This window comes from Mesoplodon mirus (genome assembly GCF_964341445.2).
Source record: "Mesoplodon mirus genome assembly, chromosome: 19".
Taxonomy (NCBI): Eukaryota; Metazoa; Chordata; class Mammalia; order Artiodactyla; family Ziphiidae; genus Mesoplodon; species Mesoplodon mirus.
In genome coordinates this window covers 53,672,216-53,733,163 of record NC_138995.1, presented here as the reverse complement: position 1 = coordinate 53,733,163, position 60,948 = coordinate 53,672,216, and the positions used below count along the sequence as shown (strand labels likewise).

Here is a 60,948-nt window from a genome sequence, read left to right as displayed (position 1 = left end):
TCTCACGGAGCTGACAAGCCAGTGGGGAGCCAAATAATAAAAGATTCGGTATGTTGGAAAATGACCGGAAAAACAAGGCAGTGAAGGAGGGGGATGGGGAGGTAGGTACTTGATATTTAATGTAAGGTGGAAGGGTGGGGCCTCACTCTTTTTTTTAAAATTTAATTTTGGCTGCGTTGGGTCTTCATCAGTGCGTGCAGGCTTTCTCTAGTTGCAGCGAGCTGGGGTTACTCTTCGTTGCGGTGCAGGGGCTTCTCATTGCAGTGGCTTCTCTTGTTGCGGAGCCCTGGCTCTAGGAGCGTGGTTTTCAGTAGTTGCAGCACATGGACTCAGTAGTTGTGGCTCGCGGGCTCTAGAGTGCAGGCTCAGTGGTTGTTGGCGCACGGGCTTAGTTTGCCTGTGGCACGTGGGATCTTCCCGGACCAGGGATCGAGCCCACGTCGCCTGCATTGGCAGGCGGATTCTTAACCATCTGCGCCACCAGGGAAGTCCCACGCCTCACTCTTAAGATGACATGTGAGCAGAAGTGAAAGAGTGAGCCATAGGGACATCTGAGGAAAGAGAATTTCGAGTTGAGGGAACAGCCAGTGCAAGGATCCTGATGTGGGAGCGTGCCTAACCTCTTAGAGAAACAACAAAGAGACTCCTGGAGTAGAGAGAATAAAGAGGAGATAAGGTCACAGAGGGAATAAGAGGCAGATCGTGCAGGTCCTTGAGCCACCGTGAGGACTCTGGCTTTTACTACGTGCAGGAGGAGCCATCAGAGGGTTCTGAGCACAGGAGGCGTGTGATCTATTTCAGATGTCCACAGGGCTTCTCTGTGGGGAAGAGACTAAAAGGGTGGAGTTAGGGCAGGAAGCCCAGTGAGGAGCCACTGCATTTGTTTAGGCCAAAGAGGAGGGTGGTTGGAACAAGGAGACGCAGTAGAATGGAGAGAAGGGAGATTCTGGATCTGTTCTGAAAGTAGAACCAACAGAATTTGTTGACAGTTTGGATACTGGGTGAGAGCGAAAGTGGGCAACAGAAGGGATGGGGTTTGCTATTTCCTGAGATGAGGAAGACTGGGGGAAGAGCAGACTTGGGGCGGTGGGGAATCAGGGGTCAGGTCTTAGAAACGTTAAACTTAAGATGCTTATTAGACATTCCAAGTGAAGAATGTCACTCGATGGTTGAATACACACACAGAGAGAAGAATAGCAAATAATACAAATAATATATTCATATTAGAATAGTTATAAATTATTACATAATATTAACAACAGTTTGTTAAATTGACTCTGGCCTTTCCGTCTGTTCCGTCTGTTCCATCTCTTGCTCTCACAGTAGCCATATGACATATTGGGGATTATCCTCAGAGGGAGAAACAGACTCAGAAAGGTTTATTAATTTACTAAGAGAACACAGCTGGTAAGTGACAAGAGTCAAGGTTGAATCCCAGGTCTGTCCAACTTTGAGACCCCAACATTTTCTAATCTGCTAGTTGCTTTTCAATAAAGGGGGTGGATTGAACTGTATGATCCTTGAGTATGCCTTTCAGCTCTAGAGAGTTTTAAACCTGACACTTCTGGGCTTTGAAGACAAAGAGCCTCCACATCTGTTAGGATTGTGTGCAGGCCAAGAGTGCATAGGTATTGAATGAGCAGGGGGGGCTCTCCTAATTTTTTCTTTGAATGGTTAGTACCTGGACAGTCCCCAGACAACCTTTCTGGTTTTGCTTATTTTCAGGCTCTGGGCAGAGCTTCAGGTAGGCAGCTAGGGAGTTGGTGGTTTTACTTTCTCAGAGAGGACTCCCTGGCTTAGTGAGGGAAGAGACCTGCCAATGTCGTACACAGCAGATCCGGGTCAAGCATCTGACTCGACTCTGGAACTCCTTCCACACCTAGGCATGTTCCCTGTGTCCCCGCCTCCCTCACCAAAGCTCCTTCTCCACACATATTCCTTCCCTGGGACAAAAAGGATGTAGGCGGAGTTGGTTTTTAGGTTTTTTATTTTTTATTTTTATTGTGGGTGCATTTCTGGTGGCGGGATAGGGCGGAGGGTTAGGACCTCTCAGGAGAAGGCAGAGGAGGGCAGGCGTGACGGGTGGAGAAGGAGAAAGGTGAGGGGAACGTCTTTACTCTCGGATCTTCAGTTCCCGCGCCATCTGACAGAGGGCGCAGGGCAAACAAAAGGTGAGGGCCGCCCAGTCTTTCGCGATAGAGCCCTGGAGGGTGGGGAGAAAGAGGTTAGCAGCCCTAACTTGCATCCCAGGAGGCCCGTCCCCAGCCCTCGGCTCCTGCGGTCCCGGGCCCGGCGCGTACCTCGATGTGGTAGCGCTCGCGCATGCCAGTGCGCAGGGAGTTCAGGCTTCCGGGCAGGCAGGGAGTGCCGCAGCACTCGCCGAAGTCGTCGGAGATGCGGCAGGCGAGGCACAGAGGGACGAAAGTGCCGCACAGACCTGGAGGGGACGCGGGGCTCTAAGGGCGGGGCCCACCGGGTGCCACCGGCCGGCTCCGCCTCGGGGAGGGGCGAGGGGGGGTCCGCTGCGCGCGGCTGAGGGGCCCAGAGGCAGCTGAGTGTTGGTGGAAGTGAGTTTCCCAGAGGGAATTAGGGGTCCGAAGAGTGGGGTTTCAAGATTGGGAAATAGGGTTTGAAGGGGGAGTTGGGGACCCAAGGAAGAGAAGTGAGGGTGCAAGGGGGACGTGGAGGGTCCCAGTGGAAGTTGGAAGGTGTGAGGCCGGGATCCTAGGGAGTGTCGGGCGTCCCAGGAAGGCATGAGGGTTAGAGACTGGGAACTCAGGGCCCAAGGAAGGAAACGGGGAGTGGGGTTAGTAGGGCGAGGAAGGGGCTGGGGGTGAGCTTCGCTCTCCTCTCGCTCTTTCCCCGGGCCTGGAGGGGGAGCGGCGGGCACTCACAGATGGGCATGTCAGTGCAGCAGTCCATGAGAGTGGTGTTCCAGTCACTGAGCGGGGTCGGGTAGCAGCTGCTGGCACCCTGGGGCTGGCTGGTCACTGGGTAGGACATGGCTGCGGAGGGGAGAGGCGGGGGTCAGCGGGCAGCTTCGCAGCACCCCCTGGGTCCTTGCACCTATGCAGCCCCTCGCTCTGCCGGACTGTCCAGGCGAGGCCACCAGGCCGCCCACTGAGGGGACACCGCTGTGCCTCCCCCGTTCTTTATGTCACATCTGGGCATCGACACCCCAGTCTGTCCCTGTTGTTGGTGCCTCCTGCACAACTGGTTCGGCTGGGGGTAGGCTGGGCGGGGAGCCTGCAAGTCTAGGGAAGGTTGGCGCCACATGCGGGCAGGGCGGAGCCGTGCCACCGGTTCCTCCACGCCTGGGCCTGGGGAGCTGGGTCCCTGCATGTCGGGGCATCTGGGGTGCAAGCAGGCGCCGTCTGTCTTCGAAGCCAGGGTGCCCAGGGGAAGGAAGTGGCCATGTTCCAGGGACTGGAAAGTTTGGGGTTCCATCCAGCGATCCCACCTTTGCCTTTCACGTTGTCGTGCCTCTCAGATTGCATCTTGCTGGCCCTGAGGAGGTGGCCGTTGGGGACAGCAGAGGTGGCAGTGGTGACAGCATCAGAATCTGTCCAAGGGACGCTGGATACTGGGGGAGGTCAGGGCAAGGGGCAGGGGCACTGGGGGCTGGGTTCCCAGGGGTAAGGATGCTGGGGAGAAAGCCAAACCAGCTTGCCGGCTAGGAGAGACGTGGGATAGGGTTGTATGGGGCTGGGGGCGAGAAACTCGCCCTTCTCTGTACAGCTGCCCACAGACCCCAGAGGACCCTCCTCATACCAGAGGCAGAGCTGGAGAGAAAGACCGAAAGACAGAGACAGGCAGAGTCAGAGAAAAGGGGAGAAAGAGATCAGGGGTAGGTGCCTATAGAGATGCCACCAGTAACACTCACACCTGCCCAGTACTCTTTTTCTGTAAGCCCATTTCACAGACAACACACTGAGGCTCAGTGAGCTGAAGAGATATGCCTCACATCTGATGGCCCAGCCAAGAGGGTTAGTAAAGGGGGTACTGGCCCCCAGAACTTCCAACTTCAACTCAGTGCCATCAGGTTGAGAAAGGGGGGTGGGTCACAGGGGGTATTGAGAAAGACAGGGATGTCCAGAGAGGTAAACAGTCAGAGACATGTAAGGGGACAGAGAGATGTGAGTGGAGTTGGGTGGGGGGAGAACAGAGCAGAGGCACCAACCTTTGAACAGAAGTCTGCGGGCAGATGCTCCTACCTGCAGGACTGCTACAGCGATGATGGAGACAGAGGTGTGGGTGACAACTGGGAACTGAGTTGCTTATATCTGGGCGGGCCACCTGGCCCTGGGTGGGGCTCTGACACAGATGCCCAGGGAGCCAAGCCGGTCTGGCTGACCCTCTTCCCCACATTGGGACTTCCCCTTCCTCCTCCTCCATCCCTCCTCCTCCTCTCCCGCCTCCTGCCTGGCCTCAGAGGACCAAGGAAATCGTGGGGGAGGGGGTCCAAGGATAAGGAGCTGGGAGTAGAGATCTAAAGGGAAGTGGGCAGGGAGACCAAGAGATGGAGAGAGAAGGCTGAGGGGAGGTGCAAGGGGCACAGCTGTACAGACACCAAAAGAGAGGGAGAGACCAGAGAGATAGGGAGGGAATGGGAGACAGAGACAGAAGGAGAGGCCCAGAGGGGAGAGAGAGACAAGGAGATTCAGAGAGATGGAGAGAGATAAGATGAGAGAGAGAAAGAGATGCCGAGACAGAGAGGCACAAAGATCTGGGGAGAAATAACAAGAAAGGGGGAAAAGAGAGTCAGAAAAAAGACACAAAGATAGAAAGGTGGAGTGTCAGGTGAGTGGAGGCGCCAGCCACTGGCCACGCCAAGGCTTAGAGGGAAGGGAAACAGGCAGAGGAGAAAGGCCGGTGGTGCAGGAGAGTGCAGAGTGGGCTCCCATGGGGCCCTCTCCCACCATCCTTAGTGAGGCCCCGACTTCCCGGGGAGAAGGGGCTTTGTGCCCCCATTCAGGGCCACCGGGCACATGGGGGGCAGTGTGTTTTGGGGGTGACCCATGCTGGAACCAAAGTAAATAAACACACCTCACCCAACTCCAAACTGGGAAGGGAGGAGGCTGGGGACTGAGGAACTTCTGGCTCCTGAGGGAGGTGGATGTGGTCTAGGACACTTGAGTCCTAACAGAGCAGAGGACTGGGGCCCTGGACTCCTGGGTCTGAGGGAAGACGGGGCTGGGCGTCCAGACTCTTGGGGTTAAGCTAGGCTTCATCCCTGAGTCGGGTAGGGGTCTTGGGATACCCAGACCGCTGTCTTCCTGGGAGATGAAAGAGCTGGGGGCCTGGAGGCCTGAGTCACCAAAGTCTCCCCTCAACAGGTCTGGCGGGGTTGGAGGTGACTCAGTGAAGGAAGCAGAATTAGAGCTGGGTGGGGTTCCCACCACGGGTGTCACTCCAAAAATGTAGGAAGCCCTGGAAAATCGGGGTGTCAGCTGCAGAGAAGGTGGTGCCGTCACCACACTGGGTATGAGTACGGGGTGATGAGGTGGACCACCCTGCTGGTCTGGGATCCCAGCTTTCCCCCCGCAATCCTTGATTTCCTGACACCACCCAGCTGGCTTGCTGTCCTTGTCCCCAGACCTAAGGACAGCACTCAGAGTCTTGTCTGTCAGTGTCCGTCACTCGGTCCGGGAGCCTGCATGTCTGGGAAACATCTCCCCCCTTCTGTTCTAGGGTCCCTGTCCCCCACCCCACCCCCACCCCCGTCTCCGCATCTTTGTCTCTCTGGCTCTGAATCTCTCCTTTCCTTCTTTCCTCATCTCTGCAGATCTGTTTCCAAATTTCTCCTGGTTCTCTGTGTCCTCATCTCTGAGTCTCTCTTCCCAAGCTCTGTGTCTCAGTGTCCTTATCCTGGAGCCTCTGCGTCCTCTCTCAGCATCTCTCCCCATCCTGAGGCTTGCTCCATGGAGGCAGCCACAGAGCCCCATCCCCCAGCTGTCCAGACCATGGGCTGCAGGTGACTCAGGGTCAGACCCTAGGGCTCCCAAGACGACAACCTATGTTGTCCTCAAGTTTCCTCTCCCAACTCCGATGACACAGCCTGGGGGCCCCAATTAGACAGATACAGAAACTCATGTACATGAGGAAATCAGGACTGGGAAAGCTGTGAGGTGGCCTGCTTGGGGGTGAGGAGGAGGGCAGTGGCAGGAAGAAGAGAGCTGGGGCTGAGGAGTGAGCATGACCGTCTCCAGGCTTCTGGCCTGCATGCCCCTCAAACAGGGTTGCCAGATAAAATGCAGGGTGTCCAGTTCAATTAGAATTTCAGATAAACAACAAATACTTTTTTAGTATAAGTATGTCCCAAGGATCGGATGGAACATACTTATACTTAAAAAGTATTTGCTGGGCTTCCCTGGTGGCGCAGTGGTTGAGAGTCCGCCTGCCGATGCAGGGGACACAGGTTCGTGCCCCGGTCCGGGAGGATCCCACATGCCGCGGAGCGGCTGGGCCCGTGAGCCATGGCCGCTGAGCCTGCGCGTCCGGAGCCTGTGCTCTGCAATGGGAGAGACCAGAGCAGTGAGAGGCCCGCGTACCACAAAAAAAAAAAAAGTATTTGCTGTTTATCTGAAATTCCAATTTAACTTGGTGTCCAGTATTTTTATTTGCTAAATCTGGAAACTTACCTTCAAAGAGGGGAATCCAAGTCCCTGGGTCTTTTCCCAGAACCCAGGGATCCCTTCTCAGAGTCCAGGTCCCACTCCCACTCCTCTCCTCCGCTAGAATCCATGAATGGGGTACCCAGCCCCTACTCCCTCAGAAGCCAGGAGTCCAGGCTCCCAGCCTCTTTCTCCCCAGAATTCAGGTGTCCGGGCCAGGTCAGGGTACAGTTGCCCAACGTGGGTTTCACAAGGCGGGTGTTGCCCTCTATGGCACTGGCGGAACCGGTCTGGCTGAGCAGGCAAATGAGGGGGCCCCCTTCCCATTGTAAGCCTGCTGCGTCCTCCAGGGCCAGCCCAGCGGGGCTGGGAGCGGGACAGTAGGGACTCAGAGCTCTGGATGCGTCACCGTATCTGGGTTTGGGTGTGTTGTATCTCTGTTGTGTGGTGTGTGCTTCTCTGGGGGCTGTGCATCTGTGTGGGGTTTGTCACGATGTGCCTCTCTTTGCGTGTTCCTGTGTTCTGGGGTGTGACATGTGAGGAGGCCTTTTTTTTTTTTTTTTTTTTTTTTTGCGGTACGCGGGCCTCTCACTGTTGTGGCCTCTCCCGTTGCGGAGCACAGGCTCCGGACGCGCAGGCTCAGCGGCCATGGCTCACGGGCCTAGCCGCTCCGCGGCATGTGGGATCCTCCCGAACCGGTGTCCCCTACATCGGCAGGCGGACTCTCAACCACTGTGCCAATGGGGAAGCCCAAGGAGGTCTTTTCTATTTGCGTGTCTGTATTGCCCTCCTGTGATTCTCCCTACTGTGCCTCTGTGTTTGGGTGTGGTCTCAGTTGTGAAATTTCCCTAATTCTGACTAGACTAAGGCAGGAATTATTTTTTGAGTGGTAGCTTTGTATGTTTGACTCCAGAGCCAGAAAACCTTAGTTCAAATCTTGATGGCCTCTGAATGGCTGTGAAACCCTGGGCAAACCACTAAACTTCTGTGGACTTCAAATCTTCCGTCTACAAGATGGGTTGCTGGGAATAGAGTTGCTGAGAGGATTAAACGAGTTAATCCACGTAAAGAATTGCACCTGGCCCGTAGGAAACATTTTTCTGTTTATGGGGATGATGATGATGTGCTAGTTGCTGGAGATACAATAGTGAATAAAACCAAGTCTTTGCTCATGGACCTAGTAGGGATTAGATGAATGGCCTGTCTATGGCTGGGCATATAACTGCGTAACTGGGGTGTCTGTTTTACATGAGGAATGGGATATTTCTGTGTGTTGTCAGTGCAAGTGATTCCACGATTGTGGGCCTATGTGTGTGTTTGTAGGTAATTGCACATGCCGTGTGTGGATTCTCTGCTTGTGTGGGTGTAAATGCAAGATCACACCAAGCAGGTGTTGTGAGGACACATGGGGACAGAGGAAGAGCTGCACAGAGAGATGTGGATGTTTGTCCGTCCATTCCATAAGCATTTGCTGAGCCCCTGCAATGTGCCAGGACCTCTGGCAGGCATTGGTTCAAGGCCTGGGGGAAAGTAGAGAGACCTAGAGGGATGAAGACCCACCAAGAAAGCTTTTGCTACCCCAGGCTACTCTTTGTTGCGGTGCCGGGCTTCTCATTGCAGTGGCTTCTCTTGTTGCGGAGCACGGGCTCTAGGCACGCAGGCTCCAGTAGTTGTGGCTCGCGGGCTGTAGAACACAGGCTCAGTAGTTGTGGTGCACTGGCTTAGTTGCTCCAAGGCATGTGGGATCTTCCCAGACCAGGGCTCGAACCCATGTCCCCTAGCTTTGGCAGGCGGATTCTTAACTACTGTGCCACTGGGGAAGCCCCTATTATTTTTATTGTTTTCAGTATTTTAATCTCTCAGTTGGTATGTATGTTTTTCTCTTTGTTTCCACATGAGTCTCAAGTCTCCTCCTGCTCTGGGCTCCTTCTGCACACAGCACCCGCCCCTGGGTTCCCTTTCAGGGATGAGGAAAGGGCATTATCGAGGCCAGAGCTTCCCCTAAGCCTTTTTCTCTTCATCTCTACTCCAAGCCCCACCTCAGGACCCAGAACTCTGGCCTGGGGACAAGGCCTGGCTCCAGTACAATACAGAGCCACATAAAATCCCGAACCCCAAATCTGTCTTCCTTGGTCAGGCCAGTGACTTTTGGGATCCAGGAATCCCCGTCCCTAGAGCATGACCCTTCAGGTTCCCCAGCTCCTCCCTCCCGCAAGATCCAGGAATCCGGACGCTCAGCCTCTTCCTCCCTCAGACTCAGAAGTCTAGGCTCTTCAGTCCCTCCTCCCTCAGGACCAAGGAATCCGGACTCTCTCATCGTCCCTCAGGACAGGATCAGTCCGTTGAACAGCCCAGCTTCGTGCAGCCGGAAACCTCGTTCCTGGTCCTTATGCAGTCGCCCACGCCCTCAGCTATCTCCCATTTCTGTCTTTCTAGAGGCGTGTCTGACACGCGAGCTCTCCTCGGCAGTCGAGCTGTGATAAGCTACCCAGGACGTCAGTCACTATCTTCCAGCCAATAGACACTCCGCCTCCTAACTCCCTGGGCCACTCAGGGCAGGGCGAATTCCCTAGTAGGCGAGGCCCACAGCTCGAGTCTGACAGCGATAGACCAGCCTACCCGCCTGTCCTGCCAGGGTGTCAGGAGACCGGGCCTTCGCCGGTTGGTGTTGGGGTCTGCTTCTTAGACGCTGGAGCGGCTTTTGAGTGGACAGGTTCTGCGAGGCTGTCCTGATAAACCCTTCACAGCACACCCAGTATTGGGGTTCTGGACATAGCTCGGACGGGAAACGGTGAGCCTTGGTGAGGCTTGAGGCAGAGCGGGGAGCTGGATGCACAATCTAAGAAATTCATCCATCCATTCCCTTCCTCCCACCCTAAACCTGATTCTCGTCTGCCCCTACCCGTCCTGCTCACCCATGCGTTCAGTCCTTCCTGCCCTCATTAAGTACCTCACTCACTGATTTCCTCATATAGCCACTCACTCGCACCCGTTCATTCACACACTCAGCCACCCATTACTTAAACATTTCCTGAGGCTTCCAATGTGCTAAGCCTCGTGCTGGGCCATGGTGGTAACCAAGATGAATCAGGCCTGGGCTGTGTCCTCAAGGAGGCCAGGTCAGATGGGAGGACAGACCCACATATTGATATGCAGGGGTGGGCAGAGGCAGGGGAGTCCAAGAGAGTCTTTTTTGGGTTTAGTGGGTCAGGAAAGGTTTCAGAGGAGGGAACCTCCCTCTCCTGACTCCTCCTGCCTCCTTGATGTACCCCTGGATTGTCTCATGAAGACTTTTTTTTTTAAATTGAAGTATAGTTGATTTACAATGTGTTAATTTCTGCTGTACAGCAAAGTGATTCAGTATATATATATATATATATATATATATATATATATATATATATGTTCTTTTTAGTATTCTTTTCCATTACGGTTTATCATAGGATACTGAATATAGTTCTCTGTGCTATATAGTAGGACCTTGTTTATCCATTCCATATATAATAGCTTACATCTGCTAACCCCAACCTCCCACTCTATCCCACCCCAATCTCTTCCCCCTTGGCAACCATAAGTCTGTTCTCTATGTCCCTGAGCCTGTTTGTGTTCATGAAGACCTTTTGATTTGTGTGCAAAACAACCCTCAGTACCTCACCCACCTCTCACACCTCCCTACCTTCATGGCCTCTGCCCCAGCTCAGGGCTTCTCTTCCCTGTCCCCAGCCTCCTCTTTTGCTTCGAGGGCTCTAGTCTTGCCCTTTTCGGTCCGTTCCCCAGTTTCCCACTAGGCTCTTTCAGTGCCTGAGCTGATCCTGTCCCTCCCCTGCTCCAAGCCCTTCTGTTTATAGTCTCATGATCTGCTGCTGACCACTCCCCACTTTGCGCCTGAACTTCTGGCCAGGCAGAAGCCTTGACCACTGCCTGTTGGCTCCCACAACGTTGCGTGTTTCTTCTTCTTAGCAAACTTTTGCTCATCCTTGGATCACCTCCCCTGTGAAGGACTACCCGACTACCACAGATGGAGCCTGCGGGGACTGTGACAGCCTGTGTCTGGGTCTCTCCCCACACCCTCCCTGAGTCCAGGGTTGGAAATTTCTTTTTTTTTTTTTTTTGCGGTACGCGGGCCTCTCACTGTTGTGGCCTCTCCCGTTGCGGAGCACAGGCTCCGGACGCGCAGGCTCAGCGGCCATGGCTCACGGGCCCAGCCGCTCTGCGGCATGTGGGATCTTCCCGGACCGGGGCACGAACCCGCGTCCCCTGCATCGGCAGGCGGACTCTCAACCACTGCGCCACCAGGGAAGCCCTGGAAATTTCTTGAAGGCTAGCCCTGGATGGAAATCTCTGCTCCAAACCTAGGGCCTACAAAGGGTGAGGGACTGCGTGACTGTCACAGCTGGGCAGAGCTTGGGTTCTAGTATTTTGGGTGACCAGTTTGTTTCTGGTTTCCTGTTAGCTTTGCCCCAGTTCTCTACGGAGTTCGGGTTTTCTTTTCCTGGTGTATGCTGGGGCTGGGTTTGTAGAGAGGAGTAGCCGAGAAGCCAGAGTCCTGTAGCACTGTACTTGAATTAGGTCTGAGGGGGAGGTGGGTCTGTGCTAGTAGGGTGCGGTCCTGTCCTTCCTCACTAGAGAATCCAGGCCCGGAGACCCCTCCTTCCTCAGGACCCAGACCTTGGGACCCCAGCCTTCTGCTTTCCGGTGCCAAGTGTCTCGGCTTCCGATGCTGCCCCCTGGTGGGCGAGCCCCCACCCACTCAATTTGCGAGAGGGCAAACTAATTAAATACTTTTATTTACAAAAAACAAAGCAAACCGTCCTGCAAAGTAGGGTCAGGCTCCGCCCTTGCGGCGGTCGCAGCAGCAGAAGGCAGTGGTGGAGTGAAGGTCCAGTTTTCTCGGAGACCGGTTTGTGGGCGCCCCCCTCCCGCAGGCCAGGGTCTTAGCTCTCGGGAGCCCTCGCTCCGCCGCCCCCTTGCCGCACCCTCGATTTAAGGCACAGCCCGCCCCCTTCCGCCCGGCCCGAGGGAGGGGCCGGATGGGCCGGGAGCCGCGGCAGGGGTCCCCGCCGCCCTTTCCGAGGCGCATTCACTACGGAGCCCTGCGCAGATGGGTACAAGAGGCCTTTAGTGTCGCCCCCCGCAGCCCCCCTCTCCCCGCGTGGCCTGGCTCCGTCCCACGGCTCAGACCGGCGGGCCCGGCGGATTGAGGACGAGGCGGATGCGCTCCACACACAGCGCCGCGGCCTGCCGCGTCTCCTGGCACAGCGCCGCCAGGCTCAGGAAGCCGTGCGGCAGGTCCTCCACCACGCGCAGCGTCACGGGCTGCCTCAGGCTGCGTAGCCGCCGCGCGAACATGACTGAGTCGTCCAGCATGGGGTCCAGCGCGCACGCCTGCGGGACGGCGGGGGTGGGGCACAAGGGCAGGGTAGATGAACGCGGGGAAACACGTGGCCATGTGGGTGGATAGAGGCAGGAGACATGGGGAGGGGGGCGGAGAGTCGGAGAATGAGTTTAACTGGACTCTGCCTAGCTTCTCCCTTCCCCCAGAGACCCACCCTCTCTTTTCCCCCTCCCCAAATCTCCGAGCCCAGCGCCTGCCCCAGGTACTCAACAAGACTCCCTTAGTCCACCCGTTGCCGGGCCTTCCCTCCTCTTCAGTCAGGCTTAGGCAGGCTTCCTCCATTCCCCCCACTCTGCCCCCCTGGGGGCTCCCTTCCCCAGGTGCACCAGTGCCCCGCCCTCCCCGCTCCTTGCCAGCTCCACCTTCCCAGTCTGGCACTCACCACGATGTGCACAGGTGGCAGGGTCTGCAGCATGCTGTCAGGTGCCAGCAGCGGTGACATGAAGGGATTCTTGACGATGGGCGACGAGTAGAGGGTCACCCTTTTGGCATCGTGGCTGGAGCGCCTGGGGTGGAAACCCTCAGGGAAGGCAGCACGCACACCTTGAACTCTGTCCTTGGTGCTCAGCTCATCCCGGGCCTCAGATTCTTCAGATGCATCCTCGGGCCCAAGTAAGAAGTTGACGGCTGAGGGTGTGGAGTGGCCACGTGCCTCCGCTGACAGTGACAGCTCCGGGGTGTCCGGTGTCTCAGAGCTAACCCTTAGGCTCAGGTCAGGCAGCGTCAGGCCCTTGAGGGAGTCCGTTCTCAGTGGGCTCTCAGGCTGGGCCAGTGCTGATTCAGACACACTGCACCGCATTGTCTCTGCGAGAGGAGCAGGGTTAGGGGGCCAGCCAGGGACACAGGTAAGCCTGGCTCTGTTGGCTGTGTGTATGGTTGGCTGGCCGGGAGGATCATGGGAAGAGCAGTGGCCGGTGGAGGAGTTGCACCCTAGGGCTGTGGAGGCCTAGAGTGTTCCCCCAGACTCCTTCCCTGGGGATGGGCAGGGAACTCCAGGGTGCCCCAGGCTGCAACTCCAAGGGGGAGGTGGAAGGAGTCACAGGTCTTGGAGGTGGAGCTGTGTGCTAACAGAGGGGTGTTTACTTCTGGGAGCCTGTTTCCTTCTCTGTACAAAGGGGATAAAAATAGCCCTTACCTCATAGGAGGTGGTGAGAACTCAGTGGGATAATAAGATTTGGGATTAGGTAGTGCTCCCCTGGGAGGTCGTAATATATCAATATTTATGCTTTATTACCAGGTGCCCTGTTCCAGCTGCCTCCCTGGCCCCAGCACGAGGCCCAGTCAACTTTTTTCCGTCACTTGAGACAGAGGGTATGAATGGATCAAAGTGGAGTAGTGAGCAGGCCCGTGTGGCTTGAAAGGAGGCTCTGTTCACAGGGAGCTAAAAAGAATCCTGAGGACATACCGGGTTCCTAGAGATCCCACATCTTTAGCCACGTAGATATGCTCCCAAAAGTTCCTTCCTGTTCTTCGCTTCATCTCTTCCCTTTGTTTCGTTTTTGTTTTTCGGCCACACTGGGTGGCATGCGGGATCTTAGTTCCCAGACCAGGGATCAAACCCATGCCCCCTGCATTGGGAGCGTGGAGTCTTAACCACTGGATCCCCAGGGAATTCCCCATCCATTCCTTTTGAATGACCAGACAAGCAAGTGCCCAAATGATGCTAAAGGTACGCTTCAGGCCTGCCCGGTATACCCACCTTGGCCTCAGCGCCACTGATTTTATCAGACTCATGCTGCTTACCACTAGGGCCAGGACCTTATGTTTTTGGTTTTTTTCCACTTGCCTTTATAAATCCATAAAAGCAAAATGCAAGACGATATGAGAATAACTGCATAGGTGCCCTGTGCCCCAGAGGGTCACTGGAACAGAACTGTTGACTAAAGTCATGGGGCACCAGTCAGGGGACCAGCATCTTCAAGGAGCACCTACTGTGTGCCAGGTATTGTGCTGGGTGCTTGGCACAAATAGGTGTATGCAGTCCTTACAACAACCTTATGAGGCAGGTATTCTTATTGTACCCATTTCACAGAGGAGCAAAGCAAGGCTCACAGATACCATGACCTGCCCACGTCGGCCAGCAACCAGCCAGTACCTGGTACAGTAGGGAGCTAGACTGGTGTGTGCGCCTCTAGGGTTTGCTCTTGTCACCTTTCTCCTACAAGGAAACCGCCTATGCCCAATGGTCCATGTGCCTAAAATTCAAAATCTCTTTTAATTGTTTTTGGGTATATTTACTTGCAACCATTGGAATATCCTAATATTAAAAACTGAATTTAAAATAAAGCACATTCAATTGGAATGTTTTTCTGAATAACAGGAACTGTATCTACTTGGTTTTTGGCCGCGGCTTGCGGGATCCTACTTCCCCGACCAGGGATTGAACCTGTGCCCTCGGCTGTGAAATTGCAGAGTCCTAACCACTGGACCACCAGGGAATTCTGTGGAAACTGTATCTGTTTTTTTTTTTTTAATGTGTCTACTTTTGAACATGCAATTTCTATTACCCAGAAAATACTATTGAAAGTGATTTGAATTGGCTGTGCTTTAAAATCCTTAAAATGTTAGGAAATGGTGGGAAAAAATGGATCCCTGGATGGAAGTGATTTTTGGCTGCCTGAGGGTCCTCCTACCCACCCAGGGCTGGGAATCTCCTCCACTTCCTGAGGTCTGTCCAATCTTCTGATCTCCCCACACCAGGGCCAGGCCCTGGAGGGGGTATATCCCCATGCACTTCTGTTAAAAGTCTGGAAAGAATCTAGGAGGGCTGGACTCCCACTGAGGGCCCAAGGGATTTGGGTGGGGTTCTTGGGACTGAAAATCAGGACACTCGGCAGGCCTTCTGAGTCATTCCCCAGGGTGCCTTTCTGAGGGGCTGTTTAGAAAGCTAAATCTTACAGTTCCTGGGATTCTGAGTTGACCCGGGGGACCAGAGTCCTGGAATTTGTAGGATGTGGGCTGTCGTGGACAATCAAGGCTTTGTGGTGGGGACTTGGCACAGATATGGGGCAGAGCCAGGAAGGTGATCTCTGCTTCCCTGAGGGCCCAGGGCACAGCCTCTTGCCTCCCCCAGGACTTTTGGTGTGCCAGGCTGTCCCTCCTGGCCACGCTGGATGGGTGTGTGAGGAAAGGGCGTCACTCACCTGCTATGGGCACTGAGTTCAGGTGGGACTTATGCCCCCTCAGCTCCAGAAAGGAGTTGAGCCACGAGGAGGCGCCCAGGCGGAGGTCTCGGAAGAGCAGGGCTGTGTCCCGCTGCACCAGCCCCATCATGCCCAGTGCCTTCTGGTCCGAGTCAGAGTGGTCCTCGGTCTCCCCACCTGGGAGTGTACGTGGGGGGCTGAGTTGGTCTCTTCTCTTTCTGAGCCCAGTCTCAACACCCAGAACCTCAGGCATCTGTGCCCCCAGGGACCCAGAATATCTGATGGCTTCAGCAGGAACAAGGAGTCTCAGATTCCCTCTCCTTCATACCCAACGAGACAGGGCTCTAGTCTCTGACCCCAAAGGACCCAGGTATCCAAGCACCCGCAGGGCCCCAGTCGAGTGGGTGTGGGACTAACCAGCATAGGCATTGACACACTTGGAGAGCATGCTGAGGGGCAGCAGGGGGTCCATGAGGCTCAGAAGGCGGGAAGGAGAGGTGGTAGCCTGCAGCATTGTGGCCGGGTAGGCTGCCATGATGCCATCTGGCACCCGCACCCCATAGGCCGCTGCCCGAAGGGACACAGTGAAGCAGAGATTCCCGCCTGCGCTGTCTCCTGCGAGGCATATCCGCTCACCTGTTGAGCCTGGTTTGGAGGGGACTTGGTCAAGCCTGGCAGGGAGGAACTGGAGCTCTGGGCCAGGAGCACTGGGCTCTCAGAGGTCGGGTGTCGGGGGCCCAACCCCAGGGTCTAGCCAATTGCCATTTTAGACATTGGTAAACTAAGGCATGGATTTGGACCCATCTGGGGGATAGTGGTCAGAGGATAAGGCAGCCTTGGGACACGGAGAGGCCTGGAGATCAGGAAGCTCTGGGAAGCTTGGGAGGCTGGAGGTCAGAAGCAAGGAGGGAGGGTGGTGGAAAGGGGAGACCAAGGGCACATTTCAGGAGGGAGGGGCATCGAGGCCAGCAGATGGAAGCCAGGGCTCAGGCTGACTGCACACAAGGGCCACGGGCCCTGTGCCCTGAGGCATGGCCTCATTCTTTGCTTCCCAAGCTGTGGGGAGTGGGAGGTCAGAGGAGCTGGGAATGGGCTGGAGCGAGGCCAGGTGGCTGCCAGCACAGGACAGCCGGGGGTAGAGAAACAGGAGGAGGGAAGAAAAGGTCGGAGGCCATGGGGAGGTGGGGGACAGACTATCAGGGCTAGAGTGGGCCGAAGCAGGAGGCAGGAGGAGGAAGTGGCTGAGACGGAAGGTGGGAGCACCGGGGCAGAGCTGGAGGAGTGGGCGGGGGGACAAGCAGGGTGAACAGGCGGCCGGGTGGCAGGAGATGGAAGGGGGGGGCGGGGCGTGCAAGGCTGAGGCCTGAGCAACTAATGGCTCGTTCCCCCTGCAGGAGGCTGGGGTGGGCCCGGGGAGCCGGTGGCAGTGAGGGGCTCAGGCTCACCGAGGAGGGCACAGTGCTTGACGGCCCAGCAGTAGGCGTAGAAGCACTCCTCCAGCGCCCGGGGGAAGGGGGCCTCGGGGGCCAGGGAGTAGTCGATGGAGAGGATGGGGGCGCCCAGCTCCTGGGCCCAGCTCTTGAGGTAAGGCTCATGGGATTTGGAGGTCTGGGCCACGAAGCCGCCGCCATGGATGTGCACTACGAGGCACCTGGAACGGGGTGCCTGCTGGGGGCGTGAGCGCAGCTCCAGGCTCCTGGGGCCCTCGGACCTCCCCAGGCTGCTGAGCTCCTCACTGTCCTGGGGGTGAGGAACAAGGAAGTGAGTCAGGCCGCTGAGGTCTTCCTGGGCCTCACCCCACCAAGGGTGTGTGCTCAGAGACAGGAATCGGGGCAGTGTGGGCAGTGAGAGGCGGGAGGACACCTGGGGAAGGTGCTCCCGTGCTCCTCAGCTCTGTACCTGTGCTGGCTGAGGCAGGGACCCTACCTGTCCTTCACGCAGCTCATAGGAGATGAGCCTGACGAGGACGGGCCCGGGGCCTGTGTGGGCCAGTGGGGGTGAGATGGTGACCGTGACCTTGGGGTCAGCGGTCAGCGGCATTTCAAAGGCGGTGGGTGGCAGGCTGAGCAGGCGGCTTACCCTCACGGTGGCTGATGCCATGTTTGCTAGAGACTGGTGGGAGGGAACAGAAGGGGCGCTGGGAGGGGCTGCTGGCAGGGGTTCCCCTCACACCTCCCCTCCGACCCCCAGTCTTTTTCCTCCCGTGCTATCCCTGGACCAGGACGTGTCTCTGGGCCTCAGTTTCCCCATCATGCACCAGGTTGGGGCCCTCACCGTGCCCCACGCTCACCGATAGCACCTGGATCTCTGTGAGATTCCAGAAGGTTTTCCAGAAGTGCACGTCCAGGTTCTGTACGATCCGCTCAAACTCAGCCCCACGCAGCTCTGGGTCGATGGCAAAGCGGCCGCCGGTGAAGAGGGAGCTGGCTGTCACACCTGGGGGTCAGGAGGGGTGTCAGGGAGCCCCTGGCAGCCTCGCTGGGGCAGCGGTGCAGAGGGACAGGAGTGGAGGGGAGGCTGCAGGCAGGTCCCTGCAGGGACTCACTCAGGCCCGTCTCGTTGCGTTTGTAGTGCTCCCCGAAGGACACCAGCCCGATGGAGACGGTCTGCAGGAATGGCCGGACGGCGGGCGTGAACTGTGGAGACATGCCTCCAAGTCAGGGACCAGGGGCGGGCAGGAGTGGGGTGGGGCAGAGACATGGGGGGTAGATGTGGTCATTCAGCAAACATTTAGTGAGCTCTGGCTGCGTGCCAGGCACTGCTCTAGGCACCTTCATGGAGCTGATGGTGTCGAAAAGACAGACAATACTCAGATAAAGGCATGCCATATAATGTGAAGTAACGATCGATGTTTGAAAAGACGGTAGGTGGAGGAGACAGAGTGATGATTAGGGGTCTGACTCCTCATACGGGTCTCCAGGAGGGGACTTGAGGAGGGATGGGAATGAAGCGAGGGAAGGCTGTTCCCTGCAGGGGGCAGGACACATGCAAAGGCTTTGAGGTGGCCCTGTGCTTGGGTGTGGCGGGAGCAGGGTGAGCCAGGGGAGAGGCGCAGGGGCTGAGATCAGAGAAGCAAAGGGGGCTCACGTCGGGCCTGAGGATTTGGATTTGTTCTAGATGTGGACGGAGCCATAGAGGGTGGTGAGCTGGGAGAAGGATGATGCAGGGATCCCTGAAACTCAGCGAGGACAGAGATGAGGTGACGCACGCAGTGGGGACCAGTTAAGGGGCAGCAGGGAGACAGAAATGGGAAAGGTCAGAGACAGGGCCCAAGATCCTGAGGCAGAAAGAGTCAAATGGGGAGACCCAGCATCTGAGAGGGGCCAGGCAGCTAAGAAAAGACAATAGAGAGACCAGATCAGAGGAAAAAGAAGCCACAGGAGGCTGGGCAAGGGGCCAGCAGGGTTCTTCTGTTCCTTCAGCAAATACCGGCCTGGGTCCTACTGCGTGCTAGGCACTGGGCTGGAGCAGGGGCTGAATGAGACCTAGACAGAGAGGGCCTCTGCCCCCTGGGGCTGACATTTTACAGGGGGAGGCTGTCTGCAACATGGCACAGCTGGGCCCTTAGAGAGTAGCTGTCAGGCATGGCCCTGCTCCTGGTCAGGGGCCCAGTGGGCCAGAGAGCACAGCCGGGCTCAGGTGACCCTGGGTTCTCACTCCTGAGCTTCGAGGGGACGGCCGGGACACAGGCAGGAGCAGGCTGGCCCAGCTGGGCCGATCAATATTTGTGGGTTCAGCTTAGGCGAGGGGAAGTTCCCAGAATGCCCAGGCTGGATTGGTGAGGACAGGCTGCCCCGCATGGAAGCAGAGAAAGGTGGGGTGCGGTGGGAAGAGGCTGAGAGACTGCCAGGCTCAGCTACACTGAGGCTGGGGGAGGCCCAGAGAGGGTCTGAAGGGGTACAGGGTTACACAGCTCCAGATACTCCTGTTGGGGTTCCCGGATGTGGCTGGGGACTGTGGACCCAGCACTGACCCCAGATGGAGGCAAGTTGGGCCTTGGCTCTGAGCCTGGTGCCCCAAGTGCTTCCCAACTCTGAGTCCCCAAAATACTCTTCCTGTGAGTCCAAAGGCCTCAGGGCTGCTTCCCTGTCAGCTCTGAGATGAGCTGTGTCTCCTTGAGGTTGGTTTGGGGTGGGCAGAGGATAGGAGAAGGCCTGCAGCTGGGGTCAGGGCCCTGGTTCAGGGAGGAGAGGGGCCACAACCAGGTCTTCCTCACTGTCACCAACTTGGATATGCTCCCTGGCTCTCCCTGAAACCTGAACATCTGGATTCTACTGCGCCTTAGGTGAGTCGATATGCCCAGGCTGACCTGGGTCCAGTTGAGAAGCTTGGGGCCCCTCCCCTTGAACCTCTGTAAAGTGGGGCTGGCACCCTTCCTCCCTGCCTGCCAGGCCTCCGGTGGGGATGACTAAGTGGGACGTGCTCTTACAAACTGGCCTTGAGAACAGTACTAGCTACTCTCCTAGAGGGCCTCCAATGAATTCGGGGGCCAGACAGGTCGTGTAAAAGAGTGAATGAATCTCCTGAGTGTAGGACGGTAGGGAGCAGTGGAGATCCTGGTGCAAGAAGCCATGCAAGTTAAAGATTTCTTGCTCCACGGTAGATTCGGCCAAAGGGCCACAAGTCTGAGACCCTTCATGCAGTGCTGTCTGAGCCCCAGACAGCTTTCCCTTCCTGCATCTGCTGTTTGCTGAATCCAGTAACACAGACCATTGTGGTTCCTCTACTATGCTACTGGGCCTGGTTGGGGCCCACCATGTGCCTTCACCATGGGCCCAGAGGGGCAGGGCAGGGGGCTCACCTGGAAGCCCAGGCAGCGGCCGTAGAAGCAGCCCTTGTGCAGAGTGACGTACTCGTGCAGGAAGTCGGCAATGACCCTCTCATCGCCCTCGAAGAAGAGCCTCCCGGGCTGGTTGGTGGCCAGCAGGTGCTGAGCGTAGTAGGCCAGAGCACGGAGCTGGGTGAGAGCGGCCAGGTAGGCCTCGAGTTCGGCCAGGTTGTGGCTGGTACGGAAGAAGATGCTGCGGCGGTTAGAGGCCACGTAGCGGGATTTGTGTAGCAGGTGCACCAGGCAGCAGCGGGCTGTGTGCACCAGGCTGCGGTACCCGTTGGCCGGCGTCTCTGCGTCCAGGTCAAAGAGGTGTGCCACGCTCAGCAGGCGGCCCAGGGCTGGCTCCAGCCCCAGTGCCTGTTCCCGAACACCTGCAAAGACGGCTGACAGCCGCCGTGCTGTCTCCCCAGGGCCCTGGCTGGAGAAGAAGGCCATGTTGTCCTCTGCCAGGGTCACCAGCGACTTTGTCATTGTGCGCAGGTCCATGCTGTGCGAGAGGCGTGAGGCTGCGGGCAGGTCGGGAGGCGCATTAAGGCAGGGCTGGACCAGCTGGGCCCTGGCGTCCAGGAGTCCAGGCTCTACCCCCTCCTCCCACAGACTCACGTCAGACCACAGCCCCTCCTTCAGACCGAAGTATGGAGTCTAGGGCTCTAGTTCCTTCCTTCTTTGGAACCCATGAGTCCAGGTACCCACTCTTTCCCTCCTCAAGAGCCAAGTTTGATCCCTCAGTCCCCACCTTCCTAAGACCCAGGAGTCCAGGCCCCAGAACCCTCTTCTTCAGGCCCCAGGAGTCCCTGTCCTCTCTTATCTGGGACACTGATTGATTCCTTAGCCCCAGCATCTGTCCTACAGCCCAGGAGTCTATGTAACCCTTTCTCCCTTCTAGGGACCCAAGTTCAGGCATCTGTCTCCATTTACTCTCCCAGGGCCCAGGACTCCCTCTAGGTTCTGAGCAGTCTGGACCCCCCGTTGGTCCCCCCTCTCAGGACCGGGAGTTCAAGCCCCCATCCTACCTCCTTCTCAGGTCTGAGGGGTCGCCCACAGGCCCTTGCCTTCTGCAATATTTGGGAGAGTTCAGCCCTCAACCCACCGATTCCCATCCACCTGGTGGTGTCCCAGGACCTTGGTCCCAAGCCCAATTCTCTTCCTGAACCCAGTAGTTCATATTTCTAGCCTTATGTACAACTGAGGGGTCACTCCTGGCCCCTCCTGGTCCCTCCAGTCTGGCTGTGGAATCCCCTCCAATCTTCTCTGGGGGTCCTCAAACCTTGGTTCCACTCCTCCCCCAGCTGGGTCCCTGGCCTTCAGGCCTGGCTTAGCTTGCACGGGCCAGCCCTGCTCCCTGCCTAGGATGGCATTCAGCCCTGCCATTAACCTTGAACTCACTCTGCATCAGGCTCTGTGCTAAGAGCTTTCTCTGTTTGCTCCTTTAGGTTCTCACTAACCTCGGAGGCCCAGACTGCCTCGGTTCATGTTTCAGCTGTTATTAGGAGCATTCCCATCTTACAAGAGAGGAGACTTGAGGCTCAGAGGTGTTAAGTAAGGAGATGAAAGTTGCATTGAAAGCGGCAGAGCAGAAGTCAGACCCAAATCTCGGGGGCCAGAGCCGTTACTTTTGCTGGTCTCCGTCCCAGGGCTCTGGAGACTGGGCCTCTAGCTCTGGCCCTCAAAAACTTTCCCTGGACTAGGCCTGACTCCCCACACTTCAGGGTCCCTGGTTAATCTTCCCTTCGGGATCCCTGTCCTGTCACCCAGGTCCTGGACAAGCTGTTCTTGCGCCCCTTGGTGGGTATGCTGCCCTCTGCTTCAGATACCCTTCCCTCCTGAAGCCCATCCAGCACCTTGCCTGACTCCCAAGTCGAGGGTCCCCTGATCCCCCAGAAAAAGGTGTCTCTTTTCCCTTCTAGGCCCTGGGGTTTGGCAGCGGCCACTCCTGTCTGTCAGCTGGCAGTGAACTCACCCCTCCCAGACCTCTTCAGAGCTCCCCAGGGCTGGAACTGCTGACTGTGGCTAGTGCCAGTTGCAGCCTGGGGTGATAATCCCGGGGAGGGGCCCAGCCTGCCCAGGGTGTGGCCACCAGCTCCACCTCCCACCCAGAAAGGACAGTGAGAACCCAGTGCTGTAAACAAAGCCTGGGGCCCAACTTCCAGTCATTGTCCAGCCTCCTCTGGCTTTGAACCCTGTAGTTTGGGCCACCAAGGCCCTCCTCCCTCAGTCCCAGGAGTCCAGACCCCTAGTCCCCTCAACAGTTAGAAACTGAGGCATGCAGGTCCCCTGTCCCCTCCTCCCTTAGACCCAGAAGTCTCACCCTGGTCCTGAACAAAGTGTGCCCCCTCACCCAGCCTGGCTGCCCTCCTTCTCCCCAGGGTGGATTCAGGGAGCAGCAGCACCATGACTGATCGCAGCTCCTGCCCCCAGACTGGCCGTGGCTCAGCCAGGGGGCCCAAGCCACAGGTCCTGCTGTGTGGTGTTCCCACACTGGGCACCCTGTACCTGCCACTTACCCTTCCAGCCCATCCTGCTGTGACTGTCATTCCCACCTCACACATGGGAAACTGAAGCCCAGACACACTTCACCTCCGTTATGCCACGTGCTCCTTGCCTGGCCAGCTCTTTCTCACCCTCAGGACTCAGCTTCTCACCTCCTCCAGGAGGGCGTTCCCTAACTGCTCCCCCCCATCTAAGATGCACCCCCTACCACTGCTTTCTGCCATCATCTTTAAGTTGTTCTTCTTCCTAGAATTTTACATATTTGCAGTTTTCCATTTATTTGTTTCCATGTCTGTTGTTTGTGTCCCCCAGGGGCAGAACCAGGCTTCATGGAGCTGTGACGCTTTTACAAGTGGAGGTGGGGCTCTTTAGGAAAAAGAATAGAAAACCACAAGTATGGTATTAGGTACAGGGCCTTGGAAGAGGCCTGTGCAAATGAGAGGCCTCAGTGTCATGTGCTTGGCTGTAGGTGAATCCTCCCCTGTCACTCCGCCTGGGATATCATCCCCATGGGGGCATGGGATGGCCCCAGGGTCCATCATGGGGCCTAGCACATAGCAGGTGCTCAGCAAATATTTGAAGAAGGAAGGAAAGGGGAAGAGTCAGAGTGGGGGCAGGAGGGACTGGATGGACACCCACCCCTCCCCAGGACAAACAAACGGATGGACAGACAGAGGCCTCTGGAGGCAGCTCTGAGCTTGGTGGCTGTGACAACAGAACACCGGCCTAAGCCACTGGCCAGGTGATCCTAGATGAGCTTGGTCTCCTCATCTGGAAACTGCGCTTGGCCATCCTGCCCACTGAGGGCCGGAAATGATCTTTGCAAGCAGGACCCCACGGCGGCATTTCTGCTCGTGGTTTGCTTTGTGGTTCTCACTCAGCCTCACTGAGATGTGTATCGGGTCATTTTTCCATCTAACATACTGTACAATTTACTGCTTGTGCTGTTTGCTTTCTGTGTCTGACAATAGATTATAGGCTCCCTGTGGGCAGGGACTTTGTTTTGTTCACTGCCGTACCCCCAGCCCTTGCTCATGCCCGGCACAGGGCTAGCGTGGTATTTATTGCATGGCTGCGGTTTCCCATTTTATAAAGCAGCTGTCATTTACTTCCTGTCTATGGGGTAGGGCTCCTGATCGAACACGAGGGCACAGGAGACCTGGACAAAAGAAGTAACCTGCACAGAGCAGTGAGGAAGAGGCTGGAGCCCAGGCGCTGCCCTTCGCCCTGTTCCAGGCGGCTCCCTGGGGGCTGGTCCAGATGGAGCAGGGAGGATGGGATGCTGAGGTTGCCAGAGGCTTGCCGAGAATATGAGGCAGAGGGCACTGGGGCAGGGGCAGGCCATCAGGGCCTTGGGTGAGGACTGGGGCAGAGGGAAGGGTGAGGGTCCTGCTGCCTGGGCACTAGCCCTTTGCCCTAAATGGTCACAGGACAACTGGACCCGGCCTGGATTTTGAGAGAGAAGGGTGGTAGGGAAGTAAGTGGGGGGAAGATGGAGGAAGGGCTAGGTATGGGGCCTGGGAGGGGCAAGGCCTTCTGAAGGGGAGAGGCCTGGGGCAGATGCAGGCGAGGGGGCAGTGACCGTGGCTCGATCCCTGACTGTGTCTGCATGAAAGAGCAGACACTGCTCTAAGACAGCCGTGTGCCAGGCACGGCTCTCTTTCTGTGCTTTAGGCGAGGTAACTCGTTTCATCCTTTCCACAACCCGTGAGGTAGGAACCATCATGACCCATTTTGGCAGATGAGAAAACTGAGATGCAGAAAGGTGACATACCACCCAGGGTCACCAAGCCAGCAAGGATGGCACAGCTTCTCTGCTGTGTTTCTGTGTGTATCTGTGTTGCTCCTTCTGTCATGTCTCAGCTCTGTGCTTTCTGGGTGGGCAGGTGTGAGTATGTCTTTGAGGTTCCCATGGAGGTACAAACATATGTAGGTTCCTGTCATGCCTAGCATTGGTCCCGGTCTGTGTTTGTGGGTGAGTGTGTCCACATTTTTTCTTAATCTGTGTGTTTTCGTTTCTCAGTCTGTGTGTTTTCTTTTCTCAGTATGTCTGCAAGCATATTTGTATGCATGTGTCACGACCTATCTGTGTTGCTCAGCCTGTGAGGGTTTCTGTGTCTCTATTTCTCTTGGCCTGTGAGATTGTGTGGCCATGTGTTTGTATGTGTATGGACATATATCTTTTGTGTGTGTGTGTGTGTGTGTGTGTATGGCACCCATCTCTTCCCATTTGCTCCAGTTCGAACCCAGGGCATCAGCATGGCCACCTCCCAGTCCCACCCAATCCATCCTGAAGTCCTGTTCCCCATCCTCCCCTAGAAAGCACTGGAACCTGGCCCTTCTCCCACCTCCACTGCTCCCTTCTCTAGATGACTGTAACAACTCTTTCTGTGTCTCCGTTTTTGCCCCCTCCATGTCTTTTCCACATAGCAGCCAGAGGATTTTTCTAAAACTTAAATCTGGTCACACACTCCCAATGCTTCAACACCTCCATCCTTGCTCTCAGGATAAAGAGAGTCTGAGCTCTGAGCCTCTCTGAGCCTTCCTGTGTGCATCTGGAGCCAACTCCGGTTCTATGCTTGGCTAATGATGATGTTTATGGCAGGGAGGATGACGAGTTTGGGGGTCTCTGGGCCCGGGGGCTATGTCAGTTTCTTTCCTGCTCAGGAAATTCCCATAGGTCCTCACTGGGATTGACACATACTCCTAATCCAGCAAGGACTTCATGTGTGCCTCTGCCTGAGGCTTGTAGCATCTCTGTTGGTCTGCCAGTGTTTCTCCAGCCCGCTGAGATCTGTAAATAATGTGACCCCCTAGGGAACCCAGGTGACAGCACTTCCTTCTCCCAAGTGAAATTTAGGCTGTCCAAAGCCAACCCAGGGCTCCTTAGTCCTAGGAGTAGGAGTCAGGAATTTAGGTCCTAGGGCAGCCAGGCTGAAGCAGGTGGACTGACAACGAATGGATGAGTGGACTGAATGAAGGATGGTGGGACAGGGCTGTTTGCAGCTGTACTGCACCCCTCCTCCAGGCATTCCCCACTATAGGGCACCCCTTCCTCCTACCTGACTCACCCCTAAACTTCCTCTTTGGGCCACAGCTTCTAAATCTCTTCTCCATTACCGTCTCAAGAGTGTCAGAGACCTGAAAATCGGCGTTTGAACCATCTCCCACGTTGAAATCACAAGGCAAGAGCTGCCACGGTCACACAGCGAGTACGGAGCTAGAGCGGGAACCCTGGTTCGGGACACTAACATTCTGGACTCTACTCCCAAGACGGTACTGGGGCGTCCGAGAGTTTCTATGCTGGAGGTGATATTTCCCTCTCACATCACCCGCTTCTCACAGTGGATTATCCCCCGCACCCCCGCCCCGCAGGGCAGCAATGAGCCAGTCCACGGGCCCCACCCACTTCTTGTGGCAGGAGGTCAGTCCACTCGGTTCCCAGTTTCCCACAGGATGTCTAAGGTTCCTTCCGGCCCCTGCCGGCCTCCTCCCACTCACCTTTGGCTTTGCCTTTTCGCCACCGTCCGCGCCTTTGACTTTTGGACCCCTCTTGAACCTTCTTCGAGCCCGGAGCCCCAGCGGCCACAGGGAACTTCACTTCCCTGGCCGACTCCATCAATTTTCCGCGGTCCGGGCCCCGGGGCCAATTCCACCAGCTTGGGCCAATTCCACCCGCCTGGGCCAATTCCAGCCGCGAGTCACCGCCCCGAGGACCAATCCTCGCTACGTACCACCGTCGGGCCCCCACACCACCCAATCTCGGTCTTGCTTCTCTCTGGGTCCCGCCCTCTGAGCAAGGAGGGCCGCCCTCCACAGTCGGGTCCCGCCCACCACCGCTAGGGTCTGCAACCTAGCCCCGCCCCCGCGCACTCATTAAAGGGCCCGCGACCAACAAAAATGCAGCCTTGGAGGCGGCTAAAAGCGTGTTCGGTCAGAACTAGTGGGGAGTCCCACGGGGGTCACCCCAGCAAGGAAGCCCCGATGTTGTCACGTGTTGGCTGTCATCCTTGTCTTCCCACTCACCTTCCCACGTAGGGATCGTCTAGAACGCACGGGTCTGCCCGCCGAGAGGTGAGCCGGGTGCCACTTATCTTCCGCCTGGGGTCGGGGAGCGGGCCAGGTCCTCGGGCAATTCAAAGCCGAGGCCGGGTTGCAGTGCACGAGGCGTGGCTCTGCCAGGGAGCCTTTGGAGGAGGAAGCCCCGCCTTTCCCCCCTGCCCTCTGTCTTCTAGTTCTCCTATTGCTCCGTTTCTTAGGGTTCTCCTCTGTGCCCTGTCCCTCCCCGCGAGAATGGAAGGGAGGGGCTGTAGGGTGCTCGGCGCCTGCGCACTAGCTCCAAGCCGTGCACCGGCCCGCAGGGAGGAGAGGCGGCCGCGGGAACTGCGCGAACCTGGGAAAAGGCGGGAAACAGAGGAGGCTCGAGGCTCGCGCGTGCGCACACACTCAATTGTCTTTCTGAGGGTCCCGGAGAGGCGGCTTTGGCTGTGGCGGCGCTGTGGTGAAGGCGTCCCTTGAGACTGAGTTCGGGAGGCCCAGGGAGACCGCTGTTTAGCACCAGAAGCACCATCGCGCCCCTCCTCCCCACCCTCCCAAAGCACATGAGCAGCCGTGGCACTGAGAGACACCGATGACCCTCTTCTCCTCAGTCCTGAGAGAGGCGGCCCAGCCCTTCCGGGGGACACAGGCCTCTGGGCTGAGACCCCCATTACCAGCCTTCGGACTAACCGTCCTCACAGTGCCCTCAGCTTCCGGATTGCGGCCACCTTGTTCCGCCCCCCCCGGCTATTTCACCGTCTCCCCACGTTCCCCGGAGAGAACTTGCGCTCCCCTTGTGCAGGGCAGGGCTTCTGAGCGCAGAGAAGGAGCTCAGGGTCCAAGCCTGCTCTCCGGGGGCACCATGGCCGGCTTCGGAGGAGGGGCAGAGATGCTGTCGCCAGCGGAGTCTTGTGCCCACCACCCGCCCACACCGCTCCCCCAGCTCTCCCTCCCGTCAGCGCCGACCTTGCCTGGGACTTGGGCGGAGCCCCAGCGTCTCTCCCAGGCGCCCCCTTCCTGAGATCACAACCCACGAGGCCATGGGCCCGGCGGGACTGGGACTCCCTGGGGACAAGTGTCCTCCTGCCCACTGGACAACCCAGAGAGCTTAAGGATCACTCCTGCCCGGTTTTCGGCCTGGCCTGCGTGGACGCTCGCCGAGGGTAAGGGTCCACGTTCAGCAGGGTGCCGCGGTGGCACCCTGGGAGGCCCCCTTCCTCCAAGCTCAACTTACCTGGGTTCCGGTAGTGTCTGGGGTTCTGGCTGCTGGTTTTCTTACTGGGTAATGACGTCCCACCAAATCCTGACATCACTTCATAACCAGGTTTCCCCTTGAAGACCAGCTTCATTCCCTGGGCTACTGTTCCACCCCTCTTGGCTGGCGAATTGGTCTCTAACGTAAACCCTAAATCCGAATCTGCACCAGAATCTACCAGCCATTCAAGAAATGTCTTATGTTCTGAGGCCGGTTGCTGTATGGATGGTTCGTTTGGTTTTGACAGAAATTGCCACTCAGCCAAAGATCCCTCTTGGGATTTGGCTCCCTGGGCTGGAGCTGCGTGCTGAGCTGTAGGGTCTGACTGTCGCCATCTCTCTTGGGACATCAGTTCCATCTGGGCAGGTGGTCCATTTTGGGGTCCAGGTCCTACCTGGGCTCCAGCTCCTTCTCTCAATTTCGGCTCCTGTTGAGTTCTAGAATCTTGTCCCGGCCCAGGTCTGTGCTGTGAGGCAGCTTCCTGTTTCCTGAAGGGCACCCTTTGGATGGGAGGTGACTGCTGTGGTGCAGGCTCCTGTGGGGCAAGAAATTCCTGCCGCAAAGCAGATTTTTGCTGTGCTCCAGGTTCCTGCTGGGATTCAGCTTCATGTTGGGCAAGGGGTCTTTGCTGTGCAGTGCGCTTCTGTTGGGTATCGGGTCCCTGCTGAGCCTTAGATGCTGGCTGAGCTGTGGGTGTCTTTTCTGGCCCAGACTCTGACTGGGTGATAGGTGTCTGGTGTGGCTCAGGTTCCCAGTCAGGCCTAGAAACTAACTTAGTTAGAACCTGGCTCCATTGTTGTTATTTCCTCGAAGGGAGATGCTGATCTCCCAGGCTTCATCCTTCTCGGCCCCCACAGGCCTCCTTTGTCACAGATCCCTCACTGATTGCTCATGATGGCTCCTCCCTTTGGGTTCCACTCCTTCATCCTGCCATCCCTGCTCTTCCCTTTTTAAGGCAGTTGGCAAGTGGCCCCCTATTCCTGTGCCAAGTGATATGCTCTGTTCCTCCTGCTTTGAGAGGAGGATTGGGAACGGGAGGAGGCTGTGTGCCCAGCACACTCTCCTATCAGAGGGGAGGGGCTTGCCCTGTTGTATCATAAATAGGACTCCACCCAACTCACCACTCAGTTACAATGCTGCTTCTCATAAGGCCAGCATCCCAATCCCAACTTAGTCCTCTGTTCAACCTGGATGACAGAAGCCAGATTCTGGCTTGGTGTTTCTTTTCTTTTCTCCCCTTCTGATGTTTGAGGAAATGGTCAGAGGGGGAGGCAGGATCTACACATTTTTTTTTTTTTTTTTTGGCTGCTTCGGTTTGCGGGATCTTAGTTCCCCAACCAGGGATTGAATCTGGGGCCACAGCAGTGAGAGTGCTGAGTCTTAACTACTGGACCGCTGGGGAATTCCCAGGATCTACACTGTTTTAATGTTTTCCTTTTTATTCATTCTTTCAAATGGTTGCCATTTTATTTCCTTATATTATCGTTCTGATCATTTTACTCCCATGTTAAAAAAAAGACACCCTCTCATTTTTTCACTTGAAGCCCTTTTCAGGACCACACATGTCTCTAGCTTTCAACTCTGCTTCTGCATATATGTATTCTGTAGTAGATTGGAAAGTTACAGAGTCAGATGACCATTGATGATGATGATGATGATGATGATGATGATAATCATAAATACTGGAAGCATTTTACCTGCTAGGAAATTGTGCCAGGTTTTTTTTAATCTATATTATCTTTACTAAGACAATGTCTGATTCATTGCTTTAACTTCTTTCTTTGCCCCACCTAGCTCTTAGGTCAGAAGGGTTTGTTGAATGAGCAGAGGACTAACAGGTTGGGCAGTGGAGAAGGACTGAGGGTGGTGTTGGGGAGAGGTGTGTGTAGAATCTGGATTACGTTTGGAATTTACAGGGTAAAATGGGTTGACTGGATTGAACGTGAATTTCTGGACCCCTTTGAAACAAAATGATTTTGCTCTATTAGATTTAAATATATTAATTGACTTATGTTTGCTACTTGCCTGGTTGTATTTAAGGTCAGGTGGTGCCAGCTAGGAAACCTGGATTTCCTGGTTTCTTTCAGGTAAGTGAGCTTAAGCCTGGGTAGGTAGAGGGCACAGGAAAAGACTGTCAGGAGAGGCATTAGAGGGAGCAATAATTTTGGTGATAATGCTTTTTTTTTTGAGAACACTAGAACGGTTTAGGGAGTAGAGACAGGGATGGGGAGCTTGAGGTGGGAGAAGGGCATCTTAAGGTGCGCTCACTGCCTTGTTGACTGAGAATGTTTCATCAGGAGGGTGGGCTCTCATAGCTCCTGTAAGGGCAGAGCAAAGCTTGTCAGCTGAGAAATTGCTGGCAGGCTCTGAAGGGCTTGGTTGGCTTCTTCTTCTTCTTTTTTTTTTTTTTGTGGTACTCTCACTGTTATGGCCTCTTCTGTTGCGGAGCACAGGCTCCGGACGCGCAGGCTCAGCGGCCATGGCTCACGGGCCTACCGCTCCGCGGCATGTGGGATCCTCCCTGACTGGGGCACGAACCCGCATCCCCTGCATCGGCAGGTGGACTCTCAACCACTGCGCCACCAGGGAAGCCCCAGAGTACAGGTCTTTTGCCTCCTAGGTATTTTATGCATTGTGATGCAATGGTAAATGAGATTGTTTCTTTAATTTCTCTTCTGATCTTTTGTTGTTAGCGTATAGAAATACGACAGATTTCTGTGTGTTTATTTTGTATCCTGCAATTTTACCGAATTCATGGATGGGCTTTAGTAGTTTTCTGGTAGCATCTTTAGGATTTTCTACGTGTAGTATCACGTCATCTGCAAACAATGACAGTTTTACTTCCTCTTTTCCAATTCGTATTCCCTTTATTTCTTTTTCTTCTCTGATGGCCATGGCTAGGACATCCAAAACTATGTTGAATAAAAGTGGTGAGAGTGTCTGGTTCCTGGTCTTAGAGGAAGTGCTTTCAGCTTTTCACCATTGAGTATGATGTTAGCTGTAGGCTTGTAATATATGGCCTTTATTATGTTGACGTATGTTCCCTCTATGCCCACTTTCTGGAGAGTTTTTATTGTAAATTGGTGTTGAATTTTGTCAAAAGCTTTTTCTGAATCTATTGAGATAATCGTATGGTTTTTATTCTTCAATTTGTTGGTGTGGTGTATCACACTGATTGATTTGCAGATTTTGAAAAATCCTTGCATCCCTGGGTTAAATCCTACTTGATCATGGTGTATGATCCTTTTAATGTATTGTTGGATTTGGATTGCTAGTATTTTGTTGAGGATTTTTGCATGTATGTTTATCAGTGATATTGGCCTGTAATTTTCTTTTTTTGTAGTATCTTTGGCTGGTTTTGCTGTCAGGGTGATAGTGGCCTCATGGAATGAGTTTGGGAGTGTTCCTTCCTCTGTGGTTTTTTGGAATAGTTTCAGAAGGATAGGTGTTAACTCTTCTCTAAATGTTTGATAGATTTTGTTTGTTGGGAGTTTTTAAATCACAGATTCAATTTCAGTACTTGTGGTTTGTCTTGTTCATATTTTCTATTTCTTCCTGGTTCAGTCGTGGGAGATTGTACCTTTCTAAGAATTTATCCATTTCTTCTAGGTTGTCCATTTTATTTGCATACAGCTGCTTGTAGTAGTATCTTATGATCCTTTGTATTTCTGTGGTGTCTGTTGTAACTTCTCCCTTTTCATTTCTATTTTATTGATTTGAGCCCTCTCCCTCCTTTTTAATAAATTTATTTATTTATTTATTTATTTATTTATTTTTGGCTGCACTGGGTCTCCGTTGCTGCGCGCTGGCTCTCTCTAGTTGCGGTGAGTGGGGGCTACTCTTTGTTGCGGTGCACGGGCTTCTCATTGCAGTGGCTTCTCTTGTTGCAGAGCACAGGCTCTAGGCGTGCAGGCTTCAGTAGTTGTGGCACGTGGGCTCAGCAGTTGTGGCTCGTGAGATCTAGAGCGCAGGCTCGGTAGTTGTGGCGCACGGGCTTAGTTGCTCCACGGCATGTGGGATCTTCCCAGACCAGGGCTTGAACCTGTGTCCCCTGCACTGGCAGGCAGATTCCCAACCACTGCGCCAGCAAAGGAAGCACCCCCTTCCTTTTTCTTAATGAGTCTGGCTAAAGGTTTGTCAATTTTGTTTATCTTTTCAAATAACCAGCTTTTAGTTTCATTGATCTTTTCTATTGTTTTCTTCCTCTCTATTTCACTCTTTCTGCTTTTATATTTATGATTTCCTTTCTTCTACTAACTTTGGATTTTGTTTGTTCTTCTTTCTGTAGTTGCTTTAGGTGTAAGGGTAGGTTGTTTATTTGAGATTATTCTTGTTAGGTTGTTTATTTGAGATTCTGCTTGAGGTAAGATTTTATTGCTATAAACTTCCATCTTAGAACTGCTTTTGCTTTGTCCCATACGTTTTGGATGGTCGTGCTTTCATTTTCATTTGTCTCTAGGTATTTTTTGGTTTCCTCTTTGATTTCTTCAGTGATCCATTGGTTGTTTAGTAACATATTGTTTTTAGCCTCCACGTGTTTGTGTTTTTTACAGTTTTTTTCTTGTGGTTGATTTCTAATCTCATAGTGTTGTGGTTGGAAAAGGTGCTTGATATGATTTCAGTTTTCTTAAACTTACTGAGGCTCTTTTTGTGGCCCAGCATGTGATCAATCCTGGGGAATGTTCCATGTGCACTTGAAAAGAATGTGTATTCTGCTGCTTTTGGATGGAATGCTCTATAAATATCAATTAAGTTGGTCTGGTCTAATGTGTCATTTAAGGCCTGTGTTTCCTTATTGAGTTTCTGTCTGGATGATCTGTCCACTGATGAAAGTGGAGTGTTGAAGTCCCCCAATATTACTGTGTTAGTGTTGATTTCTCCTTTTATGGCTGTTAGTATTTGCCTTATATATTGAGGTGCTCCTATGTGTGGTGCATATACATTTTTTTAATGGTGCATATACGTTTACAACTGTTATATCTCCTTCTTGGATTGATCCCTTGTTCATTATGTAATGTCCTTCTTTGTCTCTTGTAACAGTGTTTATTTTAAATTCTATTTTGTCTGATATGAGTATTGCTACTCCAGCTTTCTCTTGATTTCCATTTGCATGGAATACATTTTTCCATCCCCTCACTTGCAGTCTGTATGTGTCCCTAGATCTGAAGTCAGTCTCTTGTAGACAGCATATATATGGGTCTTGGTTTTTTTTTTTTTTTTGGCTGTGCTGTGTGGCATCTGAGATCTTAGTTCCCTGACCAGGGATCAAACCTGTGCCCCCTGCTGGGGAAGCGCAGAGCCTTAACCACTGGGCTGCCAGGGAAGTCCCAATACAGGTCTTGTTTTCATATCCATTCAGTCAGTCTGTGTCTTTTGGTTGGAGCATTTAATCCATTTATGTTTAAGGTAATTATCAATATGTTTGTTCTTATTTCCATTTTGTTAGTTGTTTTGGATTTGTCTTTTGGGGTGTTTTTTATTCCCTTCCTCTCTTGTTCTCTTCTCTTGTGAATGATGAGTAACTTTAGTGTTGTGTTTGGATTCCTTTTTCTTTTTTGTGTGTGTATTTGTTGTAGATTTTTGGTTTGCAGTTACCATGAGGTTTTGATATATTGATAGCAGTCTGTATATAAACAAGATTGTTTTAAGATGGTGGTCTTTTAATTTCAAATCCATTTCAAATATCCTGCATTTGTACCCTCCTCCTCTCCTGATTACTGGTTTTGATATCATATTTGTGTGAGGATGACTTCCTACCTATATAGTATGTTTGCCTTTACTAGTGAGCTTTTCCATTTGTAATTTTCTTGTTTCTAGTTGTGGCCTTTTCTTTTCTGCCTAGAGAAGTACCCATAGCATCTGTTGCAAAGCTGGTCTGGTGGTGCTGAATTCTCTTAGATTTTGCTTGTTTCTAAAGCTTTTGATTTCTTCAGTTTTTTTTTTTTTTTTTTTTTTTTTTTTTTTTTTTTTTTTTTTGCTGTACGCGGGCCTCTCACTGCTGTGGCCTCTCCCGTTGCGGAGCACAGGCTCCGGACACACAGGCTCCGCGGCCATGGCTCGCGGGCCCAGCCGCTCCGCGGCATGTGGGATCTTCCGGGATCGGGGCACGAACCCGTGTCCCCTGCATCGGCAGGCGGACTCTCAACCACTGCGCCACCAGGGAAGCCCTGATTTCTTCAGTTTTGTTGAATCTGAATGAGAGCCTTGCTGGGTAGAGTATTCTTTTTTTTTTTTTTTTTTTTTTTTCTCTTTTTGCGGTATGCGGGCCTCTCACTGTTGTGGCCTCTCCCGTTGCGGAGCACAGGCTCCGGATGCGCAGGCCCAGCGGCCGTGGCTCACGGGCCCAGCTGCTCTGCGGCATATGGGATCCTCCCAGACCGGGGCACGAACCCGTATCCCCTGCATCGGCAGGCGGACTCTCAACCACTGCGCCACCAGGGAGGCCCTGGGTAGAGTATTCTTGGTTGTAGGTTATTCTCTTTCATCACTTAAAATATATCATGCCACTCCCTTCTGGCCTGCAGAGTTTCTGCTGAGAAAATGGCTGATAACTTAATGGGAGTTCTCTTGTATGTTATTTGTTGCTTTTCCCTTGTTGCTTTTACTAGTTTTTCTTTATCTTTAATTTTTGTCAGTTTGATTACTATGTGTCTCGGCGTGTTCCTCCTTAGGTGTATCCTGCCTGGGACTCTGTGGTTCCTGGACTTGGGTAACTGTTTCCTTTCCCATGTTGGGGAATTGTTCAGCTATTATCTCTTCAAATATTTTCTCAGGTCCTTTCTCTTTCTCCTCTCCTTCTGGGACCCCTATAATGTGAATGTTGGTGTGTTTGATGTTGTCCCAGAGGTCTCTTAGACTGTCCTCATTTCTTTTTCTTTTTCTTTATCATTTTGTTCTGTGGCAGTGATGTCCACCATTCTGTCTTCCAGCTCACTTATCCGTTCTTCTGCTATTGATTCCTTCTAGTGTATTTTTCAGTTATTGTATTTTTCATCTCTGTTTGTTTGTTCTTTAATTTTTCTGGGTGTTTGTTAAGCATTTCTTGTATATTCGCAATCTGTGCCTGCATTCTTTTTCTGAGATCTTGGATCATCTTTGCTATCATCACTCTGAATTCCTTTTCAGGTAGGTTGCCTCTCTCCACTTCACATAGTTGTTCTTCTGGGGTTTTATCTTGTTCCTTCCTCTGGGATATATTCCTCTGCTGTCTCATTTTGTCTAACTTCCTGTGATTGCGGTTTCTGTTCCACAGGCTTCAGGGTTGTAGTTCTTCTTGCTTCTGCTGTCTGCCCCCTGGTGGATGAGGCTGTCTAAGAGGGTTGTGCAGGCTTCCTGGTTGGGGGGACTGGTGCCTGCCTACTGGTGGGTGGAGCTGCGTCTTGTCCCTCACGGGCAGGGCCACGTCAGGGGGTGTGTTTATTGGGTAGCTGTTTATTCAGGAAGACTTTAAGCAGCCTGTCTGCTGATGGGTGGGGCTGTGTTCCTACCCTGTTGGTTGTTTGGCCTGAGGCATCGAGCACAGGCTATTGGGTGGGGACAGGTCTTGGCGGGAAAATGGTGGCCTTCGAGAGGGCTTATGCCAATAAGTACTTGCCAGAACTGCCTCCACCAGTGTTCTTGTCCCCATAGTGAGCCACAGCCACCTTCTGCCTCCGCAGAAGATCCTCTAATACTAGCAGTTAAGTCTGGCCCAGTGTCTTATGAGGTCACCGCTTTTTCCCGTGTCCTGATGTGCACGAGACCCTGTGTTTACCCTCCAAGACTTGAGTTTCTGTTTCTCCCAGCCCTTTGGAATTCCTGCAATCAATCCCTGCTGGCCCTCAAAGCCAGATTCTCTGGGGGCTCCTCTTCATGTTGCCAGATCCTCAAGCTGAGGAGCCTGACGTGGGGCTCAGAACTTTCATTCCTGTGGTAGAACTTCTGTGGTATAATTTTCCAGTTTGTGAGTTGCCCACCCGAAGTGTATGGGATTTGATTTTATCGCGATTGTACCCCTCCTACCATGTTACTGTGGCTTCTTCTTTGTCTTTGGATGTAGAATATCTTTTTTGGTAGCTTCCAGCATTTTTTTATCGGTGGTTGTTCAACAGTTAGTTGTGATTTTGGTGTTTCTGTAAGAAGGGGTGAGCTCATGTCCTTCTACTCTGCCATCTTGTCTCCTCCTCCTGATTTATCTTATCCTTGATAATATCATAATATCAATCAGTTTAAGATTTGCCAATATACTTTTTATATGACATTTAATAACAGACTAGGGAGCAATCAAATTCTGTTTGTCACCAACACTGGTGTCATCTCCAAAGATCAATGGCCAGGTCCCCAACAGCCCCATCTGCCTCCACTTTGATAAGCAATGGCATTCTATCATTAAGGAATTTGGTTAAGCCTCTCTAGTATTAGAAGAATTGCATTTTGCTTTTCTTTCTCTTCCTATTTCCCCACAAGTTGACAATGAGTAGAAATAGCTGAGAAGTGTGCTTATCCTGATCTTCATTTCATCTCTCTTATCTCTTTGCAACCCCTGCTTCAACCCTAGTTGATTCCACAGAGTGACTCTCGTTTAAGGAAGGTCATTCTTTTGCAACATACTGGTTTTCTTCACTCTGCCCTTGAAATGATCACAGGGACATGGCTTCTTTGGCAGCCCGGGCACTGTCATGAGTTTTCTTTCAGGGGCTCTCAGGAACCAATCTGAAGTAAGGGGGTTGCTGCTTAGGAGGGTCAATAAGTTTGAGGGCTAGGACTTTACTTGGCATCTTCCTTGCCTCTCGATTCTTTTTCATACTGCAGTGGGTGTGGGAAAGGGTCAACCAAGAACAGTGGAGATATCCAGTTATATGAGCACCAGGGTCTCTAAGTTGTTTGCCTGACCTGTATGGGCAAAGAATTTGGTGGCAGGTTTGGAGGAGGCATCAGGGTATCATTAGGGAGACTGAAAAATAAGGAATAAGACCTAGGTGTCTGCCTTTTAATGGCTGCTTTACCTCAAGCAAGCCTTGCCTCTCTGATTTCAGTCTTGCCTGTGAGTAAAATAAAGTTGAGAATGGCATCCAGGAAGGTCTTGGGAGGCAGCCCTGGGTTGTTGGGGAAAAAAAGGGTAAGGGAGAGGGGGCAGCCAGAGATTCAGCCAGCTCCCCTTTGGACCTTGGAGGAGTCCAGCTCTTGCCTAAGACTCAGAAAGAAAATAAGTGTTGGTGCTGCATGTGATGGTCTTGTGGAGAGGGGAGAGGATGAGGTCAGCTCAGATAACATCTGCTCTGGTCTCAGAGGAATTCAGGGGAGCAAGCTGGGATCTTGATGGTGCATCGCTGTTGTCAATATTGAATTACTGACCTTTGCACTCACATTCTTGGGCGCCTTCTCAGAGCCACCTCCCAGAAGCCTGGCGTTGGTCCCTATGGCCTCTGGTGACCCATGTCGGAAGGAAACAGATCATTTCCAGTCACTGGAAAGCAAAGGCGCCAAGAGAATTGGTTCCCTGTCATTGTGCTAACTAGGTCAGTGCAGCTCCATTGCTCTTCCTTTTTTACTGAGGGATCTAGGGAACTTCAAGAGAGGAGTATTTTATATGTATTTTATTTATTTATTTATTTATTTAGGCCACGCTGTGAGGCTTGTAGGATCTTTGTTCCTTGACCAGGGATTGAACCCAAGACCTTGGCAGTGAAAGTGCAAAGTCCTAACCACTGGACTGCCAGGGAATTCCCTGTTATATTTTTTAAATTATATAGTTCATTTATAATGCTGTGTTAATTTCTGGTATACAGCAAAGTTATTCAGTTTTATACACACACACACACACACATATTCTTTTTCATATTCTTTTCCATTATGATGTATTACAGGATATTGAATATAGGTCCCTGTGCTATACTGTAGGACCTTTTTGTTTGTCTATTTTATTTTTTTTAAGTTTATTTGGCTACATCTGATGTTAGTTGTGGCATGCAGGATCTTAGTTGTGGCATGTGGGATCTTTCGTTGTGGCACACAGGCTTCCCTAGCTGCGGCATGCGGGCTCAGTAGTTGTGGCATGTGGGCTTAGTTGCCCAGCGGCATGTGGGATCTTAGTTCCCAACCCACATCCCTGCATTGGAAGGTGGATTCTTAACCACTGGACCACCAGGGAAGTCCTCTGTCTATTTTATATATAGTGGTTTGTATCTGCTAATCCCAAACTCCTAGTTTATCCTTCCCCTACCCCCTTTCCCCTTTGGTAGCCGTAAGTTTGTTTTCTATGTCTGTGAGCCTGTTTCTGTTTCTTAAATAAGTTCACTTGCACCATATTTTAGGTTCCACATAAAAATGATATCATATGGTGTTTGTCTTTTCCTTTCTGACTTACTTCACTTTGTATGATCATCTCTGGGTCCATCCGTGTTGCTGAAAATGGCATTTCATTCTTTTTTATGGCTGAGTAATATTCCGTTGTGTATATGTACCACCTCATCTTTATCCATTCATCTGTCAGTGGACATTTACGTTGTTTCATGTCTTGGTTATTGGAAATAGTGCTGCTATGAACATTGGGGTGCATGTATCTTTTCAAATTATAGCTTTGTCCAGATATATGCCCAGGAATGAGATTGCTAGATCATATGGCAACTCTATTTTTAGTTTTTTGAGGAACCTCCATACTGTTTTCCATAGTGGCTGCACCAATTTACATTCCCACCACCAGGGTGGGAAGGTTCCCTTTTCTCCACACCCAAGAGAGGAGTATTTTAAATGGATAAGGAATTGAAGTTTAAAATCTGGCTTAGAGAAAAGCTTACCTGGAAGTAGGTCGAGAAAGAATGGCTTCTGGATGGAAAAGAGCACAAAAGGTAGGGGTTAATCAAGACCTTACATCCTCCCCCCATTAAAATCCTCAAGACTTAAGGAATGAGAGCAAGGAGTAGATTATTCCATTAACCAGTCAGGAACTTCACCTGACCTCCATGTTTGGTTGTATGTGAATCCATAATCCCAATTCAACTATAAGAGGATGGTATTTACCTTTGTTCCTCTGGAACAAATCCATTCTGTTTTGGCCTCCATTCAGGTCTGTCTTATCACCTGATGCTATCTTATTCACATTTTGTGATACCTAAAATATTTTAACGACAATCAAGTATGATGTTTTATAGAGATTCTGGGACTAGAAATGGGCCCAGATGATGCTTCCTCTGTACAGGGGTTGCTCATATTTCCTGTCAGACTTAATTATGCCTTCACATGGTTCCCCATCACATTTGAATGCAGCTGTATCATTGCACAATTACACTTACAGTTTGTTGTTTGAAATGTGTTGTGGACTGAACTGTGTCCCCCTAAAACTCATTGAAGCCCTAACCCTTAATAACTCGGAATGACTGTATTTGAGGATAGGGCCTTTAAAGAGATGATTAAGTTCAAATGAGGCCCTGATGGTTGGGCTCTAATCCAGTCTGACTGGAGTCCTTATAACGAGAAGAGATTTGGGCACACAAACAGACACCAGGCATGTACATGCACAGAGGAATGACCAGGTGAGGAAATAGCAAGGAGATGGCCATCTGAAAACCAAGGAGAGAGGCCTCAGAAGAAACCAAAGTTGCTGACACTTTATCTTGAACTTTCTAGCCTTCAGAATTGTGATAAAATAAGTTGTTGTTGTTTAAGTCTCCTAGCCTGTGGTATTTTGTTATGGCGGTCCTAGCAAACTGAAAATCTTTCTCCCTCACTAGAGTCTGACCCAATGGCTCAGTAGTCATTCAGCTACAGGGCTCCTGACACGTGGTAGACACGTGGTAAATGTTTGTTTGATAAGTGGATGGACAGGTTGTCCAGAGAGGGCCCTTAAAGCAGCATCTGGTTCAATCCAGCTCTATTTCCCAGACTCGTGCCCTTTCTGTTCCACAGATGGAGGGCGTTGCATCATTTCCCTACGTGCTGGTTTCTAAATGTTCTCATGTGCTGTTTTGAGTGGTGTTAATTTCAACAAGCATGGCCCCTGCTGTCTAAACTTTTCTAATAATTTACTCTTGCCTGACCTCTACTTCTGGTTCCAGAGAAAAGCCACAGAATATTGGAGCCAGAAGGTATCTTGGAGATGAGGTATCTTGGAATGCCTTCACTGATGAGTTTTTCTTCTTCATTTTTTAAAAAATTGATCTTTATTGGAGTATAATTGCTTCACAATACTGTGTTAGTTTCTGTTGTGCAACAAAATGAATCAGTCATATGCATACATATATCCCCATGTCCCCTCCCTCTTGAGCCTCCCTCCCACTCTCCCTATCTCACCCCTCTAGGTTGTCGCAAATCACTGAGCTGATCTCCCTGTGCTATGCTGCTGCTTCCCACCAGCAATTTTACATTCGGTAGTGTGTATATGTCGATGCTACTCTCACTTCACCCCAGCTTCCCCCTCCCCACCCCATGTCCTAAGTCCATTCTCTACGTCTACATCTTTATTCCTGCCCTGCCACTAGGTTCATGAGTACCATTTTTTTTCAGATTCCATATATATTCATTTTTAATGGGACATAACTATATTAGAGAAAATTTGCAAAGTCCAAAATCAACTTTACTCTTACCAAATGTTGGAATTTTAGTGTGAATACGATTTTTAAAATATAGTGATAACCACAGTATGTGAATGAATTTCTTTCTGTTCACTTTATAAGCTTGTTCCCATGTTGTCTTACAACATTTATAACAGACATTTTGAATGACTACATAACACTCCCAAGTATACATACTTCAGATTACTTTTTTAAAAAAGAATTTTATTTATTTATTTGACTGCGCCAGGTTTTAGTTGCGGCACGTGGGATCTTCACTGCGGTGTGCGGGCTCTTAGTTGCAACATGCAAGATCTAGTTCCCTGACCAGGGATCAAACCTGGGCCCCCTGCATTGGGAGCTTAGAGTCTTAACTGCTGGGCCACCAGGGAAGTCCCCAGATTACTTAATTGTTCTCTCATTGTTGAATACTTAGATTGTTTTGTTTTTGGATATTGATAAATTTCTTTGTAACTGTTTTCTAAATGTTGGATTTCTGTCTTGGGGAAGACTTCCCAAGTGGAATTACTGGGTCAGAAGTTAAGAACAGTTTTATGTTTCTTGATGTTTTTACCAAGTTGCTTTTAAAAGAGTTGTACTAATTAACTAAATCACTGTCCCTTTTATTTTCAGGTGAGGAAACTGAGACCCAGAGAGAGCAAATGAAATGCCGAAGTTCACAAAGGTAATGGTGACTCATCTGGAGCTAAAATCCAGGTCCAAGACTCCTATTCTGCTGTTCTTTCTGCAGCCCTACATGACCTAATGTCATGGTGTAACTGAAAACGAAGCCGTTACTATAGTATTATGTCCTCCAAACGTCAGGCATTTTTGGACCACCTTAATGATTTTTGCTATAGCTTATACACCTCTACTATTATTTATTTCATACTTTTTTCTTTAAATAAATTTAATTTACATAACATCTTCATTCTATGCAATATGTTTTGTGAGATTATCCGTTTGATATATGCTTAGATTTTTTTCTAACATGCATTAAAATAAGCATGTAACTATTAAAGTAAAAACTAATTTATGTTCTACCTAAAATCAGTTTTGGAATATATTGATACAATGTAATAAGCATGTACTTTATATCCAGGCAGACCTGGGGTCAACTGCTTCCTCTGTCAGTTAACTCTGTAGTCTGGGAGAAGTCACTTAGCTTCTACGATCTTTGGTTCTCTGGTTTGTAAAGAGTGGATATTAGTATCCACCTTGCAGTGTTGTTAGGAATAAAGGAGCTACTGGGGGCCTGGTGCCCAAGGAGGTGTTCAGTACATGATGGTTATTATTGTGGTTATTATTGCAGACTTCTAGTTATTTCCCAAAGGAAGTGTCTATGCTGGAATGTTTGTCTTATTGCTTTCTGCTGATTTGCATGTGTAAAGAAGTAACTTCCACTTGTTAGTTTTTGCAATAGATCTATTATTTTTTTGACTTTCCAGCTCTACTACATATTAACTTTGTGACTTTGGACAAGTTGCTTAACTTTTCTGTGCCTCATTTATCTAATTTATAAAATGGGGCTAAAAAAAGTACATTGGTGTGTGTATGCATACATCTGTCCACCAGAGGGCCTAGATGCAATAGCCCTTGTAGCAATGGGCAATACCTTGTGCCCAAGGTTTGTGTATATCATTCTCCCCTGAAAGGAGCCGTGGCTCCGAGGAGAAATGTCTGACTCCAAGGACAGGGAAGGAAAGTAGAAGATGAGCCTGGAACATCTAGTGGTGTCAGAAAGTCAGAAACTGCTAAAAAAAACCCCGATGTGTCAAAATGATGCAGAAGCCAACTTGAAGAAGTTCTTAGTGGCCGGTTTTGGGACAATATGAACGACATTATAAATAAGGATAGTAATGGATTATAATCCACAAATATTCCTGAGAATTTACTTATATAAATAAATAATTGAATACCTAAATAAATGAGAGAGAAGGAAGAGCTCTTTCTTTTTTTTTTTTCCCCTTGGCTGCACCACACAGCTTGAGGGATCCTAGTTCCCCAACCAGGGATTGAACCCTCGCCCTTGGCAGTGAAAGCACAGAGTTCGAACCAATGGACCACCAGGGAATTCCTTGGAAGAGCTCTTTCTTGTAGTAGAATCCTAATTAATACATTCAGAAGGAATGTCAGAAATAGAAAATCACCATTTGGCTAAGACTATAGTAATATCTGTTGTAGGCAAGAATCATCAATGGATTTTAAAAATTAATAGGCAAAAGTATGACGAGAAGAAACAGGCTATTTGCATAGTTTTGAAGTATCTCTCCACAAGATACTTATTAACTACAATGAGAATATAGTACCTTTATGGACACCGCCTTAACTAGTGTTCAAACTTAACATCACCCATAAATGAGTATTGTTACCGTGGGCCTCTGATGTGCTGAGAAGGCAAACGTCACTTCTGTGGTGTTCTTGCCAAAAATGCATAATCTGAATTTAGTCATGAGGAAACATCAGATAAGCCCAAGTTGAGGGATATTCTATAAAATAACTGACAATACTCTTCAAAAGTGTCAAGATCGGGCCTCCCTGGTGGCGCAGTGGTTGAGAGTCCGCCTGCCGATGCAGGGGATACGGGTTCGTGCCCCGGTCTGGGAGGATCCCATATGCCGTGGAGCGGCTGGGCCCATGAGCCATGGCCGCTGGGCCTGCGCATCCAGAGCCTGTGCTCCACAACGGGAGAGGCCACAACAGTGAGAGGCCCGCATACCGCAAAAAAAAAAAAAAAAAAAAAAAAAAAAAAGTGTCAAGATCATGAAAGACAAGGAAGGCTGACAAAGTACCCTAGATTGGAGGAGACCAGGAGAGATGATATATTTCTTCAGTGTAGGATCCTGGATTGGATTCTGGATCAGAAAAAGAATACTAGTGGGATGAATTGGGAGATTGGGATTGACATATATATACACTAATATGTGTAAAATAGATAACTAATAACCTGCTGTATAAAAAAAATAAAATAAAAATCCAAAAAAAAGAATACCAATGGGATGATTAGCAAAATCTAAAAATTTGTACATTAGTTAATAGTACTGTATCATTGCTAATTTTCTGGTTTTGATAATCATATTATGGTTATGTATGATGTTATTTGAAAAAAACTGCATGAAGGATATATTGGAACTCTGATTATTTTTACCATATTTTTGAAGTCTGAGAAGTTAAAAAAAAAGACATTAGGGACTTCCCTGGTGGCACAGTGGTTAAGAATTCACCTGCCAATGCAGGGGACAGGGGTTCAATCCCTGGTCTAGGAAGATCCCACATGCCGCGGAGCAACTAAGCCCGTGCGCCACAGCTACTGAGCCTGAGCTCTAGAGCCTGAGAGCCACAACTACGGAGCCTGCATGCCACAACTACTGAAGCCCATGCGCCCTAGAGCCCATGATCCTCAACAAGAGAAGCCACCACAATGAGAAGCCTGTGCACCGCAACGAAGAGTAGCCCCCAGTCTCCGCAACTAGAGAAAGCCCATGCACAGCAAGAAAAACCCAACACAGCCAAAAGTAAATAAATAAATTTATTTTAAAAAATCATATCAAAAACAAACAAAACAAAAACCCTAGGGATAAACTTAACCAAGGAGGTGAGGTGAAAGATCTACATGCTGAAAACTATAAAACATTGATAAAGGACATTGAAGATGATTCAAAGAAACGGAAAAATATCCTATGCTCTTCGACTGGAAGAACTAAGATTGTTAAAATGGCCATACTACCCAAAGAAATCTATAGATTTAATGTGATCCCTATCAAAATACCCATGACATTTTTCACAGAACTAGAACAAATAATCCTAAAATTTATATGGAACCACAGAAGACCCTGAATTGCCAAAGCTGTCCTGAGGAAGAAGAACAAAGCTGGAGGCATAACCCTCCCAGACTTCAGACAATACTACAAAGCTACGGTAATCAAAACAGTGTGGTATTGGCATAGAAACAGACACATAGATCAATGGAACAGAATAGAGAGCCCAGAAATAAACCCACACACTTACGGTCAATTAATCTACAACGAAGGAAGCAAGAATATACAATTGAGAACAGACTGTCTCTTCAACAAGTGGTGTTGGGAAGACTGGACAGTTACATGTAAATTAGTGAAATTAGACCACTCCCTCACACCATATACAAAAATAAACTCAAAGTGTTTTAAAGACCTAATATAAGACATGATGCCATAGAACTCCTAGAAGAGAACATAGGCAAAACATTCTCTTACACAAATTGTAGCAATATTTTCTTAGATCAGTCTCCTAAGGCAAAAGAAATAAAAGCAAAAATAAACAAATGGGACCTAATCAAACTTAAAAGTTTTTGCAGAGCAAAGGAAACCATCAACAAACAAAAAGGCAATCTGTGGAATGGGAGAAAATATTTGCAAACAATGCGACTGCCAAGGGGTTAATATCCAAAATATACAAACAGCTCATACAACTCAATATCCAAAAAACAAACATTCCAATCAAAAAATGAAAGACCTAAATAGACATTGCTCCAAAGAAGACATACAGATGGCCAACAGGGACATGAAAACATGCACAACATCGGTAATTATTAGAGAAATGCAAACCAAAACCACAATGAGGTATCACCTCACACCAGTTAGATTGGCCACCATCAAAAAGTCTACAAGTAATAAATGCTGGAGAGGGTATGGAGAAAAGGGAACCCTCCTACACTGTTGGTTGGAATGTAAATTGGTCCAGCCACTATGAAAACAGTATGGAGGTTCCTTAAAAAACTAAAAATAGAGTGACCACATGATCCAGCAGTCCCACTCCTGGGCATATATCTGGAAAAGATGAAAACTCTAATGAAAAATTACATGCACCCTAATGTTCATAGCATCATTATTTACGATAGCCAAGACATGGAAGCAACTCAAGTGCCTATCAAAAGACAATTGGCTTAAGAAGATGTGAAATATATAGATATAGATATAGATATAGATATATACAACCACAATGGAATATTACTCCGCCATAAAAAGAATGAACCACTGCCATTTGCAGCAGCAACATGGTTGGATCTAGAGAATATCATACTATGTGAAATAAGTCAGAAAAAGAAAAATATTATATCATTTATATGTGGGAACTAAAAAATAATACAAATGAATCGATATACAAAATAGAAACAGACTCACAAACATAGAAAACTTATGGTTACCAAAGGGGAAGGGCGGGGAAAAGATATATTAGAAGTATGGGATTAACAGATCCACACTGCTATGTATAAAACAGATAAGCAACAGTATTTACTGGGAACTATATTCAATATCTTGTAATAACCTATGATGAAAAATAACCTGAAAAAAAAAAAACTGAATCACTTTGCTATACACCTGAAACTAACACAGTATTGTAAATCAACTATACTTCAATTTGAAAAAAAAAAAAAGAATTGAGCCTGGCCACCACCGATCCCCTCTGCTTTGTAATTGCGCCACCTGGAAGCTCAGTGAGCTTTCCCCAACTCATTGCCTCTTTGCCTTAGTAGCTACTTTACTCACCTGATTGACTGAACCCTACTAAGTTCACATTATCAGTCGTTGACTCGTTAGAACAGTTGCACACGCTAAGTGGTATTTTATTCATTTTAAGAAGATAAAACTGAGGCTGAAAAATGTTAAGCATCTTGTCCAGGGTTTCAAAGTAAGTGATGGAGCCAGGATTTGGATCGCGGTTCCCCTCAATTCAAGTCTGAGTCTCAAGGTCCAGGTGAGTCTAAACGTGTCGCCATGTTTGAGAATTATTGGTAGAGAGCAGCGGCCCCGCTGGGCAGTGGTTCCCCCTCCAGGGGACATTTGGCAATGTCTGCAGATATTTTTGGCTGTACTAACTGGGCGGGGCAGGGTGGTAGGGGAGAGGCTGCTCTTGGCTTCTAGCAGGTGGAGGCCACGCGGATGTTGTTAAACAGGTTACAAAGCACAGAACAGCCCACCGTCCTCACAACAAGGAATTATCCAGCCCTAATGTCAGTGGGCCTGCTATGAAACGCGGGTGTCGAGTCTCCTAAGGGCAACATTTTGAGCTCAGAAACCTGAGGATTTATTCTTTCACTGCAAATATTTACTGAGCACCGTGCGGGATAGTGTGAGGGATGTGGAAACAATACAGCAGATTGTGCCGAGGGGAGGCTACAGTGTAGAAGGGCAGGGGTGGAGGTGGGAGAGGCACACCAACACCTCAGCTTAAGGGAGAACATGAAAAGCGCAGAGAGTCGAGTTAGGGTTGAGCTTGTTCACAGGCAGGAGGGCTCCCATGTGGTCCTGGGACGAATCAAGGGAGGCTGTGGGAGGAGGGGCCGTGGGGTGGGTTTTGTGAGCGAAGCTGAGCTGGTGGGAAAGCACAAGCACAAGAGCAGCTCGGGAGCAGCCCGAGGCCTCGCTGAGTGGAGCACAGAGCACTTAGTGCGCGGAGGGGTGGACTGGAAAGGCAGCTGTGGCTGCAGCTTGGAATCCAGGCCGAGGACTCTGGCCTTGGTGTCTGTCCTAGTGGTGGAAAAGCCTTCCCTTCCAGAATGGTGGTCTAGGCCCCAGGGCCGGGGGGCCCAGCAGCTTCCAGAGAGCTCTCTCTATAAGGGAGGGAACGTTGGAAATGGGGGTGGAGTAGGGAGAACTCCTGATTTTAGGACAGAGTTGATGCTCAGTATATAACAAAGCTATTTCACCTCAAAGTAGCCCTTGGGGAGATGTTCCCCTCGAGTGCAGACATAGGTCGGGATGAGGCCTCTTCCGCACAGCTGTTCTGCTAAGGGCTAGACCACTTCAGCTGTAGTGAAAAGTGGAGCCGATTCGGAACCCCTAACCCAGGGTCTGCTTCCCAAAGGTGAGCTGTTCAAACAGGGCTTGGCGTGGCTACAGTTTCAAACATGGGTACGACCTGGTGGTGTGATTTTTCTAGTTTATCACCGTCCCATGAAATAGCATTAAAAATTGTTGGGGCACATCTGGTGCACTGTAAAGAATACGGTCGGGGATGACTTATTGTCTGTGGTTGTACAGTTGCCTGCAACACCCTCCCACCACTGCCTCCGAGCCTGGCCCTGGGGACATTCATTACTCTCTAGAACAGGGACTGGGGGGCAGGTGAGGCAGCTAATCTTTGTTGGGCCATTCTTGTTTTCTCCCCCACCAGCTACAGTTGCAGACACTTCCATACACACGGGCTTCTTTAACTCTCACAACACTCTTTGGATTTATGTACAGTTCTTTCCTTTTGTAAGTGAGGGAACGGGCACTGAGACAGGCTAACTTGCCCCTAATCCCTGAAACCTAAAGGGGCTACATTTTACCGCATGTGTGGTCGTGTTCTTTTCTGTTTTGCCATGTGTCTCCCCCCTCTTTATCTTTCTTAGAAAACAAACTTTTTTACCTGGATTTGAGGTGCTGTGGACCGTGGACACCAGCATTAGTGGCAGCAACAGAAGGAGGGAAGAGATCAGAACCGTCATCTCAACCGCTGGTGCTGCTGCGCGTTGCTTGAAGAGTGTGTGGACGGTTCCCAGTGAGAGGGTCCCGAGCTGTCAGAGTGGCTCAGGCCGTGGGTGGTACGTGGCCTGGGGGTCTGCGCTTTACTCCCAGGCCATTAGCGGGCGAGATTCTGGCCAAGTGATGCTGGTCTCATCAGGTAACTGGACCGTGTGATTTATGGGAATCTGGAAGGTAAAACTGGCCAATGAGAAGGAGTGAACATATTCTTAGGAACATGAGAGGGTGACTGATAACTTGGCAGCAGTTCTCAGCCCCTCCCCTCCTCCCTCCCACCTCCCTACCCCGGCAATATGCTATGATTTCTTCCCCAAGTCTTTTTCCTTGTTTGAGTTTCCTTATACATGTGAGTGACATTTTCTAGCTGAGTATCTGGCGGGAAGGAGAGTGCTAAGGGCAAAGAGAGAGTCACACGGCGTGTTTCCCCTCTGTCCTCCCCACTCCCGTCCTTGGATCAGCAATAGCAGAGTTGTTGTTTTGGGAAGTTGCCGTGTCCCCACTGTTCACAATTTCCTCCAATTCTGTGGCCACATCAGGAGGGAAGCCGAGAGGATCAAGGAGGAGAGGCTCTTCTCTCCTGCCCCGAACCCTGGCCTGGAGCACTGGGTCAAAGCAGGCCTCCTTGTTGGTGGTCAGGCAGGTGGCTGTGGCCTCGTGGCTCCCGCCTGAAGGAGAGGGAACTGGGTTGGTGGAAGACCCTCAAGGTTTCATGTCCAAGAGGGTTTGAGAAACAGGAGCCACAGCGGGGAAGGTGTTTGCCCAGGCTGCTGGGGCTCTTGTTTCAGACCTTGTCTGGAAACAGCCCAAAGCGAGAGAGGGAGGTGATACTGAGGCTGGGACCTGGGACCCTTTGCTGCAGAGCAACCATGTTTGCACCTGGACACACCTCTCCTGGAGCAACAAAATACAAAGAAACTACATGGGACTAAAAATAACTGCATGCACTGGCAGTTGGGGCAAATTCTTGACAAAAGATAGAGACCAAAAAACCCAACTGCCACTTTTGAAGAGCCCAGAGCAAAAGCAGGGGGTCGGGAGCAAAAGCAGGGTACTGTGAATGCCCCCCGCACACAGTACCACCTAAGGAATGGGGAAACCACCTTAGCTACCCCTGCAGCCCGACCCCTGGACACACCCCTACCCTCACCTCACATAAGGAACAAGCTCACCCCCACTCAGGGAACAAATGAGCAAGGGAACCTGTTGTTTGTTCTTGCCCCCCTCTGCTGCAGCAGGGGCCGTAGTAACACCTTGCCTGAACTTCTTGTCTGGCCTCTGATCAATTTCCATTGATTAAGGAGGCCAAGAACCCTGGTGGGAAACAACAGTACTTGGAGCAAACATCAGGGGTACAGAACATCAGCACTTACTAAACCTTACTAGTGCACGACTTGATGGGAAAGTAAAGCACCCCCTCAGGCTCCATGTGTGTGAAAAAAAATTTTTTTTTTTAATGGACTGCACTTTCACATGCTTTCTAACATAGCAGGCCTAGTTAAAGGGTTACAAAAATATCATTCAATTCAACAAACATTTACAGAGTACCCACAAAGTGCCAGGCCCCACATAAGTTCAGGAGCATAACAATGAACGATTAACAGCCCACGTCTCAAAACTTCCCACCCAATTAGCTGCATGCTCCTCCTCGGCCCTGCCCTCCTCTCTGCCATCCACCGACACGAATCCTACCCCAGCCTCCAGACCCAGCCCAGGTTCCACCGAACCCGGAGTCTGCTGAGCCGCTCACAGTCCATGGCGAAATGCTGCCACTTTGGAAACATGGTAGGTTTTACGAAGTGTGGGTCACCTCCCCGGCTAAACTTGAGCTTCCTGAGGACAGAGACCATTGCTGGAATTTTCCAGGGAGGAGCCACATCAGTGGTTTACATCAGACCAAGCTCAGACGGAGCCTCCGACTCGAGGACAATTTCCACTGCTGAGCACAGTGCCTGCCGCCTGCAGACGCTTTATAAACTCTGTAGTAGCAAAGTCTACAATCAACTCTCCAACATGTCCATAGGCAGAAATCATCTGAAATTGAGAGGGTAAGAATGAACAAACAAAAACCACGGCTGGCCTCTTCCCTTCTCTTGGCTGGAACAAAAGTCACACCACCTTTCCTCACTCCTGCCTGGAGGAGCCAGGGAGGACTTCCCGTTAACCTTCCTCTCAGCCCCATAAATATCACCCAGCACTTAAGCCCAACCTCCCCCCATCTTTGAGCCCATTTCCTGAAGCCTCTGGAATGAGTCATGTTTAATAAGTGCTGATGTGTGGGGCAGGAAGAGCCAACCCGGGCTTCCCTGGTGGCGCAGTGGTTGAGAGTCCACCTGCTGATGCAGGGGACACAGGTTCATGCCCCCATCCGGGAAGATCCCACATGCCGCGGAGCGGCTGCGCCCGTGAGCCATGGCCGCTGAGCCTGCGCGTCCGGGGCCTGTGCTCCGCAGCGAGAGAGGCCAGAGCGGTGAGAGGCCCGTGTACCGCAAAAAAAAAAAAAAAAAAGAAAAATGAAGAGCCAACCCTCCCAGCTCCTTAACTGGTGAAAAAGATAAGATGAAGTGCATTTACAGATTTTGGCCACAGGGTGGCAGCACTGCCTAAGTGCTGGTATTTCTCAAGACTACCCAGACGTGGGCAAGTCGGAGATGAAGTTAGGATCAGGAAAAGGGCGTAAGGGAAGTGACTAGGTAAACTTTTTCTTTTCTGCGAAGTGAGAGAGTTGAGATGAGTCTCAAACCATTGCATTTTAGAACTGGGAGACACTTTAGAGAAGCGTCTCAAACTTTAATGTGCTTATAGACAGATCACCAGAGAATCTTGTTCAAATACAGATTTGATTCTTCTGGCGGAGCCTGAGATTCTGCATTTCTAATAAGCTTTCGGATGATGCCGTTGCTGCTGGTTATTGGACCACACTCTGAATAGCAAAGCCTTAGAGGTCATGTAGATTAATTCTCCTTTCCCCCAATTTATGGATGAAGAGAGGCTGAAGTCCAGAGGGAGAAGGTGCCTTGCCTGACATAGCCATGACTTCAGCACTTAGCTTTCTACATCTCAACCCAAGCTTCTCACTCTTAGTCCACTTCCTGCCCCACTGTATCGTGTGGCACCCTTTCCTGTTGTGGTGGCGTCTCTGTAGCTTAGGAACCAGAACTCTCACTTTTACCACCATTTGGTTTAATCTTCGCTCAAGGCATCACTTTGGTTACTCCCTTATTCAAAACCTTCAGTGGCTCTTCTTTTACCACAAAATAAAGTTCAAATGTCTCAGTCTCATTTTCATGGCTGTACAACATGTGGTCCCACTCCTGCAAGCTTACTTAAATCCACTGTTCCTTAACCCTGTGTTTCCTCTGTAGCTTTCCCTGCTCCTTCCTGTTCCCTAAACATACTGTGTTCAGTCCTCTCTCAGTGGTAGTGGCACTGGCATGGGCTTGGAGTTAGATATACCTACTTTGTAATTCCAGATCCATCGATGACCTTGGCAAGTTACTTCACTTTTCTGAGGACCAGCACCCTCCTCTGAAATAACCCCATACAGTGACTTAGTGGAGTAGATAAAGTAACATATGCAGACCTACTCTCATCTCTGAAATCCTTTTCAAAACTTGCATCTACAGTGGTTCCTGACACTTGGTTCTCTGTGTTTGTGTTTCTCTTTCTCTATTTCCCTGAGACTTAACCAGTCAAAGATCTAACCTGAATCCTGCCTCTTTCGTGAAACCTTCCCCAGCCATTCCTCACCTAGTTGAGCCCATGCTTCTATAAGTTATTTCATCTGTCTATTAGCATTTTATTATTTGCCAGCCCTTTCAGTGAGACCCCATAGCGAGGCTTCAGGGATAACTGGCTGTGTAAGCATTGAGGGATAATGACTGAACTCTTGTTTTAGTATTCGCTGAGTTCTAGAGTACTCCCTGCCTTTCCTTTTGTCACTTATTGCCTAGCAGCACCAGGTCCTGGTAGTCTGGGAATTCTTTAAGGCCAGTTCTTGTCAGGCTCCTTCCAGCCTCTGCATTTTGGGTAAGTTGGTGTTTCCCTTTGTGTGTTATTGAATGGCCCCTCCAAGGAAGGGGTTGATGAAATCTCTTTCTGGAAACCCCCAGAAAATAACAATAAGGAAGTAGAGCCCAGTATCATTGCTTCAACAGCCTGGTGACAGGAGTTGTGTACAGTTTCCTATTTCATGAAATTTTTAACGAAGTCCTTACTCTCTTATTTCAGAAGAGATTAAGGACAGAAGACCGGGTGGGGAGGGCAAGGTCGTTTAAGGGAGGTCACGTACCTCTGACCTAGATTCTGTGAATGATTCATTCAACTGTACCCGAAAGTGTTCATCTTTGCATGTGTGGTCATATATTTATATCACGTGATCCATAATTCCCTCCCTCAGTGGCGCTTAGGAGCTCACATCAGGCTCATGACAGTACAATTATATGGTGTGTGCTTTCACTGCAGCAAAGGTTTCTCTGAGGTCTGGAGAGAAAATAGACCAGGAGAGCTGGACACTTTACCTAAGCATCCTGCCTTCTCTTTTACGGGACAGCAGTCTACTCACCTATCACTTCCTCAATCAGGCGATTTTTGGCCTTTACTTCCCCCTACCATGGGTTCATGCCAAAGTCCAGTTATGATTATCTGTGCCTGGAACCAGCTATTCTTTTAAAAAGAGAGGTCCAAGGAATGGCTTCCTTGCTGATTTCCAGAATTCTAATCTTCTTGCCTCAGCAGGTGGTTTCCAACCCTGGATGCTAATTAGAATCACCTGCAGGACACCGAAACCTAGCAACGCCTGTGCCTTATCCTCAGAGAAGCTTTTTTGATTGGTCTGTGGTGTTGGCCCAGGCACTGGTGCTTTTGAAAAGCTTCCAAGCAAGATAGTAGTCATTTCAGAGTGGAGGGAGCAGGAAGGGAAGTGTATTATAAGAAGAAGGAAAAGAATTTGAATAAATGCAGACATGGGAATGTAAAATGTGGGTTCAGATCTTAGTACATAGACAAGGGGAGCAGACAGGGTCATGCTTTGGGGACTTTTGAATGGCAGCTTAAAAATTTGAACTTCATCTTAACAGATGATAGGAGTCACTAAAAAGTTTTGAGCCACATTAGCCAAGTGTTCAAAGGTAACATCACCAGTAATGAGATAATATCAGGGGCCTGATATGATGGGCTGAGAAGGCATAGCACTGCTTCTGTGGTATTCTTGCCAAAATTGCATAACCTAAGTCCAATCATGAAGAAATATTAGATGATCTCAAACGGAGGGTCATTCTACAAAATAACTGGCTAATACTCTTAAAAATGTGACGGTCAGGAAGGTATAAGGAATTCTGAGGAACTGGCCGATTAAAGGGGATTTAGGAGACAAAACAACTAAATGCAATGTGGTATCCTAGATTGGATCCTAGTTCAGAGAAAGGGCATTAGTGGGAAAGATGATGAAATTTGAATAAAATCTATAGATTTGTTGATCATATCAATAATAATTGATTGTGTGTTGTTTTTTTTTTCTTGCGGTATGCAGGCCTCTCACTGTTGTGGCCTCTCCCGTTGCGGAGCACAGGCTCTGGACGCGCAGGCTCAGGGGCAACGGCTCACGGGCCCAGCCGCTCCGCGGCATGTGGGATCTTCCCGGACCGGGGCACGAACCTGTGTCCCCTGCATCGGCAGGCGGACTCTCAACCACTGCACCACCAGGGAAGCCCAATAATAATTTATTGTTTTTGATAATCTCTGTGGTTTTACCTACAGCATTAATATTTGGGGAAGTTGAGTGAAGGGTATATGGGAACTCGGACTATTTTTGAAACATTTTTGAATGTCTAAAATTATGTTAAAACGAAAAGTTAAGAAAAGAAAAGCAAAATAAGAAGCTTCCAGGTAATTAATGAGTTTCCAGAGTTGAGAACCACTTTCCTAAGTCACCTTGCCTAATACCGTCAGAGTAGTCTTGCTGAAAATGCTTTGTGTCATGTTTATGACTTTCTCAAAACTTTTTAGTGACTCCTATCATCTGTTAAGATGAAGTTCAAATTTTTAAGCTGCCATTCAAAAGTCCCCAAAGCATGACCCTGTCTGCTCCCTTGGTCTATATAGTAAGATCTGAATCCACATTTTACATTCCCATGTCTGCATTTATTCAAATTCTTTTCCTTCTTTCTATAATACCCTTCTCTTTCTGCTCAGCCTCCTGAATTATTTTTCATCCTAAGGCCTATTTCAGATCCTGTCCCTTCATTGAAGTCTTTTATGAGTATTTCTGTTAGAAGCAGTCATCTTTCCTCTCCTTGAATTCTGGTAGGTAGGATGGTGTGGAGTGAAAACATGAGCTTTAGATTCAGAAATATGTGAGTCTGAATCCTGGTTCCACTTCTACCAGTTCTTGGATAAGGGACAAGTTAACTGATCTTCTTGGAGTTTTGGTTTCTCATGGCCAAATAGGGATAATACTAGTACCTACTTTAAAGGGTCATTGTGAGCCTTAGATGAGGTATAAATATAAAGGTCCCAGCACACAAGAGGCGCCTTCCTCCTGTTGTTCGTAGCTCAGTTGTCCTCACAGAGGTGGTGTGTGGTGAAAGGTTCTGTCAAAATTTCCTCCAGAGCCTGTAAAAGATATTTGTGTCTAGTCAGCACTAAGATGACAGACACACTTGAACTGAATTGAGTGCGTGAGTCTTCAAGCAATTCAACTGAGATTTTTTCCCCCTGGAAGCCAACTCAGAAATAAGTGACCTATGGATAGAGGAATGTAACCCAACGGGGTGGGGGCAGGTAGAGAATGGGTTAGAAACATTGGGAGAAAGCTCTGATGCCTCCCACACCCACCTTTGCTCTCAGCAGGACAGCACTGAGGAAGTAGACTCCTTAGTAAGACTCCCTGAACCATGAGCCCTGCATAGCAACCCTTCACTAATCCATTCCTTGCTCAAGTGATGTGTACGCAGGTGTCAGGTCCCCTGTGAGTTGAATACTTTCACCTTTTCTGCTCCCTCTACCCACACAGCTCAGTGTTGGGTGCTGTGGTTCGGCCCCAGGTCCCAGGCCCCTACTACGGGTCTAAGAAGTCAGGGCCAGGAAGTGGGGCTGAGGAGGAAGTCAGAGGCCAGCAGGCACTGAAAAGAGGCAAGTGGGGCTGCCATTGTTCAAAGGCCACAGACTTGGTGTGTTTTATGACTGTTTCTGTGTTTGGAGTCTCCTCTCCTTTGTGATCATTCCAGGGACTTTCCGTCCTCTTTTTCCTTCTCATTACACATTGTTTTCTTAGTGCACCCCTTATATGGCCAGAGAATGGCTGTGCAAATGTTGCAGGAAGTGGGACCCGTTCCGCGGCCTGAGAGTGAGCTCTTGTCTAACACTCAGAAATGAATTGTCTGAGGAGACACACGTGCTGATAAAGCAAGAGACTTTACTGGGAAGGGGCACCTGGGCGGAGAGTGGCAGGGTGAGGGAACCCAGGAGAACAGCTCTGCCACGTGGCTCGCAGTCTCGGGTTTTATGGTGATGGGGTTAGTTTCCAGGTTGTCTGTGGCCAATCATCTTGCTCGGCCCATAGTCTGACTCAGGGTCCTTCCTGGTGGCTCACACATCTCTCAGCCAAGATGGTATCCAGCGAGAAGGACTCTGGGAGGTTGGTCATCTCCTCCCTCTTTTGGCCCCTCCTGAATTCTCACCGTGAGTTTTCGGAGGCAGCGCCATGTTCCGTATCAGGACCTCCTGTTGTGAGACAACTCAGGCAAGCAGGACTGGGGCTGGGGGGTCTCAGTCAATGGTTTCGGTCAACAGTTTCCTAACACAAATAGCTGACAATTCAATAAAAATGACTTTTCATGGGGACTAGGAACCTGAGCCTGTTTCTTTCCCAAGGAGATTGAAGTTCATAAAAGCTAGCTCTTATGAAGGGATGTGTAATTGTGAATGTTATGTTAGGGAACAGATGTGTAAGTCAAGGGCAAGACAGAAAACAAAATGCTGTGTTTGTTGCATCCTGAAAACAGAGGGGGCAAAATCATTCTGAAAGGTGGATTTCATTCAGGAGACCTCAGAAATCTTAGAGTGTCCTTTGCCCAGATTAAATAATTAATATTTAATTGAGTGAGAGATGAAGTTAAATTATGGAGTTGTATGATGCTGGGTAAATATTAACTTCTCTGTCTCAGTTTTTTTCATCTGTAAAAGCAGAGATTTTTAGTGAAGACTGTGCCTACATATAAAGTCCTTAGGTGCCAGTACCTGGCACGTGGTGAGTGTGAGTGAGTGTGAGCTATAATAATTATGGGAACAGGCAAAGATGCCACCCTGGTTATCTGGGGGCGGGGGGGCATCTTCTAGCCAGGGTCCTGGCAGGCCAGCTGGAAAAGAAATGACAGAGGGAGGTTTACCTTCCAGGAATGGAAGGATTAGGTATCGGGTAACTCATAAACAACGTTCTGGAAAATGTCTTAGAGCAATGTCAGGAATACCCAGAGGCTGTATGGCTTGGGTCACAGTTATTGTCCTTGGGGGTTTGGGAATGTGTCCTAGCGTTAAATGGTTTCGCTGAAAGCCAAGTCTAGAAACAGCCTTCAGGGGATGTCTTGCAAAATGAACTCATTTGCTTAAGAAATTCCCTGTTGTAGCCAGGCATTACTTTTGTCTGTGTACTATCCTTATTCATAAGGTGTAAGGGAAAGACTGAAAAAGGATAAAATAAAGAAAAGTATGTATAAATTAACAGGGCAGAATTAGGACTGGCAGGTGTAAGTTACGAGGACGTATATAAAAGCTTCATGTGAACATAAAAGGACTTTTTAAAAAACAGATCTCTCCGTATAAATATAGTGAGCTATCTTGAGTGATATCAGATTCCATTCAAAGAAGCACTGAAGCAGAATCACAGGAAACGGGTGTATGACCATTTTAGCTAAATGGTTAGACTGCGTCACTGAAGTGAAAGGAGACGAAGGAGAAAATGGACGAGGGTGAGAGAATATGGGATGGAAAAAGGCACGGGTTGAAAGGAATGTTTACTGAGGGCTCATCACGTACCAGGCTTTGTGTTTAATGCCTTAGATATCTCACCTACTCTTTTACTGTCATTTCCTAATGCAGTAAGAGTTACCCTTGTGTTACAAGTGAGGAAGAAGAGGCTAAGGGAGGTGAAGTGACTGGTCCGGGTCATCCAGCCAGTTAATGACAGAGCTAGTGTGTTTCACCTCGAAGCTTGTGCTCCTGTCTCTGCATCGGAAGAAAAGTTATTTCTTTCATCAGCGTCTTATAGTTTTTGGAGTACAAGTGTTTTGTCTCTTTAGGTATGTTTATTCCTAGGTATTTCATTCTTTTTGATGCAGTGGTAAATGGGATTGTTTCTTGAATTTTTTTCTGATCTTTCATTGTTAGTGTATAGAGATGCAACAGATTTCTGTGTATTAATTTTGTAAACTGCAACTTTACCAAATTCAATGATGAGCTCTAGTAGTTTTCTGGTAGCATTTTTAGGATTTTCTATGTATAGTATCATGTCATCTGCAGACAGTGACAGTTGAACTTCTTCTTTTCCAATTTAGATTCCTTTTATTTCTTTTTTTTCTCTGATTGCCATAGCTAGGACTTCCAAAACTATGTGGAATAAAAGTGGCGAGAGTGGGCATCCTTGTCTTGTTCCTGATCTTAGAGGAAACGTTTTTAGCTTTTCACCATTGAGTATGATGTTAGCTGTAGGCTTGTCGTGTGTGGCCTTTATTATGTTGAGGTATGTTCCCTCTATGCCCACTTTCTGGAGAGTTTTTATCATAAATGGGTGTTCAGTTTTGTCAAAAGCTTTTTTTGAGTCTATTGAGATGATCATATGGTTTTTATTCTTCAATTTGTTGATGTGGTGTATCACATTGATTGATTTGCGGATATTGAAAAATCCTTGTATCCCTGGGATAAATCCCACTTGATCATGGTGTATGATCCTTTTCGTGTATTGTTGGATTTGGATTACTAGTATTTTGAAGATTTTTGCATTTATGTTTATCAGTGATATTGGCCTGTAATTTTCTTTTTTTGTGGTATCTTTGTCTGGTTTTGGTATCAGTGTGATGGTGGCCTTGTAGAATGAGTTTGGGAGTTTTCCTTCCTCTGCAATTTTTTTGGAACAGTTTCAGAAGGATAGGTGTTAGATCTTCTCTAAATGTTTGATAGAATTTACCTGTGAAGCCATCTGGTCCTGGACTTTTGTTTGTTGGGAGTTTTTAAATCACAGTTTCAATTTCAGTACTTGTTATTGGTCTGTTTGTATTTTCTATTTCTTCCTGGTTCAGTCTTGGGAGATTGTACCTTTCTAAGAATTTGTCCATTTTATCCAGATTGTCCATTTTATTGGCATACAGTTGCTTGTAGTAGTCTCTTATGATCCTTTGCATTTCTGTGGTGTCAGTTGTAACTTCTCCTTTTTCAAATTGAAGGTGGTACAAACAGATGGAAACATATACCATGTTCTCGGATTGGAAGAATCAATATTGTCAAAATGACTATACTACCCAAGGCAATCTACAGATTCAATGCAACCCTTATCAAATTACCAATGGCATTTTTCACAGAACTAGAAAAAAAAAATCTTAAAATTTGTATGGAGACACAAAAGACCCTGAATAGCCAAAGCAATCTTGAGGAAGAAAAATGGAGCTGGAGGAATCAGACTCCCTGACTTCAGACTATACTACAAACCTATAATCATCAAAACAGTATGGCACTGGGACTTCCCTGGCGGTCCAGTGGTTAGGACTTCACCTTCCAATGCAGGGGGTGCGGATTTGATCCCTGGTCCGGGAACTAGGATCTCACCTGAACTTGTGGCCAAAAAACAAGGCATAGAACAGAAGCAATATTGTAGCAAATTCAATAAAAGACTTTTAAAAAGTCTTTTTAAAAAGACATAAAAAAATGCTGTGTTTGTTGCATCCTGAAAACAGAGGGGGCAAAAAAGACATCAAAAAAATCTTAAAAAATAAAAACAGTATGGTACTGCACAAAAATAGAAATATAGATTAATGGAACAGGATAGAAAGCCCAGAAATAAACTACACACCTATGGTGAACTAATTTGTGACAAAGAAGGCAACATTATATAATGGAGGAAAGACAGTCTCTTCAATAAATGGTGCTGGGAAAACTGGACAGCTACATGTAAAAAAATGAAATTAGGACATTCTTTAACACCATACACAAAAATAAACTCAAAATGAATTAATGACCTAAATGTGAGACTGGTCACTATAAAACTCCTAGAGGAAAACATAGGCAGAACACTCTCTGACATAAATTGCAGCAATATCTTTTTTGATCTGTCTCCCAGAATAATGGAAATGAAAACAAAATAAACAAATGGGACCTAGTTAAACTCAAAAGCTTTTAGCACAGCAAAGGAAACCATAAACAAAATGAAAAGACAACCCACAACCCAGATTGGGAGAAAATATTTGCAAATGATGTGACTGACAAGGGATTAATCTCCAAAATTTACAAACAGCTCATGCAGCTTAATATCATCAAAACAAAGAACCCAATCAAAAAATGGGCAGAAGACCTAAACAGACATTTCTCCAAAGAAGATATACAGATGGCCAAGAGGCACATGAAAAGATGTTCAACATCGCTAATTATTAGAGAAATGCAAATCAAAACTACAATGAGATATCACCTTGCACCAGTCAGAATGGCTATCATCAAAAAATCCACAAACAATGCTGGAGAGGGTGTGGAGAGAAGGGGACCCTCCTATACTGTTCTTGGGAATGTAAATTGGTGCAGCCACTGTGGAGAACAGTATGGAGGTTCCTTAAGAAACTAAAAATAGAGCTACCATATGATCCTGAAATCCCACTCCTGGGCATATACCCGGAGAAAAACATGGTCCAAAAGGATACGTGCACCCCAATGTTCATTGCAGCGCTGTTTACAATAGCCAAGACATGGAAGCAACCTAAATGTCCATCTACAGAAGAAGGGATAAAGAAGATGTGGTACATTTATACAATGGAATATTACTCAGCCATTAAAAATAATGAAATAATGCCATTTGCAGCAACATGGATGGACCTAGAGATTGTCATATTGAGTGAAGTAAGTCAGACAGAGAAAGAAATATCATATGATATCACTTATATGAGGAATCTAAAAAAAGGATATAAATGAACTTATTTACAAAACAGACACAGACTCATGGGCTTAGAGAATGATCTTATGGTTACCAGGGGGGAAGGGTGGGGGGTATAGTTAGGGAGTTTGGATTGTCATATATACACTGCTATATTTAAAATGGATAACCAGGGATTTCCCTGGCGGTGCAGTGATTAAGACTCCGAGCTCCCAATGCAGGGGGACCGGGTTTGATCCCCAGTCAGGGAACTAGATCTCGTGTGCCGCAACTAAGAGTTTGCATGCTACAACTAAGGAGCCTGCGAGCCGCAACTAAGGAGTGAGCCTGCTAGCTGCAACTAAGGAGCCCGGCTGCCACAACTAAGGAACCCATGTGCCGCAACTAAGGAGCCAGCGAGCCGCAACTAAGGAGCACATGCGCCACAAGTAAGGAGCCAGAGAGCCACAACTAAGGAGCCTGCGAGCCACAACTAAGGAGCCTGCCTGCAGCAGCTAAGACACAGTGCAACCAAATAAATAAATTAAAAGAAGAAAAAATAATAAAATGGATAACCAACAAGTACCAACTGTATAGCACAGGGAACTCTGCTCAGTATTATGTAACAACCTAATTGGGAAAAGAATTTGAAACAGAATAGGCACATGTATATGTATAACTGAAAAAAAATTTTTTTAATTAAATTTAAGAAAAAAGAAGAAAGTGAAAGAGGAGGAAGGCAAAGCAAGTTTTGGGTGTGGGTAAAGTTTAGGCAGATAATGATCCTCCCCAAATGTCCACATCCTAATCCCTGGAACCTGTGAATGTTACTTTATTTGGGAGAAGGGACTTTGCAGATGTGATGAAGTTCAGGATCTTGAGATGGGGAGAGTATCCTGGATTATCCAGGTGGACCCGATGTCATCACAGGAATTCTCATAAGTGACAGAGGGAGGCAGGAGAGTCAGGGTCAGAATGACGCAGCATGAGAAAGACTCCACCAGCCATCACTGGCTTTGCAGATGAAGGGGGCTGAGCACCAAGGAA

At 49.6% G+C, this 60,948-nt stretch overlaps 2 protein-coding genes across 2 annotated transcripts; both read right to left on the bottom strand.

The window, feature by feature from the left end:
- Positions 1 to 1,980: 1,980 nt before the first annotated feature.
- On the bottom strand, positions 1,981 to 4,227 carry CNFN (cornifelin). Its single transcript, XM_082607557.1, has 4 exons — positions 4,181 to 4,227; positions 2,895 to 3,005; positions 2,301 to 2,437; positions 1,981 to 2,203 (listed from the first exon to the last, which is right to left on the bottom strand). The coding sequence occupies exons 2-4, from the start codon at positions 3,001 to 3,003 to the stop codon at positions 2,114 to 2,116; spliced, it is 336 nt and encodes a 111-aa protein (XP_082463683.1). The 5' UTR covers positions 3,004 to 3,005; positions 4,181 to 4,227; the 3' UTR covers positions 1,981 to 2,113.
- A 7,152-nt stretch (positions 4,228 to 11,379) lies between these two features.
- LIPE (lipase E, hormone sensitive type) lies at positions 11,380 to 26,192 on the bottom strand. Its single transcript, XM_082608303.1, is given in 12 exon segments — positions 11,380 to 11,760; positions 11,762 to 11,801; positions 11,804 to 11,999; positions 12,392 to 12,813; positions 15,153 to 15,329; positions 15,570 to 15,797; positions 16,598 to 16,892; positions 17,079 to 17,264; positions 17,443 to 17,588; positions 17,698 to 17,788; positions 19,954 to 20,489; positions 25,975 to 26,192. Coding segments are annotated over 12 exon segments (2,463 nt in total). The 5' UTR covers positions 26,093 to 26,192; the 3' UTR covers positions 11,380 to 11,732.
- Between the last annotated feature and the right edge of the window lie 34,756 nt (positions 26,193 to 60,948).

Coding starts and splice junctions, on each gene's coding strand:
- CNFN (XM_082607557.1), bottom strand. CDS start 3,003: ATGTCCTACCCAGTGACCAGCCAGCCCCAGGGTGCCAGCAGCTGCTAC. Junction 2,438..2,894: donor CTGCACTGACATGCCCATCT/GTGAGTGCCCGC, acceptor CGTCCCCTCCAG/GTCTGTGCGGCACTTTCGTC. Junction 2,204..2,300: donor GCGAGCGCTACCACATCGAG/GTACGCGCCGGG, acceptor CCCACCCTCCAG/GGCTCTATCGCGAAAGACTG.